Source organism: Giraffa tippelskirchi, chromosome 8, assembly GCF_054371585.1.
Source record: "Giraffa tippelskirchi isolate mGirTip1 chromosome 8, T2T-mGirTip1v1.2.pri, whole genome shotgun sequence".
Classification (NCBI taxonomy): Eukaryota; Metazoa; Chordata; class Mammalia; order Artiodactyla; family Giraffidae; genus Giraffa; species Giraffa tippelskirchi.
Window position 1 is genome coordinate 58,463,972 of NC_137282.1, and position 72,089 is coordinate 58,536,060.

The window sequence follows — 72,089 nt, forward strand, 5'->3', positions numbered from 1 at the left end:
TTTCCTCATATGGTGATTAAGTGAGATAGTACGTAAAGTGCCAGAGAACATTGGCTGACCCACAAGAAATGCTAGGTTTAGCTATAATTATTTCAAGCTAGATCAATAGAACTTTCGGGAAGAATTATGTTAATTTTTTGCACATTTTTATTTCATTTTTGTGGTGAAAAATAAGGAAAACACTGTGTATCAATAAATCAGGACTTTTCTTATGAAGATTGTTATGAAGTGTGGGTTTGGGAAACTCAACTTCCAGTAAGAATAGTGTGAAAAGGTTGAGAAATTCTCCCCGCAGAAAAAAAGAACAAAACTGATTAAAATGTTAAAAACAACTATTTCAGGATATGAGAAAGGACCAAAAGCAGACAACAGCATGAGGAATATTTTCTCATGAAACAGTGCTACTGCTTTAAATTAGAAAGCTGTTGTATACTAGTGTTGTCTGTGGACATCGCCTTTTACATCTGGCAGCAGAACACAGGAAGCACTGCTACTAGGGTTGACAAACTCAGTTTGAGGAGAGGCAGAGCAGCCACAAATTTAGGTGGAAATATTTGAAGCAAGAAATCGATAGATGATTGAACAAACTCACCACATACCCATAGGTGGCTGCTAAATTATGCAGGCAGGTAGGAAGCAAAAAGCAAAAGCCTGGACAGACTCATAGCTTTGTGCTGCAGGTTTGTGCTGCAGTCTTCATCCACAAAGAGCTGGAAAGTGAAAGTGAAAGTCGCTCAGTCATGGCCGACTCTTTGCAACTCCATGGACTGTACAGTCCATGAAATTCTCCAGGCTAGAATACTGGAGTGGGTAGCCTTTCCCTTCTCCAGGAGATCTTCCTAACCCAGGGATCAAACCCAGGTCTCTCACATTGCAGGCAGATTCTTTACCAGCTGAGCCACCAGGGGAGCCCAAGAATACTGGAGTGGGTGGCCCATCCCTTCTCCAGGGGATCTTCCCGATCCAGGAATTGAACCGGAGTCTCCTGCATTGCAGGCGGATCCTTTACCAACTGAGCTCCTAGGGAAGCCCAAGCCAATCACAAAAATTCTGCTCGTTGAGTGAAGAGTGTAGCAAATTATTATCTGACCACTAGACTACTCAAGTACGAGAGAGGCCCATATGGTCCCAGCTTAAATTATATACGAGCAGAAGCAACATAGGATCCATGATCTATGAGGATAGATAGAAATCTATAAGGAAAGATTGCACAAAAAGAAGAACAAATATCATTTATTAATGCATATATATAGAATCTAGAAAAATGGCACTGATGAACCTATTTTCAAAGCAGAACTAGACACAGATATGGAGAACGGACATACGGACATCAAGAGGGGGAAGGAGTGGAATGAGCTGGGAGACTGTACTGACATACATACATTACCATGTATAAGCAGATAGCTAATGAGACCCGCCTGTATAGCACAGGGAACTCTACTCAGCACTCTGTGATACCTAAATGGGAAGGAAATCCAAAAAAGACGAGATATGTGTATACATATGGCTGATTCACTCTACTGTACAGCAGAAAATAACACGACACTGTAAAGCAACTGTACTCCAATAATCTTTTTAAAGGAAGAAATCTCTAAATAAAGATTTTACAGTTTACGTTTAGGTAAACCAATTGCCTGTTAAAACAAAACGTCAAAAACCTTCAAAAAGACAAAACAGAATCTAGAACTCTACAAAAGCGTCCCTACGAGGTCGAGTTTTCAAGCTAAAATCACTGGACATTCAGAGAAATAGGAAGGTTCACCGTGTCTTAAGGAAAATTGTCAGTAAAAACAGACATTGGATTTAGCAGGCAGAAATTTATAGTAGTTATTGAACATAATTTCTAGTATTTAAAAAAGTGTACAGAGACTGTCCTAGTGGTCCAGTGGTTAAGAATTCATCTCCCAATGCAGGGAACATGGGTTCAATCCCTGGTCAGGGAACTAAGGTGCTACATGCCTTGGGCAACTAAGCCCAAGAGCCTCAGCTACAGAGATGCCTGAACACTGCAGTGAAGATCCCACAGGCCACAACCAAGAACCGAAACGACCAAAAACAAACGGGTGTGTTTACTTTATTAAAAATGTGCAAACAATGAAGGAACATGTGCGAGTAATACAGGAATAAATGCGGACTTTCCACACACAAGTGGAAACAATAAAAAATAATCAAATGGAGATTTCAGAACTGAAAAGTAAAATAACTCAATGGAAAGTTAGGTCAAATAACAGATTCAAGATGGCAGAAGAAAGAAATCGTGAACTAGAAGGCAGAACAATGGAAATCACCCAACACGAAAACAAGGAATACATCTAAGAGGTGATATGTTTTCAGAGATCTCTGAGACAATAGCAGAAGTTCAACATGTTTGTAATTGGAGTCCCAGGAGAAGAGAGGGGAGAGAAAGAGGCTGAAAAGTTATTTTTAAAACTAGCAGGTGAGAATCCTCAAATTTGGTGAATATCTAACTTACAGATTTAAGAATGTTAGTGAACCTAAGATAAAATAAATGCAAAGAAAATAAAGCCTAGAAACGCATCAGGCAAAATGCTGAATCATAAAAAGAAAATTGTAAAATTATCAAGAGAAAGAACATTGACTCATTGCACACAGTGGGGCAATACAATTAACATGTGACTTCTCATTAGAGACAGTGGAGTCAAGACGACATTGGGATGGAATAACTCAAAATGCTGAAAGAAGGAAAAAATAACTCACTGAGTAACAATGCAATGCCCAGCAAAATGATTCTTGGAAAAAAAAAGACTGTCAGGAAATTAGTAACAGAGAATATTTATTTTAGCTGGTTTGTCCTAGAAGAAATGCTCAGTCTTTTAAACTGAGGGAAAATGTCACAGAGGATATCTTAGATATGATAGATGTACCAAAATACACCAGAAACAGTAAATATTTCTTTTTTTAAAAAAACTGAAAGTTTCTCAGTCATGTCTGAGTCTTTGTGACCTCATGGACTGTAACCTGCCAGGCTCCTCTCTCCACAGAATTCTCCAGGCAGGAATACTGGAGTGGGTTGCCATGCCCTTCTCTGGGGAATCTTCCCAACTCAGGGATCAAACTTGTGTTTCTTGCATTTCCTACATTGGCAGGCAGATTCTTTACCACTAGTGCCACCAAATATTAAAAAAGTTTTTACTTTTTTCTCTTAATTTCTTTAAAAGACTTACGTCTATTTGTAGCAAAATTGTGACACTGTAGAGCAGGCCCTCTGGGAGCTTCCTCTCTATGAGTTCTGACATAAATCAAAAAACACTACAGAAATTCCCAAAAAGTAAAACTTGAATTTTCCCTGTACCTGGTAGCTATTTATATAGTATTTGCATTGTATTTGTAACTATTTACATAGTGTTTACATAGTACTGGTTGTTAAATGTAGTCTAGAGATAATTTACGGCGAAGGCAATGGCACCCCGCTCCAGTACTCTTGTCTGGAAAATCTCATGGACGGAGGAGCCTAGTAGGCTGCAGTCTGTGGGGTCGCTAGGGGTCGGACACGACTGAGCGGCTTCACTTTCACTTTTCACTTTCATGCATTGGAGAAGGAAATGGCAACCCACTCCAGTATTCTTGCCTGGAGAATCCCAGGGACGGGGGAGCCCGGTGGGCTGCCGTCTATGGGGTCGCACAGAGTCGAACACGACTGAAGCGACTTAGCAGCAGCAGCAGCAGCAGAGATAATTTAAAGTATATGGGAAGATGTGTATAGGTTATATGCAAATACTATGCCGTTTTATATAAAGGACTTGAGTATTCTCAAATTCTGTTATCCATAGATGGGTACTAGAACCAGTCCTTCAAGGATACCAGGGGACGACTGTATTTTTGGAATTATAATGTAAAGGTATGAAATATGTACAACAAGAAAGAAAGGTTGTAATGCAGATACAATGTTGCTAAATTTCTATATTTTACCAGAAGTAAATTAATATTAACCTGAAGTAGACTTTGCATAGTTAAAGATTTATATAATAATACCTACAATGACCACTGGAAAACAGATACAGAAATATAGCTAAAAAGTAAAAAGAGAAAATATGCACTAAAATATTTGTTTAAAATGAAAGAAATTAGTAATAGGGACAGAGGATCAAAAATAGGATAAGAAACGAATTGAAAAGAAACATTAGCATCATGGCGGACATCAATTCATTCATGTCAAAATTACACTAGATGTGAATGGCATAAACAATTGACTGAAGTTTTCAACTTTTCAAACTTTATGAGTGGGCAAGATACAGTTAGATATTGCCTGAAAGAGAAGCACTTTAAACTCAAGGACATAGCTAGGATGAATGGGAAGGATGTAAAAATATACCTTGCAAACTCGAAGGGGAAATAGAATGGTTATTTAAATGTCAGACAAACATGCCTTAAGGCAAACTAGAGGAAAAAAAAACAACATGATGATGAAAGGGAAACTAGAGAAAAAACAAATAAAATTACAAATGCTCATGCACATAATGTATGAAGCAAGAATGGCAAAGCTGAAAGAAGACTGGAAATATCAGCCATTACATGTGGAGATTGTATATGCCTCTCTCAGTAACTAATGAAGCAAATCCCTGAGTATACAGGAGATAGAACAACACTTCCAGTTGACTTGGTTTCATGAACAGCTCCGAAACACTGTACCTCCAAACAGCTGTGTCAACATATTTTTCAAGTTCAAATGGAACGTTCCCTAGGATAGTCCTTTTGCTGGGCCACACACCAAGACTCAGGGAATTGATCTATATATCTTTGCCAATATTTTATGCCAAAACTTTATTCTTTGATTTATACTACAATTTCATAGCCAACCATGGAATCAGGCAAGTCCGTTGCCTTTGTTTTTCTATTTTCAAATTATTTTGTTATTCTAGGAATTTTGCATCTCCATGTGCATTTTAAATCAGTTTACCACTTTCTGTAAAATTCCTTCTTGGGTTTTGATAGGGATTATCTTGTAGTTACACATCAATTTGGAGACAATTCCCATACTGACAATATTGAGTCTTCTAATCAAACAATTTAATACATCTCTATTCATTTCTGTTACCAGTTTTGTAGATTTTAGTGAAGAGGTTTTACACACCTGTTATTGTATTTATCCTTAGTAATTTTTTGCTATGGTAAATAGAATTTTTTTTTAATTTCAATTTTGTTTTGGCTATTAATACAGAGACGTAGAATTTTTTTATATATTAACCTTGTGTCAGCAATCTTGTTAAACTCTCTTATTTGTTTCAGTAGCTTTCTTTTATTCTTCAGAACTTTTCAGAGAATTTTTTTATACTTTCTCAACTTTGTGTGTTTATTTTTACTTCCTCGCCTTATTATGCAAGCTAATACTTTCACATTGAGCTGGATGGAGTAAGTAGTAAAGGCACATTAGGACTAATTTTGGAATTTCTAAGCACCTCAAAAATATAAGTAAAATAATAGCATTTGAGAGTCCCCTGGACTGCAAGGAGATCAAACCAGTCAATCCTAAAGGAAATCAACCCTGAAAATTCACTGGAAGGACTGATGCTGAAGCTGAAATTCCAATAATTTGGTCACTCTGTGCAAAGAGCCAACTCATGGGAAAACACTCTAATGCTGGGAAAGAATAAAGGCAAAAGGAGAAGGGAGTGACATGAGATGGTTAGAAAACATCACTGAGTCAATGGACATGAGTTTGTGCAAACTCCGGGCGATGATGAAAGACAGGGCAGTCCACAGGCTCTCAAAGAGTCGGACACAACTAAGCAACTGAACAACAACAACAAGAGCAGCTCTTCAGAAAATTAGTAAACCGAGGAACACAGGGGGCACTTGGTTGTTTTGTAAATAAGCAGCTGAACATTAAGCTTATGTTGATTTTACTTGCAAAATGAATTTGAGTTTCAATGTAATATGCAAATTGAAAATACAGGTAGCCAAGAGGGATTATATCTGTATGTTTTCATCACATAATGAAACACTTTTAAATCCTTCCTAATGAATTTACTCCTTCTACTTGTGTTAAATTTAAGTATATTGGCTTTGAATTTCAATTATATAATTTAGTTTGTGCTGTCAATAGTGTATGGAACCAGAAAGGGAATGCGTCTTGCCGGGAAGAGAAGGGGCTGGGAAGATGAGGAGGAAGTTACCCTGATCCAAAAGGTACTGTCTCCATTTGCTTTCAGGTTCACCTTTGAAAAGCAGGACACACGACTTGGGTTGGTGATAGAAATCAGGGACACTTATGGATGCAGGGTCTGAGCAGTTTTTTGACTCACCTTAGTCATGCCCTCCTGTCTCCAGCTAATGTCTTTTACACCTTGTAGCTTTCATGCTGACAAAGCCCAGACTGAGGCAGGTGGGAGAAGGCAGGTGGGCAATCCCAGGTCTTTGGAGTGATAGGGACGGGGTGGTGGGCAGTTCGTACGGGGCTGTGTTCTTGTCCTCTCTGAACTGGCTAGGAGCAGGTGCCAGCAGCCAGGATGTTGGGTCCTCCGAGCCCTGGATAGAGCCAGAGCAGACAGGTCATCATCCTTCTTCCCATTTCCTGCTGGAGAGCTTCCTAGGCTGCTCTCAAGTTTTCCAGGACAATGTGTCTTAGAGCAGCTTGTCCAGAATCTGGGGGGTTGTCAAACCTGGGAGAGAAAGCCAATTCCAATGGGAGGCTTCTCAGCTCGTTTCATACTGTTTCTGTCTGTGTCAGCCTCCACACGTTCCTTTAGTCCCTTAGCCTGAGTTTCAGCTGCTGTGATAGTGTGAAGCAAAAAAAAATGGAGTGAGAATCAAGAGGAGTGATTATGGGAGTGTAAAAACCACATCTGTGATTATAAATGTAAAAAGAGCAATTGTCAACATTGATTTGTGCTTGATGAGACTCCAAAGGGGCTTTTGGTTGGTAGAAAACCCCTCTCTGTTATGTTATAAGCCAACTTTGGACTGTAGAGTGGCGCTGATTCTTACAAACCTCCAGCTTCCACAGTCTGCTCCTAGGAGCCAGAACCTCCCAGTAGGATGGGAGGAGAGGGGCGAGGTAGAGCGGTGACTGAGTTCAGTTCAGTTCAGTTCACTCACTCAGTCGTGTTCGACTTTTTGCGACCCCATGAATTGCAGCACGCCAGGCCTCTCTGTCCATCACCAACTTCCGGAGTCTACCCAAACCCATGTCCATCGAGTCAGTGATGCCATCCAACCATCTCATCCTCTGTCATCCCCTTCTCCTCCTGCCCCCAATCCTACCAAGCATAGGGTCTTTTCCAATGAGTCAACTCTTCTCATGAGGTGGCCAAAGTATTGGAGTTTCAGCTTCAACATCAGTCCTTCCAATGAACACCCAGGATTGATCTCTTTTAGGTTGGATTGATTGGATCTCCTTGCAGTCCAAGGGACTCTCAAGAGTCTTCTCCAACACCACAGTTCAAGAGCATCAATTCTGCGGCGCTCAGCTTTCTTCACCGTCCAACTCTCACATCCATACATGACCACTGGAAAAACCATAGCCTTGACTAGACGGACTTTTGTTGGCAAAGTAATGTCTCTGCTTTTAAATATGCTATCTATGTTGGCCATAACCTTCCTTCCAAGGAGTAAGCGTCTTTTAATTTCATGGCTGCAATCACCATCAGCAGTGATTTTGGAGCCCAAAAAAATAAAGTCTGACACTGTTTCCACTGTTTCCCCATCTATTTCCCATGAAGTGATGGAACCAGATGCCATGATCTTAGTTGTCTGAACATTGAGCTTTAAGCCAACTTTTTCACTCTCTTCTTTCACTTTCATCAAGAGGCTCTTTAGTTCTTCTTCACTTTCTGCCATAAGGGTGGTGTCATCTGCCTACCTGAGGTTATTGATATTTCTCCCGGCAATCTTGATTCCAGCCTGTGCTTCCTCCAGCCCAGCGTTTCTCATGATGTACTCTGCATATAAGTTAAATAAGCAGGATGACAATATACAGCCTTGACGTACTCCTTTGCCTATTTGGAACCAGTCTGTTGTCCCATGTCCAGTTCTAACTGTTGCTTCCTGACCTGCATACAGGTTTCTCAAGAGACAGGTCAGATGGTCTGGTATTCCCATCTCTTGAAGAATTTTCCACAGTTTATTGTGATCCATACAGTCAAAGGTGACTGAGTTAGGCTTATTAAATTTTGTTTCCTGGGGAGTGGACTTTGGAGGAATGGGGCACTTGAAAGGACCAAGAATGCTGAAGGTTTTCAATATTAGTATTTATGTGTTTTTTTTTTCAGTTTTCAGTAATGTGTTGTTTTTGTTCAGTCATTCAGTCGTGTCTGACTCTTTGTGACCCCGTGGACTGCAACACATCAGACTTCCCTGTCCTTCACCATCTCCTGGAGTTTGCTCAAACTCATGTCCATCAAACTGGTGATGCCATCCAACCACCTCATCCTCTGTCGTCCCCTTCTCCTCCCGCCTTTGATCTTTCCCAGCATTAGGGTCTTTTCTGATGAGTTGGCTCTTTGCATCAGGTAGCCGAAGGACTGGAGCTTCAGCTTCAGCATCAGTCCTTCCAATGATTCAGGATTGATTTCCTTTAGGATTGACTGGTTTGACTCCTTGCAGTCCAGGGGACACTCAAGAGTCTTCTCCAACACTACAGTTGAACAGCATCAGTTCTTTGGTGTTCAGCCTTCTTTATGGTCCAACTCTCACATCCATACATTACTGCTGGAAAAACCATAGCTTTGACTAGATGGATCTTTGTGGGCAAAGTAATTTAGTTAGCTTCATCAATAAGCTAGATTGTTTTCTTTTTTTCCTTTCTGGAAACCTATCTGGGAATTATTAGTTCCAAATTTAATTTGCACAGGTGGAATCGCAATGGAAGTAATCTGTCTTGTTTGCTCATTTTCTCAATCTTATTTTTAATTTAAATTACTTTTTTTTGGCCGCATCATATGGCAAGTAGGATCTTAGTTCCCTGACCAGAGATCAAACCTGTGCCCCCTGGTTTGGAAGCATGAAGTCTTAACCACTGGACCATAGGAAAGTCCCTTTCTCAATTTTAAATGTTTTTGTCAAGGAAGCCATCTATCTTTTTCAGCAAAACCTTTGTAAGCCTTCTCGGAGCGGAAGGGCACCTGCTGGACCAGTGGAGGTGGAACTGGTCCAGTGTGCCTCCGTTGTTTTTCGGGGGGTGGGGGAGGGGCTGTCACCCCTCCACACAGGAAGCTGGGGAGAGGAGATGGGGGAGGGGAGGAGCCGGCCAATGGAATGGGCCCGTCATCCTGTGGCCCTGGCAGTTGCCGTCTCGCTCTCCTTCCCACCCATTGGATCTTGGGGATTCTGGTGGGGAGAGGTGTTGGGCCCAGGATCTGAGATGCCACTCAGCATGTAAGTTCTGGGAGTCTCGGGGCATGAAGTGCGCTGCCCAGGGGACCCAGTGACAACCGGGATAGAGCCTTGGGTCCCTCATCTCCTCCCTCCCTTGAGGGGTCAGGGAGGGTGGGACGCTCCTGGGGTTGTCCAGGAATTTCTTAATCAGTAGACAAGGCTGGGAAAGTTCTTAGGATCCTTAGAAAAGAAGGTGTTGGCGAAGCACTGGATGGGGATGTATTTTATTCCCGAGAACTGGGGTTTCTAACCCCAGTTAGAAAGTCTGAGGGTGGAGGGTCAGGCTGGGTATGTTTTTGTAGTCTGTCCCATCATCACTCAAAAAGGACAGATCTGCCTTTGAAAACAATAAGAACTACATTAGCTACCGAAGCTGTTAAGCAAGAACAAGAGGAAGCTTTGAGACAGCCATGAGGAGATCAAAAACAAGCCCCAAACCAGGCAGCCAAGCCCCCAAATCAGAGTGTGCAAGAGAGGGCTGGTCCCCGGGCCACATCCATGTGGCATCCCTGGCCTTCCCTGCTGAACCAGCCCTGGGGGCTTCGGGGCGGGGGCGGCGTGGGTCATGCTTTCCTGTAGGAAAAGCTGCCCCTAAGGGAAGGGGTGGGAGGGAGGAGCAAGGACAGCAGAAGAGGGAACTTCTGATCATTTGTCCAAGTGCTGTGGTGAGGATTCAGGGGCAGGTGGACCCAGTGAGGCTGTTGGAGCCTCCATCCATCCACCCACTTGGCAAGTCCCCCTGGGAGGTTCTAAAACAGCTCAAACGGGATATGCCCAGACAGCCCTTCCTCCCCCATCAATCTGCTCATGTTGCAGCTCCACTAACTGCGACTTAGTCTGCTAGGGCTGCTGGAATGTCATGTCACAGGTGGGACATCATTGCTCACAGTTCTGGAGTCCAGGAGCAAGGTGCAGGCAGATTTGGGTTCTGGTGACCACCTGTATCCTGGCTTGTAAACCACCTTCTTGCTGTGTCTTCGGGTGGCCTTTCCTCAGTGTGTAGTGGAGGGAACAGACTCTAGTGTCTCCTCTTGCAAGGGCACTAACCCCATCCTGGGGGCCCACTCTCATGACCTCATCTTACCCTAACTACCTCCAAATGCCATCACTTTGGAGGTCGGCACTTCAGTAAATGCGTGTGGGGTGTGGGCACGCGACCATTTAGTCTATAGCATCCAGACAAATCGAAGCCTTGAGTCGCGCTGTCACTGATGCTGCACTCCCTGCTCGTCTGCACTGGCTCAGGCCTGCAGTCCCCAGCTCTCCAGCTCAGGGCAGCACCACACCCTCGGCTCCTGCCCCTGCAGTGGGAGCTGCTTCTTCCTCCCACCATCACTGCCAGGCGTCCTCAGCTGGTCTCTCTTCTTCTGCTGCCACTGGTCTTGAGCCGCTGCTCCCCTGGGGGTGGCAGAATAAAGCTGGAACTCCCGAGAATGGTTGACACGGCTCTTCCTGCCATCAACAAGCATCTCCCCTCCTCAACCCCATCACACCTTCGGGTGGCTCCCTCCCCAGTTAAGGCACCAACAATCCACCTGCAATGCAGGAGACTTGGGTTCAATCCCTGGGTCGGGAAGATCCCCTGGAGAAGGGAATGACAACCCACTCCAGTGTTCTTCCCTGGGAAATTCCATGATCAGAGGAGCCTGGCAGACTACAGTCCATGGGGTCCCAAAGTGTCGCACATGACTTAGCAGCTAAACAACAACAACAACCCATCAGGTAATTGCTCTCTTACCTGTCCTCCTTCTCCCCTGGACCCCCAGTCCCTGCAGGGTTGACTGCTGTCTTTGCAAACTCACTCCCACAGGGCACTAAGTGTTAGCCCCGGCTCAGGAAATGATGTTGAGTGCGATGATTGACAGGCTCCCAAACAATCTTCTGATGACTGACTCCAGACCCGCCGGCCAGCAATCTGTCCTCAGTGGCTTTCCACCCACAGCCAGAGCGGCATCGTCTCAGGTGATCCGAGTGCAGAGCTGCATTCAGGCAGCTTTTCTGACTGCTACTTCCACAGCAGTGCATTATGGCAGCATCTTTGCGTCTGTAAAAATTTATAGCACTTTTCTGCCACCTGAGAGCTGGAAATGGGAATCCTCAGAGGTTTCGACTGATTGTTAGGGGGTCTGGCCTTGGCTTTGGAACTCACACTGCAGATGACAGGCGGGCTGTTTCTCTTGATTGCCCTCTTTTGGGAGTGTCATGCTGGAAACAGGGTCAGCACAGAAATACTGAAGGCCTAAGGCAGCTGGCTGGTGGCAGGGACAGGAGATTTTATCTCAAAACTTAGTACAAAGGAAAGCATCCACTGAGGTGAGGAAATCCTCAATAGTCCAGAGTGATAGTATGACATGTGTGTCTTCTTTACAGATGACATTTGCATTCCTTTTGCAAATATTTATTTCTTTGTCCCCTGGGATTAAGAAAAGGAAAAAAAAAAAAAAAAACAGAAGCTTTTTCCAAACTACATGTGGAAACTCCAAAATAGGTTTTATTTGCAACTTTAGCTCGTCTGGGATGACTGTTACGTTCCTGCATGTCAATTACACCTGAAAGTGAAGTGACAATGTACCTGTACCCCCAGTCATTCTCCTGTGTGGGCTACCTGGGTGCGCAGTGTTTATAGCCTCACTGCAGCCCATAGGTCAGCTTGGTGTCAAGGTCACAATAGTTGTGAGGCTGGGGCTGGGGGCTGAGAGAATCTCCAGGCAAAGCACATTCCTAAGAGAATGGTCATGTCAGCTAACAGGTCAGGGGACTGAGCTATTGCTTTTCAGATGAGTGAGGGCATAAGAGGACTCCAGTGTCACCTTGCCCACCCACAGTTGATTTTCTCTAGAAGGTCATCATAAGGATATGAGCTGTATATATTTTCATGAGCAGTTTTTACTTCTCTGCTCCCAAACTCAGCTCCAGATACTGTGTCAAACAAGTAGAAAACCGTTAAGTCAAAATCACTTATGCCTTTAGGCTACACATGGGTACATAAACGTGAGGTTTTTTAAAACCTTTCAGCTAACCTTTAATGTGCTACTGGATGAAATTTTTAAGTAAAGGAAAAAATGACAGAGTGTAGATTTATATAAAAGTTCTAATTCGGAACGTTTTCAAATGAAAGCACCCCTTCCAAGATTTGGTTTCAAGGGGCTGGGGCGATGGGTGCAGCGAAGCAAAGCCTCCAGCTCTGCCTTTTAGGTCAGTCCTGGAGCCCAGGGAGAGCAGCTAGGCCGCCTGGGGACAGCAGGCGGCTTCTGTTGGCATGCAGAGCACGGTGCATCCATCAGCATGGTGGTGTTTGCGTATCTAAATTCAGCACTTCGATTTTAAGCAACCAAAACTCACTTGACTCAAGGAGGCAGAACAGCAGAAGAGAGCCAGGGTGGTGGAGGAGAGGTGATTGGGGAAATGTCAGAAGCCAGGGCAGTCCCCCGCCTCCCCCCACCCCCACCCCCCCACGCTCCCCTCACCCACAGAGACCTGCTAGCTGCTGTGAATCAACAAAGGAAGGGAGCCTGGGGTGTCATCCAATGTCCTCTTTGTATCCTTTCTACTTAATTGCCTCCCGCCCGCCGGCAAATCCCTGTGCACCAGTCTCCAGGATTTTCTGCAAAACGGTGTCTCTTTTGACAGAGCCCACTGTTTCCTATCAGCTTCCGTGTGTGTCTTGTTCAGTCTCTATTCAGGGAGGAGACAATGGCAGACGGCTTCTCAGCAAGAGCCACAGCTTGCAATGTTGCGGAGCAGGGACATGAGATCAGAGCCTGATGAGTCTAGACAGCATGTTGAAACAACCAGAGAGGAAGCGCAGATACCTCTGGCCCCCTGCGTCAGGGCTACACGGTTCTGTCCTCTCTACCGCATTTTCCTTCTTGATTTCCCCTACAGAGAGCCAGGGTGCCTGGTGCCTGGATTTGGAGGCTCTAGCTTTCTCTGCTGACTCTCATCCATTCCCTGCCACGTAAGAATCAGCACTTCTCCTGTGATCTAAAGGCTTCCCGTCAACCAGTTTGTACCAAAAATGTGCAAAACAAATCTCTGCTTTCTGGACTTCTCTGGCCAACGATGGATTCTCTCGCTTGCCTCTTGATAGCCTGTCCCTGAAGTGCTGTAACATGGGAAGGGAGCGGCAAAGAGGGATGGACACTGCAGAGTGAGCAAGTGATTCTAAGCACATGTTACAGAGGATGGGAAATAACCATCCCATGAGCAAAATAGAATGAGCTCACGGGGCGAGTGTGGCAAGGATGCTGAGGCTTGAAGGACTGGGAGGCTCAGACCGGTTGTGTTGATGTCCCCAAAGGCCCCGACTAAGGGATGGAGCAGCAAGAAGATGAGGTCTGGGTCTGTGCACAGAGAGCTATGCTGACCTCCTTCCTGAATATTTTTAGAGAAAAAGTTTGTGTTAAGAAAAGTGCTATGCGTGCATGCTAAAGTCACTTCAGTCATGTCCGACTCTTTGTGACCCTATGGTCTGTAGCCCACCAGGTTCCTCTGACCATGGGATTTTCCAAACAGGCAAGGATACTGGAATAGGTTGCCATGCCCTCCTCCAGGGAATCTTCCTTGACCCAGGGATCAAACCTGCGTCCCTTGCGTCTGCTGGATTCTCAGGCAATTTCTTTATCACTAGCACCATGTGGAAAGCCCTGACTTCAGTTAGTGCTAAGAAAACACTTAACTGAGGACAAAACATAAATGCACAAACGGACTCCAGTCTTACAACCATTGCCCGCCTTCAGCCCCACACTGCCTCCCATCTGTCCCTTTGCTGGGCCCCTAACAAACCAGCAGTGGGGCAGCTTCACATCTCAGCAGATGACCAAAAACCTGGATTCTTAACTCTGAGAAGGAACCCATCCAATTTGGTTAAAGCTTTTCAGTAGCTGGGGGCAGAGAACAACACCAGAAATAGAAGAGAAATTCAGGGGAACCATAAAAGGACAGAATTCAGGTGGCAAGATATCATTCAATCCAGTGATTAATCCTGCAAACAAAGCTGAATCAAATCGTATTTCTTCACAGAAAAGACGCAAGAGCTCAAGACAAAATGTTCAATGGTTTCTTGATCACAGAACAACACAGAGCAAAACAAATGTTAATACAGCCAGCTCTAACTCTTTGGCTGAATTCCAAGTTTATTTCAAGATATTTATGAAGAATTTTGATCGCTTATTCTAAAATGAAACAGTTCTACACATGATAGCTGAGAGAGGTGAAATAATAGTCCGTATCTCTTTCTGTAACTGTGTTTGAAATGCTATGTGGCCCCGCCTAAGAACACATTCATCATTTCTTTGTGAGAAAACCCTTAAGTTCCAGCTACAACGGTCATGAATTCATTTTCAAATTGGAGAAAAAGCATCTTAAAGTGGTGTTGGGGATGGATATTGTGCTACCCCATCATCACAGTTCTCTTAAAGGTGTTCTGAATTGGAATGCAGGGCAGGGCCACAGGGTTTATACAGGGTTTCCCTGAAACCTATTGAACATACATTGGTCTTTCATTGAATTAAATGCTGGTAAATCAGTGACAGCTGACAGGGCAGAGTGAGGGACACTCCCTACTCCTGACTAAATTTTTCTCCGTTGTCTTCACATTCAAAACCTTGGCCTAGTCCATCTATCTGCCCATTGTGTACGATGTTTTGCATCCCATTAGAAACTTTGATTTCTTAGCATTTTAGGTACCCTAAAAAGAAATTGCTGGGGGAGGCATGTCTAGCATGTTATGGTGAAAAAAAAAATCTGGTTATTGCCAGAGTCATGAAAACTAGAGATAAGAATACCTGTTTTCAAAAGAGCAAGGACTTTAGGACGAGACAGGCTGGGATCTGAATCCTCTCTGCATGCCGAGACTGACAATTACTTGCATGTTCAGTTTCCTTACTTCTTAGACGGAGACAATCATACCTACCTCTCAGGACTTTATGGCAATTGGCATTATAAGATAATTTATATACATAATCAGCCAATGTAAAATGAAGCTTTTCTCTTAAAAAGCTGATTAAAACAGTTAAAAGAGTGCCTATTATTTTAATGCTAAGGAGACATGTATTCCTTGAAAGCTGACCTTCCAAATAACCTTAGCAGGCGGAATCTTTACCACTGGGCCACCAAGGAAACCCTGAAGTTTATATTATTGATAACTAAAAGTTCATTAACTGGCCTAAAAAGAGGCACACAGTCAGAATACCCCTGTGGTAACCAAAAAGGAAACACAAAAACCTCATTTCAGGGACTCCACTCTCACGCTGTCTGCCAGGGATGAGCAGACCTAACATCCTCTCAACACAAATCCACAATCAACTATGCTGAGGAGAGACCCTGCTGTGACAATAGTCGGCAGACAAGATCAAGTCAGGAGAGATGCCCAGCACTGCAAATGGCACACTTGCTGGGGAGAACCTAGGAGATGAAAACATTAGGAGTGATCAAAGGCATGAAGAGGAGGTTCAACATGTGAGGGCTATGAAGGATACAACCAAACACCACACAGATATGAAATATACCCAATAATTGAAATGAAAAAGAAATGAATGAACGAGGGAATGAGAAGTCTTCACAGAGCAGAACAGACATGTAGTAAACTCTAAGATTGCTCTAGGGATTTATGCAATATTATCTCAAGGGCTGCCTTAAGGACTAAATGAAATTGTGTTTATGAAATGCTCAGGAAAATATAAGCACTGAATAACTTGCTACATTTATTTTTTTAAAAGCACATAAAACTATCTGTATATATACATATACGTATTTTTGTGTATATCTATATATGTAGAAATGAAGGGAAAAATTATTGTCCAACATAGAATTAATGGTGATTCTAAAAGGCAAAAATAGGAAGGATGAAGGAGAAGAAATATCTAGAGTATAAAGGCCAGAAAATTTTCAGAGTTAAAAAAAAAAATCTAAATTTTTTTAAGCAGAAATATCAATGAATCCAACTGAATAAATAAGAGATATATAAACACATCATAAAGAAGCTCCAAAGTTCAAAAAGAAAATAAATCTCCTAAATTTCTCCACTGGAAAAACTCAGATTTACTTACATACTCATAGTAAAAGTTTGCCTGACAAAAGACTTCTTTATGTTAACAACAGAAGTTATGTGATAATGGAACAATAGTCAAAATGTTAAAAGATAATTCCCTTCTGCTTGGAATTATACATCTGACTGAACTATTATTTAATGATGAATTTTAAATAATGATGTTTTCAAAGCAAGGATTGAAGAATTTGATCAATAACTAAAGCTTTATAAAAGATTAGGAGGAATTACTCTACAAGGAAGAAAACTGAAGCTAGAATAAAACTGCAAGAAAGAATAGCTGGACCCAAAGAAGCAAAAAGAAGTGAAAGAGAAAAGTAACTACAGGTATCACAGAGGTACAAAAAAATCGTGCGAGTACTACAAACAGTTATATATCAACAAATTGGGACACCCTGAAAGAAATGGACACATTTCTAGGAACACATGACCTTCCAAAAATGAATCAGGAAGGAACAGACAATCTGAACACACAAATCACTAATAGTGAAATTGAATTTGTAATTTAAAAAGTCCCAGCAAACAAAAGTCCAGGACATCACACAGCAATTCTGGCAAACATATAAGGAAGAGCTAATGCCTGTCCTTCTCAAACTCTTCAAAAAACTTGAAGAGGAAAGAACGCTCCTAAATTCATTCTATGAGACCACCAATACCCAGATGCCAAAGCCAAAGACACTACCAAAAAAACCCTACATGCAAATATCTCTGATAAACATAGATGCAAAAATCCTCAACAAAATATTAGTAAACAAAATTCAATAATATATAAAAAGGATCATACACTGTGATCAAGTGAGATTTATTCCAGAGGTGTAATGATGCTTCAATATGCACAAATCAAGAAATATGGCACACCGCATTAGCAAAAGAAAGGATAAAAATCACATGATCATCTCAATAGACTCAGAAAAAAATTTTGACAAAATTCTACATCCATTTATCATGAAAACTCTCATCCAAGTCAGTGTAAAGGGAATATTCATTATTGTTCAGTCGCTAAGTCCTGTCTGACTCTTTGTGACCCCATGGACAGCAGCATTTTATGATTCCCTGTCCTTCACCATCTCCCCAAGTTTGCTCAAACTCATGTCCATTGAGTCGGTGATGCCATCCAAACATCTCATCATCTGTCGCCCCCTTCTCTTTCTGCCCTCAATCTTTCCCAGCATCAGAGTCTTTTCCAATGAGTCAGTTCTTCACATCAGGTGGCCAAAGGATTGGAGCTTCAGCTTCAGCATCAATCCTTGCTTCCACTGCAGGGGACATGGGTTCTTTTGCTGGTGGGGGAACTAAGATTCCACATGTCATGCAGTGCCATTAAAAATATGAGACAAATCTCCAAAGTCATTTCCAGAGGCTGATATCCAGTGTTACCTGCAGCTGAGAGAGGAGTGGCCTGCGGCGAACTGGAGAAGGACTTTCAGGACAGTGTCACTCACCACCCATCTCTTACCAGTTTTCTTCCTCCAGGACTCCTTCTAACATTCATGATGAAAGTGTCAGTTTCTGGAACCCAGTTTACCCTGTGACACTCCTTCTCTCCTGGGCTCCCTGCATCACACATCTCTCCTTCATCAGCTCCCCATCCTGACAGCGAGCTTATCTTGTCTGAACCCAAATACCATCATGGAACAATGTCATGCTAACCTTGCTTTTCAGACTTGAATGAAAAAAAAAAAAATACACACACACACACACACACACACACACACATATATTCAGCGCAATTTTCCCAGTTCCAAAGGCAACTAAAGACTTTTATTTCTATAAGGAATAATTGTAGAGGCTAATGACTGACAGTTACTAGAAAGGATAATTTTGACATGAACTGGAAAGTTAGAAAATGCTATATGGTAGAAGTAAGGGGGGGAGCGTGGGAGCTGGCCGAAGAGATGTGTAGGTGGCTGCTGCTTTCTCTTCATCTTCTTTTCTGTTTATGTTTGATGTCTATGATGCCATGGGAAGATTTCGGCTTGGATGCACACACACACACACACACACACACACACTATACTGACAGTGAGAAAAAGGAAATGCACTCGTATAATCTAAGTTTAACTTGCTCACAAATGCAGCAATGTCTGGTCATTACGCTAATTTATGTTTTGATTATTCAGCAGGATTAATCTAGGCACTGCCAGGAAAGAAAGATATTGCTAACAAAATAACTGTGCATATAAATTTGCAGGCCTGAGACAACAATTTTTTTTAACATTCCCTTAAGTGTATTCAAATTAGCCAATTGCTTGTCAACAATTGATATATGCTAGTTAAAAGAATAAGCCAAAGCCCTTTGTTAAAGTATCAACCGATGTAATATATGTTTCTTTAAAAACATGCAATAATTCAAACTCCATTAATGAGATCCCACTGGCAATGATGACCGACACACACACAGGCTCACACTAGACACAGGTGTACAATCTACCTGAAGGATGACTCCTCAAACCTCTAACTTGTCCTTAACTGGTCTCAACTCGAACCATCTGTTTATCACAATTATACTTATTTCTTTTTACTCTTGTTCTGAAATCCCTCTGCTTTCTGACCTTAAGCAGAATGTCCTACATCTATTGTTTGGTTATAGGATACACATGCTCTTTAACTTTGATTTTTTGACGCAACAAGAGGCAAATCTCTGCTTTACTCTATCTTAGTATGTGTTAGTTTCTCAGTCATGTCCGACTCTTTGCGATCCCATGGACTCTAGCTTGCCAGGCTCCACTGTCCTCGGAATTCTGCAGGCAAGAATACTGGAGTGGGTAGCCATTCCCTTCTTCAGGGGATCTTCCCGACCCAGGGAACAAATCTGTGTCTCCTGCATTGCAGACAGATTTTTTTACCATCTGAGCCACCAGGGAAGCTTTACTCTATATGTCAACATATTTCGAGACTTGGATTTGACACAGTGATAGAATTCAGGAATATTATTCAAAAAATGCAAATAAGAGAATCACAGGAACAGGTGTATCATTGGGTAGTCCATATGTGGTTTCCAACTAATGTAGGTAAGCTCCCTGTGTAACAAGGGAATCAATCAAATAACACATACGCAGAAGGCTTAATGGACGTGGCTTTGAGCAAATTCCAGGAGATTGTGAAGGACAGAGGAGCCTGGTGTGCTGCAGTCGATGGGGTCACAAAGAGTTAGACATCACTTAGCGACTGAGCAACAACAACAATCAGGAGGCAAGCAGCCAGCTTCACAAAGGTAGGTTGACCTCCCACTTAATCCTGAAGTTCAGTTCACGGGGAACCAGCTCCCTAACCTCCAGGTGGATTGTTGAGCAATCTTCCCGCGGCTGGAAATGACTATTCTGCCTTTGCCATCGGCCCTTTAAAAGTACCTACCTGGTTTTGAGGATTTTCAATGTTAAGGAAGCCCACTGAGTCATGACCTTCATAGAAAGGAGAAAGCCAGGAAGCTCCCCCTTACGTGAATAGAGAAGTGAGTTTCGGGGAGACATTGACTAATGTTTTGAAGACTAACTGACTGTGACTCAGATGATTAAGGCCAAGAGAAGTTTAAAAACCAGGTATGCACACCACTGACATAGACAGCAGAAGACAGCTGGCAATAGGACTGTAGAGAAACACATGCTATAAAAAAGGAAAAATTTTCCACAACTGAATGGGCTTCCAGGGAGCAGCTGGCGTTTCTTTCCTGGCTACTTAAAAAGAGAAGGATAAATCCCTGAGAGCCAGAGCAGTGCAAACAGAGGAAATATCTATGGAAAAATGTGTGCACTATAAGGTTGACACTTTTCGCAACAGACACTCAGACACAGACACACACACACGCATATACACACATACATATGTACACATGGACTATCAGTGAGATTTTCTGCAAAACCACTTTCTGTTTTTGTTTGGAAGCATGACACCCACCCGCTTCTCCACGTCTTGGTGGTCAAGATCAGGACTGACTTCAACAGTTAATTTGGTGTCAGAGGAGGAATCAAGATGCCAGTGAAGGAAGGGAGCTAACTAAGATGCTGTGATGGACAAGAACTCCACTCAGGAGTCAGAGAGTCAAGATTTATCTGCCTTTTATGCCGTTTACTAGCTAAGGCGCTAAATTAACCAACACAGTTCAGTCTTTACTAATGGAGGACACCAAGTATCGATCACCACAGTGAAGTGCTTAGCGGGCTGACAGTTTAGCTGGGAGCCTGGGAAAATCAAACAGCCTCTTGGAACCTCGGTCTCTTCATCTAAATAATAAAAATTAAGTTATGAATTTCTCCAGGTAGCTAGAATAAGGATAAACACTGCAGCTGGGCTGAAATAATAATTATGGTAGATAGTGAAAAATTCTTCTATGCCAGTCACTGTGTGAAATGCCTTAGTGATCCTTCATATTTAATTCTAAAATCACCATATGGAAGCAAGAAGGATCTGGGAGCGTCCTCTGAAAGTTCTCTCTCTTCTTCCCGGCAGGACACGGTGTGCCCACACTGCTTCCTGCAGGACTTGCCCCTTGAGAAGGGGAGCAGGGGGTGCACAGTGCCCCGGCCCCTGCACACGGCCCTGGCCAGCTCACCTCCGTGGGATGCGACAGAACGGAGGAGCCCTCACCCAGCGTCCTGTGGCGGGTGAGCTGCGTTCGTCCCAGGCCTTTTCAGCAGGAGGCACAGAGGGGTGACGACCGTGACGGCCTTGTCTGGGTGAGGGCCCCGAGGCTCGGAGGACTAGAGCACCTCGCCCCAGGGTGTACAGCGCTGCTGCAGAGGGGGGCCCCCTCTGCCCCCTCCTTGACTTCTGTCCTCTAATGCTCTGGCTGTTCCTCCCTGCCCTTCAGACCTCCATGCTGTGCCTAGGGTATAAGCTTGTCCACAGCCTTCATGTAGTTCAGAGTCCCCCTCCACATTCCTCCTTACAGGCAACTTGGCTATGCACACATGTACACAGAGACACATAGATGCACACAGACACACATAGACACAGAAACACAAACACACATACACATACACACAAACAGACACACAGACACAGACACACAGACACACACAGACACACAGACACATACAGACACACACAGACACAGAGACACAGAGACACATGCATGCACACAGACACACATAGACACAAACACATACTCATACACAGACATACACAGGCAAACAGATACACATAGACACAGAAACACAAACACATACACATACACATACACAGACACACACACAGATACACACAGACACACACAGACACATACACAGACACATAAATATACAGACACATACACAAAAACACAAACACATACACAGACACAGACACACACACACATAGACACAAAAACACATACACAGACACACACAGACACACAGACACATACACAGAGACACACACAGACACATACACAGAGACACACACAGACATATACACAGAAACACAAACAGACACACAGACACAAAAACACATATATATAGACACACACAGACACACAAACACATACACACAGAGACACACAAGACACACAAACACAGAAACACAAACACATACACTCAGATACAGACACACACAGACATGCAGACACACTCATACACACAGACACATACACAGACACACAAAGGCATAGAGACAGACACACACAGACACACAAAGACACATACATAGGCACGCTCAGAAACACACATATGCATATACATATACAGACACATAAAGGCATACACACAGACACACACACATACACGCAGACATGCACATACACAGACACGCAAACACATATATACACTTACACAGATACACACAAACACATACACACAGACACACCGATACGCACAGACACACACAGACACAGAGATACACACAAACACACACACGCCGCAGAATGACACGAGACATCACTACCCAGCAGAGCCCTGTGGTTGGGCCCCTCAGCTCACCTCACCGCCCTGTTGCCGTGTCCTGCCCAGCGGCCCCTTCAGTCTCCACAGCCCTCCTGGGTCGGGAGCAGAAACGAGGGAGCAGGTGAGCCTGACAGGCTGTCATCCCTGCGGTGTGGTTTTATCATGTCTCGCAATATAATTTCTCTCCATTCTCCTTTTCATAATAACTTTGTGAGGAGTACGGTCTTCATCCTTTCCAGAAACTTATTTTAATCTGAAATTAGCTTTCCTGAATTGTTAGAGGGAGAGGAAATTCAGGAGTAATTAATTCATCTGGTGTCATAGAGAGGAAAGGGATGAACACTCCCTGGAGAGATTAGAAAAGCTTCATAGAAAAGGGTCAGAAACTGAGCTTGGAATTGCACATGAATGTCAGCATCCAAGGAGTCAAGTCTGGCAGAAAGGGAGGCCAGGAATGGGGGGTCCTGAGTGTCCAATCCGGGCCCTCATGACATAATAGGCAGGTGCCTCTGCCATGTATCTGGGGGGTTTAGAATCCTTAGAGTGGTTAGAAGCTTCCAGGTCAGCTTTACCACTTTGTAATACGTTTCCTTTCTAGATCTTGCACCTGAGCTACAGCTTGTGTCTGACAGGCAAGCAAAAGAAACACATTGCTGGAGACAGACCTGCCTCTGTTTCTGCTCGCTGCCGACCTCGAGGCAGCTGGGGCGGACTTGATGTTTTGCTGATGGGCTGTCACGTCCTCAAACCCTGCTGCTGCTGCTGCTGCTGCTAAGTCACTTCAGTCGTGTCCGACTCTGTGCGACCCCATAGACGGCAGCCCACCAGGCTCCCCCATCCCTGGGATTTTCCAGGCAAGAACACTGGAGTGGGTTGCCATTTCCTTCTCCAGTGCATGAAAGGGAAAAGTGAAAGTGAAGTCGCTCAGTCGTGTCTGACTCTTAGCGACCCCACGGACTGCAGCCTACCAGGCTCCTCCGTCCATGGGATTTTCCAGGCAAGAGCACTGGAGTGGGGTGCCATTGCCCTCTCCCAAACCCCGCTAAACTCTCACTTTTAAGACTTTGCAGGGAGACCGAAGCCTGCCAAGCATCCACAGAGTGGCACAAGATTTTCTGCCTGATGTTGAGCCCGGGAGCCCAGCCACCTGCCTCAGAGCAGGGATGAGATGGGGGAACTTGGTGACGGCAGATGTGGGCTGGGCAGCTGTGGACCGCGGTCACCCACGGAGACTTCCTCCATGCCAGCCTCCAGATTAGACTTGTTTCCACTTAAAAGTGCCACCCAGGAGGCTCTTCAAAGCCCTGCTCGGCCCTTTCATTGTGGAGACTGGCTGTAGGTGGGATGTTATACCTGTGGGCTGCTTGGAAACAGAACTGGAATCAAAGACAAGGCCCTGTGGCCTCCAGGAATTTCTGGGTGAACCAGGCAGCTGTTCTCTTTGTTTTAACGTTGCAGTTTACCTCCCCACAGCAGTCTCTGCTATTGAATTATAAATAATGGCATTACTAGTGCATTTCAGATCTAGAGCAGAGGGTTTCTTGAGGGGCCATATGCCCCTGGGAATTGCATATTTTATGTTTTCCACCCTACCCCTATCCCCCGGAGGGCTTCCGTAACTTTCTCAGATACTCAGAGGGGTCTGTGAACCCAAAAAGATGAAGAACCATTGATTTAGAAAAAAATGACATTGCTTAATCTGACCATGACCTCAATTTTCTCCTAATTGGATTTCAGGAAGAAATGTGATAACGTTTATTCTGCTGTCAATCTGCCTGAGTGTGAGTGTGTGTATAAATTTATTAGTTTTTATTATATGTACTAATTACTAATTATTATTGCATAACAGAAAGGCTAATTTTCTGGAAACTGAGAAGACAAAAGCCCCTGTGGACTTGTGTCTGCCAATTCACTGACGTCAAAAGAAATTTACTGACTTCCCTGGAGCCCCACTGTTTTATCTTGTCCCTGGTAGGAATTTAGCTGAGGATTGCAGAGACAACCCTGGCCAACTGTTCCTAAAATTAGTGGAAAGGGTTAGAGAACACAATTTCCTAGTGTAACTGAGCAATCAACAAGAGTAAATCAGTAAGAAATAATCTTAGTGGGAAGAAGAAGAAACCAAAAAACTAGAATCGCAAGGAGTGACTCGGGACTTCTGTGTGAGAGCAAGCTGGGAGGCCCAGGATTTGCTGGCCAAATGACACAGGGGAGAAAAATGCAGGTGACTTTTTACAAACATTTATTGGAATTTAGTTGCTTTACAATGTTGTTAGTTTCTGCTCTACGGCAAAGTGAATCAGCTACATGCATACACATATCCCCATTTTGCGATTTCCTACACAGAACATTAAGTAGAGTTCCCTTGTGCTGTACAGTAGATTCCCATTCGTTATGAATGTTATACATGGTGTCCATAGTGTATATATGTCAATCCCAATCTCCAAATTCATCTCATCTCCCTCTTCCCCCCTTAGTGTCCATACATTCGACATCTAGTAACTGCTTAGTGAATGATTATTAAAAAAAAATATTTTTCTGGTCTAAATATAAAAACAAAGATTTAGACTTATTCCTGCAGTGAGTCAACTTACTAGAATTTCTAAAATCAACAAACTCAGGAAAAAAAGAAAGCCCTTGATTCAAGTGTACCTTTTCCATTTATTAGTAGAAATGTGTGAGCCCGTGGCACAGGATCCTTTGTGGTCAGGTAGCCGAGCCCACACAAGCGTATGTTCTTCCCCCATCCCTCCCCTCCCCCGAGGTCATGTGCGGCATCATATAGTCACTGCAGCAGGCTGTGAACGATGTATGAAATAAACAGGCCAGAGCACTCAGCCAGACTCTGTGTTCACGGCTATTTTTGCTTCTGCAGCTCAGAAGTGACCAGGGAAGCAAAGCCTACACACACACACACACACACAGAGGCACCAGGGACAGTAAATGATGCTTTTAAAAAAAAATCAGTCTTGCTCTTTTTCCTTCCTCTTCCTTTTCCATGTCGTAGGAAGAGCGTCGAACAAAATATTTAAACAGAAACAAACATGCTGAAATAAATCAGCCCATTCATCCTTCAATCCAAGTTCCCAGCCATTTTCTGAGGAGGCCAGGCTCTACCTCCCTGATGTGAGAGGGGGACCCTTCATCCCACGGTTGGCCTTGACCTAGACCAGTGGTCTGCATCACTATCAATCAAACGTTCTTGAATGTGTGTCCCGTGTGTGTCCTTACCTACTTAGAGTTTATAATCCATTGTGTCATCATAAGTCAATATCTCAAGGCAATACATACTTTGATCAAGGTCATTAATTAATGATAGTGGATGTACACCCATTTAAAAAATAGACTTCTTGATACATTCAGATGTTTGGCCAACTTTGCAGCCGCACATATGATGATTTATTCCATTCAACAGATATGTATTTTATTATTGTCTATCTTCCCTCAATAAAATTTAAGTTCTATAAGGGAAGGGGACCACATTTGTTTTGCAAACTGTTCTTAACTAACAGATGTGTAAAGTATAAAAGGATGGGGTGACTTTTCAGTTAGTTGTTTCCAGAAAGGGTTCAGTAAAAAGGTAGTATTTGTTTGGAATCTTGAAGGATGTGGCAGAAAGAACTATGTAGACTGGGGGTGAAAAGTGTTTCGGGCAAAGAAAAAACAGCATGTGCGCGACATTTCTCAAACTTTATTTTTTAATTGGAGGATAATTGCTTTACAATATTGTGCTGGTTTCTGCATACATCAAGACGAATCAGCCACAGGTATACATATGTCCCCTCCCTCTTGAATGTCCTTCCCACCTCCCAATCCACCCAACCCCTTTGAGCTGTCACAGGGCACTGGGTTTGAACTACCAGCATCATATAGCAAATTCCCTCTGGCTCTCTATTTTACATATGGTAATCCATATATTTCAGGTCTACTCTCTCAATTCTTACAGAAGAATTTGCTTGACAAAATCTTACTCTTAAAAAAAAAAATAGTTCTGCTAATTCTGTGGTTCACTTATGCTTTCATTTCTTTGGGGGAACTATCTAAGAATGGAATGGCTAGATCTATAAGAGTGCTCAACGCGAGTGATTTCCGAGTGTTTTTGCATTTCTCCTAACGAACAATGATGTTGAACATCTTTGCTGGTGCTTACTTGCCATCAATAGATCTTCCTTAGAGAAGTAGCTAATCAAAGGGATGTGCACATCTTTCCCCACTTTTTGTGAGTTTATATGTATGTTTATTGCTGAGGTCTGGATGTTTGTATCTCCCCTAAAAAATCTCACGTGTAGAAATCCAGATGCCAAAGGTGATGGTATTAGTAGGTGGAGATTTTACGTGGTACTTACCGTCTTGAGGGTGGATACGGTTTTGTTGAAGGTTATGAACATTTTCCTCTCTCTTTTTCTCTAAAAGATTTCGTGCTTTCGTGTGTGCATGCTCAGTAGCTAAGTCGTATCTGACTCTGTGACTCCATGGACTTTAGCCTGCTTGGCTCCTCTGTGCATGGGATTTCCCAAGCACGAATACTGGAGTGCATAGACATTTCCTCCTCCAAGGGATCTTCCCAACCCAGGGATCAAACCTGCTTCTCCTGCATCTATCTCCTGAATTGGCAGGGGGATTCTTTACACTGAGCCATGTGGGCAGCCCATGTTTTATGTTTTACACTTAAGTCTATGGTGCAAGGTGTACTTTGAATTTCTTTTTGTTTTTTTACCAAATAAATATCCAATATGCCACCACTATTTTGTAAAAAAGACTATTCTTAATCCATTGAATTGCCTTTGTCACATTTTCAAATCAATTGTATGTATGTTTGTGTGCGTGTGTGTGTGTGTATTATATATATATACATACATATACATATAGAATCTTAAGTTAAATAAAAGACCAAATATTAAAAAGAAAAAAAAAAAACTAAGATCATGGCATCTGGCCCCATTACTGCATGGCAAATAGAAGGGGAAAATTGGGAAGTAGTGACAGATTTCCTCTTCTTGGGCTCCAAAATCACTGCAGACGGTGACAGCAGCCATGAAATCAGAAGACGATTTCTTCTTGGCAGGAAAGCAATGATAAATGTAGACAATGTATTGAAAAGTTGACACAGTACTCTGCCAACAAAAGTCTATTATCAGTTCAGTTCAGTCGCTCAGTCGTGTCTGAGTCTTTGCAACCCCGTGGACTGCAGCACACCAGGATTCCCTGTCCATCACCAACTCCCAGAGCTTGCTCAAACTCATGTCCATTGAGTCGGTGATGCCATCCAACCATCTCGTCCTCTGTCACCCCCTTCTCCTCCTGCCTTCGATCTTCCCCAGCATCAGGGTCTTTTCCAATGAGTCAGTTCTTTGCATCAGGTGGCCAGAGTTTTGGAGCTTCAGCTTCAGCATCAGTCCTTCCAGTGAATATTCAGGACTGATCTTTAGGATTGACTGGTTGGATCTCCTTGCGGTCCAAGGGACTCTCAAAAGTCTTCTCCAACACCACAGTTCAGAAGCATCAATTCTTTGGCACTCAGCTTTCTTTCTAGTACAACTCTCACATCCAACCATGACTACTGGGAAAACCATAGCTTTGACTAGATGGACCTTTGTTGGCAAAGTAATGTGTGTGTTTTTTAGTATACTGTCTAGGTTGGTCATAGCTTTTCTTCCAAGGAGCAAGCATCTTTTAAGGTCCATATATTCAGGGTTATGGTCTTCCCAGTGGTCTGTAAAGAAGGCAGAAGGCCAAAGAATTGAACTGTGGTGCTGGAGAAGACTCCTGAGTCTCCTGGACAGCAAGGAGATCAAACCAGTCAATCTTAAGGGAGATCAACCCTGAATATTCACTGGAAGGACTGATGCTGTAGCTGAAGCCCCAGTATTTTGGTCATCTCTTATGAAGAAGTGACTCATTGGAAAAGACCCTGATCCTGGGAAAGACCAAGCGCAGAAGAAGAATAGGGCGTCAGAGGATGAAATGGCTAGACGACATCACTGATGCAATGAATACGACCTTGGGCAAACTCTGGGAGGTGGTGAGGGACAGAGAGGCCTGGCATGCTGCAGTCCATCGGGTCGGACTGGGTGACTGAATGACAACAACAATACACACAGACACACACACACATGTATCGATATGGGGGTCTATTTTTTCTATTTTATTCCGTCTATTTGTCTCTATAATACTACACTCTGTTAGTTTCCATAGCTTTATAAAAACTCATGAAAAAATATAGTATTAATTCTCAAGATTTGTTTTTCTCTTTTACTGTTTTCTCTACTTTTAGCCATTTGTATTTCCATAGGAGTTTTCAAATCAGTTCATCAATTTCTTCCAAAAAAATGTCAGCTTGGACTTTGATTGGGATTACTTTGGTTCATTTTCAGGCAAATTGACATCTTAACAATATTGAGCTTTCTGACCCTTGTACAGAGTATGGCGTTACGTTTATTTAGTTCTCCTCTGACTTCTCTCAGCAGTGTTTTGTTATTTTCAGCATTCAAGTCTTTCATATCTTTGGACAGATTAATCCATAATTATTTAAATTTGTGGTGCTATTGCCAATGGTATTATTGCTTTGATTTTAATTTTTAATTATGTGCTGCAAATATGTAAAACCATGGCTGATTTTAGTATATTGATTTATATACTTTAGACTCATCAAACTACTATTGGTTCCAGTAGGAATTTTCTCCCTGCAGATTCATTACAGTGGATGCTTTGTTCCCTTGCCTGCTTGTACTAGCTAGAACCTCCAGTATAAAGTTAAATAGTGATGAGATACCCTTGTCTTGTTCATGATCTTTGCTGGGAATCATTCAGTCTTTTAAGTATGATGTTAGCTATAGCTTTTCATGTGTGGCTTTTATCAGTTTGAGGAGGTTTGCTTTATTCCTACTGTGTTGGGAACTTTTATTAGAGTGCTGGATTTTGTTAAATGTTTTCCTGTATCTATTTAGATAATCATATGATTGGATCCTCATTTTTAGTTTGTTAATGCAGTGAATTACATTGATTAATTTTCAAATGTCAAGCCAACTTTGCATTCTTCATATAAACTTAGCCTAGTCATGATGAATTTTTAATATGTAGTTTGGATTCCATTTGCTAAAATTCTGTTAAGAATTTTGCATCTGTGTCCAGGAGTGATTATTGTTCTGTAGTTTTCTTGTAATGTCTTTGTCTGGTTTTGGTATCAGGGTAATGCTGGCCTCGTAAAATGAATTGGAAACTATCCTTTCATTTTCAATTTCCAGAACAGTTTATATAGAATTAGTATTATTTCTTTCTTACATTTTTGGTGGAATTCACCAATAAAACCATTCATTGAGACCTAGAATTTTCTTTGTCGAAAAGTTTACAATAAATAAAAAATTATAATGGATATATAGAGCTATTCAGACTATGTATTTTTTCCTTTGAGTGAGCTTTGATAGGTTGTGTTTTTCAAGGAATTTGTCTGTTCCACCTGTTTTAAAATGTATTGGCATAAAGTCATTCATTGGACTCTTGTGCTATCCTTGTAACATCCATGGAACCAGTACTGATACTGCATCTTTCATTTTTGATATTAGTAAAATGTATCTTCACTTACTCTTTCATCAGTCTGGCTGTCAGTTTATCAGTTTTCCTGCTGTTCTCAAAGAACTAGCTATTGATTTGATTTTATGTTTTATAAGTTTTCTATTTCCTTGATTTTTGTTCTGATCTTTATTATTTCTTTTCTTCTACTTTGAACTTCATTTACTCTTCTTTTTCTAGTTTCTCTAGTTGGAGACTTAAGGCATTTATTTGAGATTTTTCTCCATAATATTAACACATAGAGCTAATAAGCCATCTTCCAAGTACTTCCCTCACAACATTCCACAAGTTTTACTATATAATGTTTTATTTTAATCTGGTTCAAAGTGTTATACAATTTTTGTTCTGGTGTTTTATTTGATGCATTCACTTTCCAAATATCCATAAATCCTCCAGAGATCTGCCTGGTTTTGATTTGTAATTTAATTCACTGTACTCCAAGAATCCATTTTGTAGAAATTTAATTTTTTAAAATTGACTGAAACTTGCTTTATGCTATTGGATATAATCTAGATTGTTAAAAATTCTGTGGGTACTTGAAAAGATCATGTATTCTGCTGTTTATTGGATGGATTTTTCTATAAATGTCATTGAGTTCAAGTTGGTTGATAATGTTGTTTAAGTCTTTTATACCTTAACTGATTATCCATCAATTTTATCAATTATTGAGAGAGAGAGAGAGATTGCAATGTCTGAGTATAATACTGGATTTATCTTTTTCTCCTACTTTTCAATAAAGTGCTTGCTATTTTTCTGGTTCATTGGCATGCCTGGTAATCCTTCAGATTTTGATTTTGAATCCTACCTTGCTGGTTCCTGGATATTTTTGCATTCCTAAAAGTGTTCTTGAGCTTAGTTCTGAGGCACAGTTAAGCCACCTGCAAAGAGCTTGATCCTTGTGGGTCTTGCTCTGAAGATGTGTCAGGTAGGGCTGGGGCAGTGCTCAGTTCACAGAGGCAAGAGCGCAGCGAATGCCCCGCCTAGTGTGCTTTCAGTCGTGGGGTTCTCCAGCCTGGCTGGTGGGAACAGGCCCTATCGGGGTCCTCGGCACTCCTACTGGGGGGTTCTTTCCTCAGACACATAAGTTTGTCCAGGCATAGCCCAATATTTTGATCCCTGGGTCAGGAATAACCCCTGGGGAAGAGAATGGTATTTTTGCCTGGGAAATCCCATGTATAGAGGAGCCTGGAGGGCTACCATCCATGGGGTCACAAAAAGTCAGACCTGACTGAGCACTAACACTCTCTTTCTTCTGCAGGTCTCTCCGCACAGCCCTGACCCCTTCCGTCATGCACCTTGAGGACCTTGGTCTCCAGGCTCCAGGTTCCGCTTGTCACTTCAGGCAGTTCGCTCTGCTCCACCCGTTTCTCCCTCCAGGTAATGAACGGTGGCTGTTGTAAGTCTCCTTCCACTCCTTTCCTCCCCACCAAAGATCACGGACTTCTAGTGTCTTGAAAATCATCATTTTCCTACATTCTGTTCACTTTTTCATTGTTTCCAGGGAAAGGGTGTATTCGGTCCCTGTGATTGATTCCGCGTTGGACAGAAACAGAGGTGAGCATCTGTGGCCTCATGGGGATGTGGATGTAAGTGTCCACAGACCCACTGGGCCCCCTGTCTGTCCACTGAGCGCTGCTAGGGGTCGCTGGACAGTCCTGCCCTTTGGACAAACAGCTACCGAGATACACCTGCTCTCTGTGTGTCTCTATTAGAAGCCAATTTTTTTTTGCAAAAGTTAGTTAAGAGAAATTAGGCAGAGTATACACGTGGTTTATACCAACATGATTTTTAAGTCTACTTGTTTTGGCCCATTTAAACTGCAAAGCCTGGCAATAAAGCCAGGGACTGAGTGAGGTGTCTCTGCCAACGTTTCCTCTTTGGAGACCCAGCCGTCAGCAGTGACATGCAGACAGATCTGGGGCTAGATTAGAAGCCTGTTACTGAACATCAGAGGTGGCTACTTCCTTTCAAATTATAATTTAATTCTTAAATTTCCTTTCCATAGCCCAGTGGCTCATCTTGTTTACCCACCCTGGGCCCCAATCTGACTTTGAAAGCATGTCTGTGGGTAAACTAGACTGAGGGCTTTTTCACTTTTTGGTGCCCTTATTCAGCTCTCCTGACTGATAAATCCATTGGGAATGAAGTAAGAGGATTCATAGGAACCACGGGCACCCCTTCAATATTCCAGTTGGTATTTTGCCCACATTTATACTCTGAGACATGGAGAGCTGACGGTTCTGTTTTTAAATCTGATTGGGCACAGGGAGGTGGAGGTGGTGTTTGTTCAGCTTCTCCTGGGAGCATTACACAAACATGTCTCCACTTGACTGGGCAGAGAGATGACTTGCCTTGATGCAAAACCTTTTCTTTATTATTCATAATTTTCAAAGATCAAGATGACAGACTCCAGGATTCATTTTCACTCACGGTTCTCCCCTGGACTGAATATAAACTCCCCACAACTACAAAACTAAGATGTTATTTTTTTTCTTCATTAATTGGAACTGGACTTTGGATGCAAATATCAGGTGTGTTAATATAACCCTTCTTCTACCAAAATTATTTCTCACGACTTGTCAGAAGCAGTGATGGCTCAGTAATAAGTTCATTGCCTCTGCTAATTTCCTCTTAATAATTTCATGTGAGAACATTAGTAGCAGGAGTGTTCAATTTAATCTTCATCTAGAATTTTTAATGCTTGCGTTCCTGTCCTCAGACCCCATTTTTCACCAAGTAGTAGCTTTATTTGTTGTCATCTTCTGGCCTCAAGTTGGATGGATGAAACCTCTATCATGGAAAATGACCTTCAATAAATATGGTTTCTCATTTCCCATCCTCTAATAGTTTAATAGAAAGTGTCTTCTCTGATGATAGTAAATGTACACAGTTGGACTGAGAGAGCAAAAGTATTTCAGAAGATGGTTGCAGGTTTTAAACATTGAGATATAATTACTATAAAATAATAAAATACTCAGATTTTAAGTGTCCAGCTTGGTGAATAATAACAATTATACACACCTCTGTCACCATACCCAAAACAAGACATAAAATATTTCAATCCTCCCAGAAAATTCCACAGTATTCCTTTTCAGGCAGCCCCTCAGCTCACTGTGGCCCCATAACCACAGTGTGTTCCTATCACCATATTTTAGTTTCAACTGTGTATGGCCATTGGCATACTGATGCCATCTTGGGGCCACACAGTCCCTCCTGTCTTTCCACTGACCCTACCTACACTGTGTAGTAAATCCCTTCTCTGTCATCAAAGGCTGTTAATGTTGTTGTTCAGTTGTTAAGTCATGTCCAACCCTTTGTAAACCTATGGACTGCAGCACACCAGACTTCCCTGTCCTTCGCCATCTTCCGGAGCTTGCTCAAACTCATGTTTATTGAGTCAGTGATGCCATCCAGCCATCTCATTCTCTGAGGGCCTCTTCTCCTCCTGCCCTCAATCTTTCCCAGCATCAGGGTCTTTTCCAGTGAGTTGGCTCTCCCCAACTGGTGGCCAAAGTATTGGACTTTCAGCTTCAGCATCAGTCCTTCCAATGAATATTCAGGGTTGATTTCCTTTAGGATTGACTGGTTTGACCTCCTTGCTGTCCAAGGGACTCTCAAGAGTCTTCTCTAGCACCATAATTCAAAAGCATCTCTGTCTTGAAGGGCTTTGTTAATAGATATTGCTTAATGATCCTTAGGTCCAGGTGGTCTCCATGCTCTGTTAGCCCCCAAACAATGATGAAGACTTTCTCTGACGTATGTCTGGCATCCGGGACACTTGTTACTCATTCATAAATCTCGACTTGGGAGTGCACATCCTGTGTCCAAGCACACACCCCCAGACCCTAGATTAACTATAAAGTTGTCCCACTGGTCCCTTGGCAGTGAAGTGCAGCTACAAATCCTTACAGGTTGTCTACCCAATCCCACACTGTGAGTAAGTTGTTGTTTAGTTGCTAAGTTGCATCCAACTATTTTGCAACCCCATGGACTGCAGCCCACCAGGCTCCTCTGTCCATGGATTTCCCAGGCAAGAATACTGGGGATGGGTTGCCATTCCCTTCTGCAGGGGATCTTCCTGAATTGGGCATGTAACCCATGTCTCCTGAATTGGCTGGTGGATTCTTTACCACTGAGCCACCAAGGAAGCCCATGTAAGTTACCTAATAACAAACTGACCCACTATTGCATTTAGCTGCCTGCCTCATTTTTGGTCTCAAGTATCTTCTCAGTTCAGTGGAGCTTTTTGATTCACTCTGGCCTCCAACAAACAGTATTAGCATTTCATGCAAAGAAATCATTCAGTATATACTCTTTTATGAGATTTATCAATGTTGTTGTGTGTTTAAGTAGTTTGTTCTTTTTTATCATTGCATCTCCATTTTATGAGTATAGCACAACTGTTTTCTGTCAATGGACATATGAATTTTTTCAAGTTTTTGGTAGTTAGCCACTGTCTTAGACAATCTTTCATTGGCGTTGGTTTTCATTTTCCTTGAGTCGATACACTGGAGTGGAATTACCAGTCCCTTATCTTGCTCACGAATCTCCAATTCGGACCGCATTTCGTGGGTAGCTCATCTCTGCTCCCGGAGAAGGCAATGGCACCCCATTCCAGTACTCTTGCCTGGAAAATCCCATGGATGGAGGAGCCTGATAGGCTGCAGTCCATGGGGTCGCTAAGAGTCGGACACGACTGAGCGACTTCACTTTCACTTTTCACTTTCATGCATTGAAGAAGGAAATGGCAACCCACTCCAGTGTTCTTGCCCAGAGAATCCCAGGGACGGGGGAGCCTGATGGGCTGTCGTCTATGGGGTCGCACAGAGTCGGACACGACTGAAGCGACTTAGCAGCATCTCTGCTCCATGCAAGGTCAGCTGGAGCATCTTGAAACGTGGAGTGCCCTGAGTCTGAGTTTATCATGAGGCTCACTGACTTTCTACCTGGTGGTTGATGTTTCAACACCTACATGTGGTCTCTTTTTGAGGGCAGTTGGCTTCTTTGAAGCATGGTAGCTGGTTCCAAGAGGAGGTGTTCCAGGAGGACAAAGCAGAAGGCGTGACATTTTTATTACCTACTCAAAAGTTACAGAATTTGCCTGCAATGCAGGAGACCAGGTTCAATCGCTGGGTTGAGAAGATTCCCTGGAGGAGGGCATGGCAACCCACTCCAGTATCCTTGCCTGGGAAATCCCATGGACAGAGGAGCCTGGTGGGCTGCAATCTATAGGGTTGCAAAGAGTCTGACACAATTGAAGCAACTAAACATACACTCATGCAGTAGATAACAGATTGTAATACATTTTATGACATTCCACTCAACAGAATGCCGTGGGGCTATTGAAAACAGTATTTTATAAGATTAATCTATGATATGGAGATAGAATCAATAGTCAGCAACATAAGCTGACCAATTCAATATATGTGGTATAATCTCAATTTATTTTCAGATTTAAAAATCTATACAAAGAACATGAGTGTTTAGTACTTGGTAATCAGATTATTATAGTTGTAAAAAGGTGTGCTGTTTGTAACTTGGTCTGAAGTCGAGTTCCACATACTACATACTGTGTATGTCAGTTGCTCAGTCGTGTCTGACTCTTTGCGACCCATGGACTGGGGCCCACCAGGATACTCCATCCATGGGATTCTCCAGGCAAGAATACCGGAGTGGGTTGCCATTTTCTCCTCCAGGGGATCTTCCCAACCCAGGGATTGCATTGCAGGCAGAGTCTTAACCATCTGACCCACCAGGAAGCCATCATATTATGGTTATGTCAATAATTATTGTTTCTAATCCTCATTTACTTATCTCTATAATATCGCTAATATAATTTTACCTTTTTCATGAGGCTTGGGGAAAAACAAATAAAGTATACAAAGTATTTGGTTCCCAGATTGTAGTGAGTACTTAACCAAATGTCAAATAGTTTTAACTATTATACAAGGCTTTTTTCTGTAATTCACAAATTTCCTAAAACATATGCATCATCTTTATGAGTATTGAAAGTGCTCTGTAGAAAGGATTTCTCTAATGCTAGTTCCTGTACCTTGTGTTTGAGATTCTCTAGCTCTTTGCTTGCAGAGTAGGAGGATCTGAAGCAGGGGCAGAGCTCAGACAATTACAGTCGGATGGATCTTAGCTGTGTTTTAACCCGTCCTGGATGTCCATGTGAGACGATAGGGAACCAGTCACACAGTTAGCCTGTGAGCAGTGGCAGCTTGGGGAGAAGTCAGCGTGTACACACCATCTGTATTCCTTGGGTAACAAGACCCAACAAGCTATTTCTGGAAAGTGAAGACAGCCCAGTCAATTAAACCTCTTAGCGTGAATCTCCTAGGTTGGTGGGGACATTTTTACATGAGCAAGGCATCTCCATGTGCCCTCCAGGTCTAGTGGCCTCTGTATGGATATTCTTGTAACCTTGCATGAATTTTTATCTGACTTTTAAAATTCTTCCATGTGTAAGGGTACCTATGTCCTCCAGATTGTAAAAAAAGGACATAGTGTTAACCCTTTCTGTTTATCTTTTAATTAGAGCTAAGAGATCATGAATTTGTGGGTCACATTTACTCCTTAACTTCTACAAATACAACTTTTAATGATTGTTTTTAAAAATAAAAATTGCAAACAGAAAAAAAGTCTCCTATTACAGATGTGAAGATGCTCTATTTACGTTTCCCCTGGAAATACAATTATAGAGAAGGAATTTTAAAAGCAAGAATAAATGAGCAACGAATATGCACATTGTTTATTGATTATCATTTTTCTACTCAAAAGCAACTATGACAAACACATTTAAAACATCTTCCCCTGTGTACTCTCAGGCTCCACATGAGTACTTGAGAATGATGCTTAATCCACTTTTCAGCAATAATCAGAACATGCTAGAGTTGCTTCTTGTCACCAGAGAATAACACAGCATTACAAACAAATTCTTCTGGTGCATACACATTTAACTTTATCCTTGCTTCACCATTTTCTTTTATTTTTTTTTAATTCACTGAGTTCAAAATGCTGCCCTGAAATAAGGATATTCTATATGGACTTGTGTACACAGCGGGGGAACAAGAGGACGGAATGAATTGAGAGAGTAGCATTGAAAAATGTACATTATCATGTGTAAAATAGACAGCTAGTGGGAAGTTGTTGTATAACACAGGGAGCTCAGCCCCGTACTCTGTAACAACCTAGAGGGGTTGGATAGGGTAGGGGGTGGGAGGGAAGCTCAAGAGGGAGGGGACATATGTGTACTTCTGGCTGATTCATGTTATTGTATGGCAGAAACCAACACAGCATTGCAAAGCAATTATCCTCCAATTAAAAATGCATTTGAAAATAAAAATAAGTGAATAAAATAGGAATAAAAAAGATCAATATTCTGTATGGACAGCAAAAAACCAAAACCCAAAAAACCAGCTTGTGAGTTTGCTCCTCTGAATTTTAATGGCTACTTGTTATTAAAACTAGTGATTACTAGTACTAGTTATTAAAGCTAGTGATTGCTAGTACTAGCTTGAAGTACAATTACTCCTTATTGCTATTATCTTGGTTTGTCTTCATTTATATATTAGCTCTTCTAGAAGTTTTCAAGGAATCAGTTACACTTTAAAAAACTTGTTAAGCTAGCAATTAAACTTTTCTACATAAAATGTACTTATCTTCAGCAAAGTTTCAAAGATTACTTATTTTGATTTGCATCCTATTATAAATCTCTTTCCGTGGACCAGATTGCAGCTAATCTTTCTCAGACATCTGCCTGTTATCTTAGCATATGCTCCTCTCTTTGCAACGTCCCTGTAGTGATATTTGTTCTACTTTTTCCATTTGAAGTAAAATATATGAATGTGGATTTCACTAAATGTGGCTTTCTTCACCCAAAAGTCAAATCCCCTCTAGTTATGCCAACTTTCTAATTTCTTTCTTGTGCCTTCAAAAACGTTTATCATATTTCATACAAAGTTTATAAGTATTATTGGTTGGAGAGTTCATACAGTACAAGAAATTTCTCTGAGAACGAATTCTAAGAGGGTGTTTAAAGGTGTAGCTTCTTAATATATTTTCTATTATGCAATATTTCTGTGTTTAAAGTGTAGCAATTGTATTGATAGAGGAAATACAGTCAGTTCTCATTATACTCAGTAGTCCTGTTCTATAAAGTGGCCATAAATACTGAGCTAGTGAACGCTGAGCCTCGTTCCAAGGGGGAATAATAGAGCTACGTTCCTCTGAGCCTACTTTTTCATCAATCAATCAATACATACTTTGTTTGTGTTTCTGTTAAAGATATCTTATTTGACATGTAATGTTGATTCATTAACAGTAAAACACATCACAGCTTTTTTGTGCTTAGGAACACAGAGAGAAGTTCTGCATAATGCCTGAGTGTCATTTTAAACATCTTAAACAGTTAATCACCATGAAAAGCACAAAAAAAGCAGAAACATGACACTAAATGGATCACAGAAAGGAAGCTTGTTGTTGACAGTAGAAGAGCTAAAAGAAGAAGGTGAATGTTGTCTTGTTCGACCATGAAAGTGATACAAGTATTGATTTGGGGGTTATAAATAAATTGTGTATGTGTGTGTGTGTGTGGTCTGCCTGCTCGGTCCTGTCTGACTCTTTCTGACCTCCTGGACTGTAGCTCATCAGGCTCCTTTGTTCATGAAATTTTCAGGCAAGAATACTGGAGTAGATTGCCATTTCCTTCTCCAGAGGATCTTCTGGGCCCAGGGATGAAACCCTGGTCTCCTGCATCTGCTGCATTGGCAGGCAGATTCTTTACCACCGTGCCACCTGGGAAGCCATAAATAAATTTTAGTGAGTTCAGTTTTTTCCAGTCGATTTTTCTTTCCTGCTTTATATTGTGGAGCTGTTATAGCCATGTTCAAATTCACTATTATTTTTTACAATATCTAATTTTTTGTTAATACTATCCAGTGAAATTTTTCCAAGAAAGGAGAAGATTTTTTGAGTACTGGGAACTTACCATACATATAACATGATTTTGTCTCTATAAGTTACATGAGGTTCCAATTTATATCTTTATTTCTCATATTCATGTTTTCTGACCTTATTATAAACACTATTTTAAAGTATTTGTGTGATAATTTATAACTTCTCTCATTTCTAGGTCTGTTTCTATCGATTTTTTTTTTCGTGGTAAATGTGTCGAACCCCGATTTCCACCTCTACGTGTTTAGTAATTTTTGGTTGGATACCAGACATTGTCTACTTCTGAGTTTGAGTTGCAAAGGCTTTGTATTGTTTGAAAGCATTTTGGACTTGGGCAGGTACTTACACAACTTGTGTATCAGCTTGGACATTTTTCAGTTTGGCTTTAGGTACTTTTGGGGGCATATGTAGAGTAGCCTTTACTCCAGGGGTATTTTATCCCACTTCTGTTTGGCTGACCTACTTAAAACCCTCATTGATTTTCTGGGATCTCTACCTAATGCCCCATGTATTCAACAAGATACCTCCATATTGGCTGATGGGAGCAGAAATGACTCTCACCTCCATGTGGGGATTTTTCAGCTTACCTGATAGTTGCTCTGAATTTGGTAGCAGTTCTCTTCCCAGACTCATGGAGCTCCATCTCTTGCAATTCAGCCAGAGACTCAGGGGCACTTTTTCCCGTCACTCTGATACTCTGTCCTGTAAATTCCAGCCACTTCTGCCTCCTTCAGGTACAATCCTTGTCTCTTTAAACTCTGTTTGAGTTTTCCCTCCCTGAATCAAAGTGGCAGAAAGCGATGGTAGGGGTCACTTGTTTGCTTCCTTCTGTTACAGATCAGAATTCTGCTTGTTGCAATTTTTTAAAATGATTTCAAAAAAAATATAAATAAATAAATAAATAAATAAATAAAATGATTTCAATATTCTGTCTAGTTCTTACATCTAGTTGTTTATGGTGAGTGGGTACATCACACACCAGTTATTTTCATGTGAGCATAAACATAATCTCTTTAGTAAATTTTTTAAGTCTTATTTCTCATCTTTAGATTTTATCCCACGTAGCATTGGTTTTTATTGTACAGTATAACGTAGTATTTACATTTAAAAATAAATAAATATGTGTATACATACAAATATGTATGGTGGTGGTGGTTTTGTCATTAAGTCGTGTCCGACTCTTGCGACCCCATGGACTGTAGCCTGCCAGGCTCCTCTGTCCATGGGGTTCTCCAGGCAAGAATACTGGAGTGGGTTGCCATTTTCTTCTTCAGAGTATCTTCCTGACCCAGGGATCGAACTCGGGTCTCCTGCATTGCAGGCAGATTCTTTACTGACTGAGCTATGAGAGAAGCCCTTCAAATATGTATGCATACGTTTATATGTACACAAATATGTGCACATATGTTTATATGTGCACAAATATGTATATGTATGTTTATATGTGCACAAATATGTATACACATGTTTATATGTATACAACTATGTATACATGATGTTTGCATATGTTCGTGTATAGGGCTTCCCATGTGGCGTTAGTGGTAAAGAACCTGCCTGCCAATGCAAGAGACATAAGAGACGCGTTTTTGATCCCTGGGTTGGGAAGATCCTGTGGAGGAGGGCATGGCAACCCACTCTAGTATTGTTGCCTGGAGAATCCCATGGACAGAGGAGCCTATCAGGCTATGGTGCATAATGTCACAAAGGGTCAGACATGATTGAAGTGACTTAGCACAGATGCACACATGTATATATATACTTTTATATATGTAAGTATGTATGAAAAGTCAAAGTGTAGTCACTCAGTCATGTCCGACTCTGTGTGACCCCATCGGAGGATAATTAGCTTTAGCTTTTCCCATACTCCTCACTAAGCATGCCAGCATTTCTGCAGTGACTTGCAAAACCTCCTTTGTCATATACCAGTTCTCTGAATCTGTGTATGTGGGGCTGTTTCTATGTTCACAACCATGCCCTATTCATGTTTTACTATCCCAGTGCTAGCATTACACTCTCGGGTCCTTTTATTTTATTTATTTATTAACTTTAATTCCTTGTTTCTCATGTTATTTCACTTTTTATCCCTTGAGTACAACAGACTTTTGTATTGTTCATCCCAAATGACTAGTATTATATCTTTTTTAAAAAATTAATTAATTTATTTTAATTGAAGGCTAATTACTTTACAGGTCCTTTTATTTTATAAGACATCCTGATATCTGAGTCTTCCTAGCCATGATGTGTTATCTCTCTTCATTTACTTAGCTCTTATTTTATACCTTTTAATAATGCTTCATATTTTTACCCATAAAGTTATTGCACATCTTCTGTTCGATTTAATCTTCAATAATATATTTGTTGTTTTGTAAACGATCTTTTTGTAATTAGATTTTCCACCTGTTTGTTGATGGTTATTGGAATACAGTCCAGTTTTTCCTACATTGATTTTACATCTAGCAATCTTTTGAGTTTTCTTATTAATTCCAATAATTTAGCTATAGCTTCTCTAGGGTTTTCTATGCACACAAACATATCGACCATTCTACTGTTAATATTTACTTCTTTATTCTTGCTTAATAGGTCTGTCTTGGACACCCAGAAAAAACTGAGCAGAAGTAGTAAGAGTAGGCATGCTACTCTTGTTCATGACATTAAAGAAAAGTCTTTTGTCATTTCACAATCAAATACTGGATTCATTGTAGGTTTTAGCAAACATCTCATTACAATAAGGGGAGAAGGCAATGGCACCCCACTCCAGGACTCTTGCCTGGAAAATCCCATGGACAGAGGAGCCTGATAGGCTGCAGTCCATGGGGTTGCTAAGAGTCGGACACGACTGAGCAACTTCACTTTCACTTTTCACTTTCATGCGCTGGAGAAGGAAATGGCAACCCACTCCAGTGTTCTTGCCTGGAGAATCCCAGGGATGGGGGAGCCTGGTGGGCTGCCGTCTATGGGGTCGCACAGAGTCGGACACGACTGAAGCAACTTAGCAGCAGTAGCAGCAGCAGCAGCAGCATTGTAATAAGGAACGTTTCTTTCTAGTTTTTAGGAAAGCTTCCTCTTGAATATGTTTCAATTTAGATAATACAATTACTGTGTGTCTTAAACTGATTGTTTTCAGCCTACATTTTGAATCACAACAGTAGTTTTATAATGTTTATTGTTTCTGTGTTCAGGGTATAAAGCCACTGCATTCCTGATGTATTTTTATTTTAGTGTATCACTGGATTTAGCTTGCTAATGTAGTTAATACTTTCACTCCTATGGTCAGCAGTGAGATTAGTATATATCATTCCTCTCTTGTAATGTCCTTGTCTCTGCTCTGCAAACTCATGATTAGGTTTGAGACCAACATTTGTATTCCTAGTTCTTGAAACCATTTCTAAACAGGTAGAATTTCTGTTCTCTGAATTCTGGTAGAATTTTCCACTAAAACTATTTGGGCCTGAGGAGCTCCTTGTTCTGTTCTGTTTCCTTTAGTTTTTTAGTAAAATTTTAAATACAAATAGTTTCTAGTTTCTGCACAAGTTGTTCTACTTCCTCTTGAGTCACTTTTAATATAAATATTTCCCCACACAGGACATTGTCTACTTAATTTTTCTCTCAAATTTTTATTCCACACTGCACCTTGTAATTTATCATTTGTGGTATATATACACAATGGAATATTACTCAGCCATTAAAAAGAATACATTCGAACCAGTTGTAATGAGGTGGATGAAACTGGAGCCTATTATACAGAGTGAAGTGAGCCAGAAAGAAAAACACTAATACAGTACACTAACACATATATATAGAATTTAGTAAATCGGTAAAGATAACCCTGTATGTGAGACAGCAAAAGAGACACAGATATATAGAACAGTATTATGGACTCTGTGGGAGAGGGCGAGGGTGGGATGATATGGGAGGATGGCACTGAAGCATGTAAATTATCATATGTGAAACGAATTGCCAGTCCAGGTTCGATGCATGATACAGGGTGCTCGGGGCTGGTGCATCGGGATGACCCAGAGGGATGGGATGGGGAGGGAGGTGGGAGGGGGGGTTCTGGAAGGGGAACAAATGTACACCCATGGTGAAGTCATGTCAACGTATGGCAAAACCAATACAATATTGTAAAGTTAAAAAATAGATAAATAAACTAATTAAAAAAATAAAATATTACTTAAAAAATTATGATTTTATGTTTTTTGAAACATTTTATTTTACCAGTTTCAGTAAAAGTTTTTGTAAGCTAGCAAAATCTTTTTTTTTAAAAAAAGAATATCATCTTGAGTTTTTGTCTCTTTTAAAAAAATACATTTACCATTGTTTTGTCAACTTCTGCCTGTATCTTGCAACATTGTTTTCTTAGTTAATGCTTATTCTTTTGCTTTTTTTCTAACATTTTGAATTAATACTAATACCATGTATGTTCTTTTAATCTTCTTTGCTAATGTTAGTATAATTCTAAATATTCTCACGGTTCTTTTTATGAGAAGTAGAATTATTATTACCATTCATTTTTATGAATAGTCTAGTTTTTTATTATACTTTCCTCTCTGAATTATGGGTTGTACAGAAGTTTGTTTTGAAATTTCCCTACATGAATACTTTTTTAAAAAAAATATAATTTGCTTGTACTTTGATCAGATGAAACAGTCCGCAGAATTTATTGTAATTTGTTTTATGGTTTAGATAATATAATCAATAAAAAGCTTTCAATATAAGTCAGTGTTTGTTGATGAAAAATTGTGCTTATAATTTTTGAATCAAGATGCTCTATATCACAGCATTAAGCTATTCTATGTCCTACTCCTAGTCCATGTGTTTGTGTCTCAGTCACTGAAAGAGATTGTCTCAATGATCCCCCGCAGAGTGATGCAGGTTTCATTTTCCGCTTGTAATTCTGTGAGTTAATTTCTTTATATGTCCTGTAGCTTTGAGACAGACACATGCATGTTGAATTTATATGTGCAGTTTTAGAAATTTCCTGGAGAAAGTGACCTATTATCATTGTGCTGACTTTTTTTCTTTGTTGGTGTCTTAAAGTCTTAAAGTCTACTTTGTGTTAAATTAACACAGTTTTTCTTTGCTTAATAATTCCTTTGGGCTTCCTTGGTGGCTCAGACTATAAAGAATCTGCCTGCAAGGCAGGAGACTGGAGTTCAATCCCTGGGCTGGGAAGATCCCCTAGAGGTGGAAATAACAACCCACTCCAGTCTTCTTGCCTGGAGAATTCCATGGACAGAGGAGCCTGGAGGACTACAGTCCATGAGGTCACAAAAAAAATCAGACATGACTGAATGACTAATACTTTCAATTTCATTTTTCTTTGGTTTGGTTAAACTTGGTTTAATATTTTCTATCCCTGTACTTCCAACTTCTCTGTTTTGCCTGATTCAAATCAGATAAGAATTTGTATAGATATTTCTCCAAACAAAATAAACAAATATCTAACAAGCACATGAAAAAATACTTGGAATCACTAATCATTAGGAAAACGCAAACCCAAGCCATGATGACACCTTTAGGATGGCAACTATCTAAGAAACACAAAACAACAAGTGTTGGTGAGGATGTGGAATAGTAGATACACTAGAGCACTGTTGATGGGAATATAAAATGATACAGTGGCTGCAGAAAACAGTAAGCTATTTCCTAAAAACATAAGTTAACCAGGCGGTCCAGCAGTTCCACTTCTGTTTATATACCCAAAATAATGAAACTAGGGTCTCAAAGATTTATACTGCTGTTTAGTCATGAAGTCCTGTCTGACTCTCTGCGACCCCATGGACTGTAATCTCCTGCATTGGCAGGTGGGCTTCCCTGGTGACTCAGAAGGCAAAGATTCTGCCCAAATGTGGCGGACCTGGGTTTGAAGATCCCCTGGAGAAGGGAATGGCTCCCTACTCCAGTATTCTTGCCTGGAGGATTCCATGGACAGAGGAGCCTGGCAGGCTACAGTCCATAGGGTCGCAAAGAATGGACATGACTGAGTGACTAAACTCCTGCGTTGGCAGGTGGGTTCTTTACCACTGATATACCTGGGAACACATCTATTTTATAGCAATACTATTTATAATAGTCAAAACATAAGCAATTCAAGTGGTCATCGATGAATAAATAATAAGCAAAATGTAATATATACAGTTGACCCCTGAGCAAACACAGGTTTGAATTAACTTCTATGTGAATTTTTTTTCACCAAATATACATACTACATTACCACATGATCTGCATGTAGTTGGTTGAATTCACAGGCACAGAACCTCAGATACTGAGGGCTGACTGTAAGGTTATACAGAGATTTTCAATCGCATCGGGGTTGGACTCACAGGGGCTGTGGAGGGGAGGAATGGGAAGTTATTGTTTCTTGGGTATACAGTTTCAGTTTTGCAAGATAAAAAGAGTTCTAGAGATCGATGGTGGTGATAGTTGTATATTATGAATGTGTTTAATACCACTGAGCTGAACGCTTAAAATATTTAATACAGTAATTTTGCATTTTGTGTATTTTATCACAAAAAATGGGGAAAATGTAATATTTCTCAAATTGATTCAATCACAGAAATCCCTCGGGTCACCAGCTCTGCAAGCAGATCTATAACTACCATGGAGAAGTCTCTCAGGGTTTGGAAGCAGAGTTTGGATGCAGACTCTCCTGATTCTGATAGTAACCTCTCCTCAGGGCTCGTAACTCGTGTCTTTAGTTCTAGAGAGTGACGCTGATACATCCCATCCTCTGTGGGATTAGGGAGATTTCCTCCCAGCTCACCCCAGTAAACACACAGAGTCATGACTTCTTTTCCAAAGGAAGGAGGGGTCCCTTCTCTTGGCTTAGCTACTTGCCCTTCAGTCCTTTCTGTCTCCCGTGTCTCCTGCATTGGCAGGCAGATTCTTTACCACTGAGCCAGCTGGGAAGCAAGCCCCCCATCATTTCTGCATTTCTGTAGGGAAGACAGTGTTCCTTCCCAGAGTCCAGAGAGATAGTTTGGAGAAGCAAGTCCTTCCTCAGGACCTTCATCTCCTCCGTATTCGGAGGCTCCACAAATAGACATTTGCACTGTGCTCTTGCATGACTAGGACCTGTCCCCCTGAAGAGCTCATAAGGGCTTAGATAATCTTGCTTTGCTGACCTGGAATGCTGATTCTTTATGTTATGCTGAAGTAAACATCCGGGTACTTGCTTGAGTATAATTTTCTTGGATTTGTAGTAACCGTTGGTTTGCCGTACAAAGAACATCTTCCTGCATTTGGGGCAGATGGATATTCTTGACAAATGAAGCCTGGAAGGCTCCAGGCAGATCTGTTTGTCATTTCTTCCTGCTCACCTTCCTCCTCTTCACCTGCACACACTGAGGAGCGAAGCTCTGAGGGAAGTCCCACAGCAAGTGAGGCCAAGCTTCTTCTTCAAAGGGACCTGAATATCAGGAAAACTAAGCAGTAACAACCCAAGTGACAGGCAGAGTCTGGGGGAGAAACGCACCTGCTGCTCACGTTTCCCCAAGGACAACGTGGAAGGAGGAATAGACAGTGTGTGAGTTTGGGAGCGATAGGGATGGAAGTCAGAATAATTGTAAGGACTCTACAGGGTGGACTTGAGTCTTTAGAAGGAATGATTTTTTTAAAGAGGAGGAGCTAGTTCAGTGCTGACCCTCTTCAGGAATCCCTGAAAAGATGCATATACACTGCAGATGAGACAGAGACAACCCTAAGCAGATGATCACACAGCGGCTTTCTACTTCGGAGGGCTTTCCAGGTGGCTCTGTGGTAAAGAACGTGCCTGCAAATGCAGGAGATGTTGGTTTGACCCCTGGGATGGGAAGATCCCCTGGACTAGGAAATGGCAACCCACTCCAGTATTCTTGTCTGCAAAATCCCATGGACAGAGGAGTCTGGTGGGGCTACAGTCCCTGGACTCGCAGAATCAGACATGACTGAGCATGTATGCATGCGCGCACACACACACACACACACACACACACACACACACACACACACACATTGTGTGTTGGAATCAAATTACTTTAATTGCATGTAACAGAAGAGTCTGGCTTGGGTAACCGAGGGTCAGTTAGTAAAATAACTTAGAGCCAAGACTTGGATTTTATTAGATTTAAAAGCAGTACTGAGACACTCTGAAATCCCGTCCAAATAAATCAAGATCAAAATGAGGCCTGTTGAAGGTAATTCTTCCTGTCTTCTGCCATGTTGACTGAACTGCATGAATATTAGAAACAGGAAATGTTTCTAAAGCCACTATAGTAGCTGATAGGAGCTGAGAGTTGGGAAGAAAAAACAGCTGACCATAAAAATGGACGCAGATGGAAGATGCTTAAAAATAGACAACCAAACAGTCAAATAGAGCCAAGTGCAGTGAGGTAAGGACAGAAAAAGAGCATGAAAAGCTCCAAGGGTTCAGGAAGAAAACAGTGAGTTTCTATGGGGACAACAAAGACTGTAGGTCTCTGGCTCCACGGCTGGAGTCTGTGGGTGGACCCTGTAGCCCTGTCTTCGTTCACTCATTCACCTTTTATTGAGCGCCAAGCATTGCACTGAGCCCTAAGATACGGATGTTTATTACGAAAATCAGCCTACGTCCCGTCAGTGTTCACAGTGCAGAGGGATACCGGACAGGTGAGTGGACAGGTGCACCGGATGTCCTCAGGGTCTCAGATGTCTTCAGGGCATACAACACTGAATGCAGGGCCCAGGGAGCTTTTAGGACCAGTGCCTAACCAGGTCAGGAATAATGGTGGAATTCATGGCTTGTCTGGCTGTTAAGAACAAGTTACACCCCAGGCCTCCCTTCTTTGGAGCAGTTGATCAATGCCTGAGGTTTTTCCTTGCACTTGGGGCTCCAAGGCTGGTACCCAAGAAGGTCACACTTTACCTTATTAATAGTAACACTCAGGTCAGTACAAACGGCGTGAACTGACATTTTCTTCAGGATGCGTTTTGACAAATGAATGCCATCAGAGAGGATGAGAATGAGGCCCTCGGGCACCTAGGGGTGAGCACGGTGTGTTAAGAGAAAGAGCATGAACTCGAACACAGGGCAGCGCCAAGCCCTAAAGCCGGGCTTCTGTGACTGCGAGGCTGAGATGTGGGGGGACTGTTGTTCCAGTTAAAAGGTTAATACTTGATCTTTAAGGAGTCTTGTGCAAGCACCCGACAAACACGATGTCATGTCAACCTGGGGACTCTGGAAGGGCCCGGTCTTCTCATTTCCTTTTGTGCTGAGATTTCTATTCACTAAGTGGACACGCCCAGCTCCATAGGGTCTGTGATCCCTCCCTGGGATCTGAAGGCTGCTCACACACCCTGGAGCCGCTACTTCTGCTGGAGTTGTGGCCTCTGCACCAGAATAAAACACGAATGGAAACCTTCTAAGAACTCCAACATGCTCACCCCACCAGCACACAACAGGGCTTCCCTTCCGGATCCTCCTCCCAGCGTTTTCTTCAGTCCAAAGATCTCGTATTGTCTCCTGGGATTTATTAGTGTAGTTTCCCAACTAATACATCTCCTTTCAGAAAACCAGCCCATCATTACTTTTTTCCTCCTCAACTCATGATGATTTCCTTGAAAAATGGCCCGAATTTCTCTTCTTGTTCTTACGGCTGTGATTCCATTGGGTCTTTCTGATTCAATTCTTTACTACCTCTGCAAGCATTTAATCAGTGACTGTTGCAGAGATTACATAAAAGGAAGGAGCTGTCGGCTGAGAGGCGTATACAGACCAACTTGAAAACCAGTGCTGTAAGGAGTTGGGGCTACCCTGATGGCTCAGTGGTAAAGAATCTGCCTACAAGGCAGGAGTTGCAAGGAGATGTGGGTTCGATCCCTGGATTGGGAAAAGCCCCTGAAGAAGGTCATGGCAACCCACTTCAGTAGTCTTGCTTGGAGAATTCCATGGACAGAGGAGCTTGGCCGGCTACAGTTCATGGGGTTGCCAAGAGTCAGACATGACTGATGTGACAGTAGGCATGCATGCACTTTAAGGAGCTATATGGTAAGATTGAATTTGCACTCATCACTGAAATGGATGTTGCCCATCACAGCTACGCTGGATTAAATAGTCTAGAAGATGCTTGTGGTTGATCTACTTTTAGATCTCTGGAGGCAGAGATTGGGTCAGGGACTCAAGGAGAAGAGTGTATTTGGAAGGAACAGCAGTGTGCCAGGGGTTACAGGCAAAACACCCAGACGTCCAGGGCCACAGCTTTCTCTTGGGGGAAGCCACTGTGTCTTTCCACCTCTGAAATTTAGTGAAAATTCATTTAACTTAAAACCAACAAACAGTTCTCCTCTAAAGGCACTCCGTAAATTGCATCCTTAGAATGCATTTCTTCCCGGCACTCTGAGTTTATCCTGGCACTCTGGATCTCCTTCTTCATGTCTTCCACACTCTCAGACTGCAGCATTTGTATGCCACTCTTAGAGAATGAAAACATCTTACAAATACAGAAAAAAAATACAAGAAAGTCACTTCTGTGGTAGAGCGTTACCTCACTTCTCTAGAGACATCTGCACATCCACAGTGATCCCCTGGCTGTTCCCCGACCCCTGCACAAGGGTGTTCTTCTAGAAGATCAGTTCCCTCCTACACCTGCTTCCCTATAGGCTCACCAAGATAAAAGTGTGGTGCTTGTAGACTCACAACATCTTTGCTGCTAGCTTGGTATAGAACTCTGCCTCCATCTTTAGACACCCAGCCTATTTTTTATTCCTTTTTTCTATTTTATTTCTTTTTTTATTTGGGCTGCACCATGCAGCATGTGACCAGGGATCAAACTCGCACCACCCTGCAGTGGATGCACAGAGTCTTAACCAGTGGACCACCAGCGAAGTCCCCACCCATCCTAGGACCTGCTCTGCTGAGTGAAAACAGAGCCGTAAATGGATATTGACTGTTGGAGCAGACATTGATTTTGCACTGATTAATGAATCTAAAGTTTGGAAATGGGATGCCAAAGGTTGCCCAGTTTTCCCCAAGCCCATCTTCTTTCCTCCAGGGCACCAATTAGACCATGCCCATCCTCCTTTGCATTTAGATATGATCAGGGGACAAAGTCATGGCCAACAGAATGCCAGAAGCTAATAGATGCCACTTCCAGAGCTGACCCAAAGAATCTCCATCCCTAGATGACAGACTTTATTTTCTTGGGCTCCAAAATCACTGCAGATGGTGACTACAACCATGAAATTAAAAGACACTTGCTCCTTGGAATAAAAGCTATGACCAACCTAGACAGTGTATTAAAATTCAGAGATATCACTTTGTCCACAAATGTCCGTATAGTCAAAGTTATAGTTTTTCTGGTAGTCATGTACGGAGATGAGAGTGGGACCATAAAGAAGGCTGAGCATTGAAGAAGTGATGCTTCTGAACTGTGGTTCTGGAGAAGATTCTTGAGAGTCCCTTGAATTGCAAGGAGATCCAACCAGTCCATCCTAAAGGAAATCAACCCGGGATATTCATTGGAGGGATTGATGCTGAAGCTGAAGCTCCAATACTTTGACCACCTGATGTGAAGAGCTGCTGAATCATTGGAAAAGAACCTAATGCTGGGAAAGATTGAAGGCAGGAGGAGAGGGGGACAACAACAGGATGAGATGGTTAGATGGCATCACTGACTCAATGGACATGAGTGTGAGCAAACTCCAGGAGATAGTGGAGGACAGGGAAGCCTGGCATGCTGCAGTTCATGGGGTCACAAAGAATTGGAAATAGCTCCATGACTGAACAACAGATGCCCCAAGGAGGGCAGAGTCTCCAGGTGGAGGAGCAAGGGTACAAGTTCACAGAAACAGCTAGTTGGATTTCACATGAAAATAGCTCCATGACTGAACAACAGATGCCCCAAGGAGGGCAGAGTCTCCAGCTGGAGGAGCAAGGGTACAAGTTCACAGAAACAGCTAGTTGGATTTCACATGAATGAGAGCCAATTTCTGTTGGATTCACCCATCAGGATTTGGGAATCATCATAGCCACCGCATGAGTGAGGGTCTGCAGGAAACAGATGGCACTCTTAAAACCCTGAACAAAGAGAGTTTGATAAAAGGTATTTACAAGGTAAGACAGGGGTAAGGAAAACTGAGGGTTTCAGGGTTGCTTCTTGGGGCTCATAAGCCCTGGAAGCTATCATCTCCCTTTGCTGTGAAGGACAGGGGACGAGGCTGTTACTGGAACCTGGAGAGATCCTGGCTGCAAGATGAAGCCTCCAGGAGCAGCAGGAGGTGAGCTGGGGCTAGGAGCCCCTCACCCTCACCCCCACCTGTGGATGCCACTGACAGACCCACTTGAAGCTGGGGGACAGGGAACCCTTCTAATGCAAGTTGTAGGGCTTAGCCTGGGTGACAGAGTGGGTTGCAGGTGGGGAGAGACAATCTTGAAGGAGAAAAAACACATTCTCAGCACAGTTATTTTAAACAAGTCAGAGGAGTAGAGGTTTGCCAGGGGGTCATCACAAGCTTGATGTAATCCACAGTCTTGTGTTTTAATCCCTCGTTTCTTCTCTAAAATCATTTCCCAGGTAGAGGCTGTGGTTCGTTTACCACTAAGAGGTCCCAGTTGTTCTGCAAGCCTACGGCAGCTGTTCAGCCCTTTATCTCACTGCTGGTTTCCTTAATGCCAGGAGAGTCTGAAATCGTCAGCAGGTTTTCACTTTTCTTAAATCATTTTTAGCTCTTTCTCTTCAGTCTCATTTCAGTTAAATTCAACCATCATTTATTGTTCTATCCTCTATAGGTACTGGGCCATCCAGTGAGGTGGTGAACCAAGACGGCTGACTTTGCCTGTTTATTCCCCAGACACTTAGTGAACATCTGTGCATAGGTGTGAGACAACATAATTAACAGCCTGCCTATGCCAGGCTCTGTGCTAAGCATTGGGCTGGGTACTTGCAATTACAATTCAAATGAAACGTAATCTCTCACCTTCAGGAAGCTGCAGGAGACAGTGCGCATTGAGAGGCTGTCCAGATCTTTAGAGTCACTCGCCCTGGGTTTAAACCTAACCCTGCTTCCTTTAATGTGTGATAAAAAGGGAGTTGCACATACTCCTAGGAGACTTCCCTGGTGGCTCAGACAGTAAAACATCTGCCTACAATGCGGGAGATAATTCCTGAGTCGGGAAGATCTTCTGGAGAAGGAAATGGCAACCCACGCAAGTATTCTTGCCTGGAAAATCCCATGGACGGAGGAATCTGGTAGGCTACAGTCCATGGGGTCTCAAAGAGTCGGACACGACTGAACGACTTCACTTCACTACGGTTCTCAGCACTGAAGGAGTGAATAGTTGGCAGGATAGAATACCTCAGTCAATGAATTGGTTGTAGAACCAGCTGAGATGAAGGGGGCATGTGTCCTCCCATGAGGAGAGCATGGCAACCCACTCCAGTGTTCTTGCCTGGAGAATCCCATGGGGAGCCTGGCGGGCTATAGTCCATGGGGCGGCAGAGTGCTGGACACGACTGAAGAGACGCAGCATGCAGGTACGCATGTCATCTCATAGAGCAGACGCCCACTGCAGGCAAGTGTTGTCTTCAGCAGTTGGGAGGTATTGGGACCAAAGAAGCAGATTCAACTTTCAGTCCAAAGGCCAGGAAAGGCACAGGAAGAGGGGCTAGGGGGTTACCTGGAATTCCAGCAGCCCTGCCAGTGGAGCCAGCCTGGGAGAAGGGGGACCCTAATCAAAAATGGACCCCCTAGTACAGAAGGACAGAGCAAGGCTAGAGACTGGAGGAGAAAGAGTCAAGACACACTTGGAGGAAGGGGCAGAAGCCACCTGGAGAAGGAAAGGAAGGTCAGGATAGAAATCATCCTGACATCGCTGCACGTGTGGACCAGTGGTGTGTTACAGAACCACCGACTGAAACCACCCGCCTCGGGCAGGCGCAGCAATAACCACGGGCGTGAGTTGTCTCACAACAGGACATCCTGGTGAGGAATGTGGCGATGCCACTGAAGACTAACTGGGAGAACTCAGGAGGGGCCGGGAGAAGGGAGGAGACTGAATAGGGAAGGACTTCGAACTGGGCCAAATATGAGTGAAGTAAGATGGTGAAATGAGACAACCTGGAAACTAGCTCTATCGCCACAGACTCTGAGGTTGCGAGTCACGTGGCAGCGCGGTCCTCCGGGGCTCCCTGACACCTCTGCTGTCTACCTCTTCCTAGAAAAGTCTCTCGCTTTGTCAGCGCATGTGTCTCCTCAGACAATTCATTTCCGAGTGTCAGGTGAGAGACCACTCTTGGACCCCGGAAGGGTAACAGCTGTGGCGAGGTGAGCTTGCTTTGAAAATCTCGCTGCTGTTTAGTCACTGAGTTGTGTCCGACTCTTTTGAGACCCCGTGGACTGTAGCCTGCCAGGCTCCTCTGTCCAAGGAATTTTTCAAGCAAAAATCCTGGAGTGGGTTTCCATGCCTTCCTCCAAGGGATCTTCCCGACCCAGGAAACGAACCCTTGGCTCCAGTCACATCTCCTGCATTGCAGGCAGATTCTTTACCACTGAGCCACCAGGGAATCTAGCAACAGAACATAAAGGGAAATTCTATGAGAGACTTAACCTTCTCATCATTTTGAACTTGGGGACGTTATGCCTGATGGAAAATCCATCTGTTTATCTCCTGCCTGTGCTTCCTTGCTTATTAGCTTAGGAGCTAATAATAATTATAATAATAAAAGCCAGGAGCAAGAGATTGCCCTTGCTCCTGGCTTTTGCTTTGGCGTGTTTGCCACAGAGATAGGAAAACCGCTGGCTGGTTGCCTCTAGCTCTTGCCAAGCACCTGCTGCTGAAGGACATAGCAGAACTGCAGTCTTTTCAGACGCTCGCCATTTCTTTCCTACAACCTGCAGGCCAGGAATGAGCCTTCTTCCCTGTGAGGAGATGCAACACACGTGCTTCAGAACCTGTCTCCACAGTTGTTGGAAAGCAGTTTCCAGCAAAACCAGTCTTTTTTTTTTTTTTTTTTTTTTTAAGCAATTACTTTTTCCCTAGAGTCTCTCTGTTATTTGGAAAATACATGTTTGAAATGTGACACTGTTTTCACATCTCTCAGTCAGTTTTCCTGCTGCTTCCCGGGGATCCTAGCAGAGAGCTCACAACAGGTAATTATGTGCTTGCTGTGAATGGAGAGGGCAAACATCGAGGGCTCAGACTCGAAGGGTCTGAGTGCCTTTCGCGATGCTTTCTTCTGATTCAGTTCTTCACAGAAGCAGATCCTGGAGGCTCTCCTCCAGACAGACTGCAGCTACAACCTTACTGTTTATTTAGCTCGTCTCCCCACCAATTTGTTTTAGCAACTCATCCTTCACCTCTGTGGCACAGCCGCCTCTCCATCTATTTTGAAGTGCGGCTGGATATGGTACGAGGCCGGCTGGCAGGAAACATGACGACTTCTCTCATTTGGAGCACTTGCAGTTCTGCAGTCCTGCATGCCGGGTGAGGCTCCCAGGGTCTAAGCTGGAAGCATTTTGTATGAGAAGGGGCTTGAGAGGGGGAGTTATAGTGAGAACCGTTCACTTTCTCCTCTGAAAGTAGGAAAAGGGAGGGAAGGATGTATATCAGGACAAAGCAGTGGTGATCTCAGAAGCAGGATCTGAAGGAAAGTTTGAGGATGATAAATCAGAACGTGACCTGCGCTGGAAACTAGCAGCAAAGCCCCAAGGAGCTCCTCTGTCCATGGGATTCTCGAGGCGAGAATACTGGAGTGGGTTGCCATTTCCCCCTCCAGGGGATCTTCCCGACCCAGGGATTGAACCCGGGCTCTCCTGCATTACAGGCAGATTCTTTACTGTCTGAGCCACCAGGGAAGGTAAGGAGCTTAGATGTCAATTTTGATATAAATGTTCAAGTGAATAATCTGATTGCATAATGGAGCTCTAACCTTGTTAATAGCACTCTAACAATAGTAAAATCAATAATTAAAAAATAAAATAAAATTGATAGTGAAAATCATTATCAGAATATTTAAGACGTTCCGAGACCCAACATGATGTAGCAGGCTTCCCCCCACCCTGTGAACTTGTCATGTGGTCACCATGGCATCTCCCAGCATCAGGACCTGCAGGACTACGGCAGGGATTCCGAGCTCCAGGGACACAATGCCACTTGCTAGCTGTGTGATTCAGCCTTGGCTTCCCTGCTGCACGGTGAGGACGAGGGTAGTGCATCTCTCATAGGTTTGCAAGCCTCTGGGGACCATATGCATCAAGCAGGTAGCCGTGATACCTGCAGGCATCTGGCGGGTGGTCTTTATTCTCCCCTTTGTCTTCACTCTACCTCCCAGAGCACCTCCGAGGATCCTGCTCAGACCCACAGGCTGACTTCCTGCCCTCCCGGCTCTGCCTGCTGCCTGCCCAAAACGCTGTGCGTGCTGACTGACACTGACACGGGAGCCACACTCTCTAACGCACCCCGGAGAGTGCTGTCACTTGGACTGGACCAGGCTCCTGGCTGCTGAGATGTTCCAGAGTGGGGGCTGCTTGGAATGCCCTGTGGCCCCATGTCACCTAGGAGACCACTTGGGATTTCAGTATGTGTAGATTTCTGGCATAGCTCATTCCTGTGAAAGTGACTTTAGGTGCTGAATTAATATAGCACCAGTGCTTGGACCACAAGGAGATCAAAGAAGTGAATCCTAAAGGAAATCAACCCTGCATTTTCATTGGAAGGACTCATGCTGAAGCTGAAGCTCCAATACTTTGGCCACATGATGGGAAGAGCTGACTCACTGGAAAAGACCCTGATGCTGGGAAAGATCAAAGGCAGGAGGAGAAGGGGGCAGCAGAGGATGAGATGGTTGGATGGCCTAACGGACTGGATGGACATGAATTTGGGAGATAGTGAAGGACAGGGAAGCCTGGTGAGCTGCTGTCCATGGGGTCAAAAAGAGTCAGACACGACTTAGAACTAAATGAAAACAGCAATTAATGAATTCTTATACCTGCCATAACAAATTGCCCACATTCTGTGGCTTAAAATAACAGACATATGTCATCTCATCTTGCCTTTCTAGAGGTCAGACGTCTGACATGGATCTCACTGGATCAACATCAAGGTGGTGGCAGCTGCCTGTCTTTCTGGAGTCTCTTAGAGAGAATCCTTTCTCATCTTCTCTGACTTCCAGAGGTCACACACAGCCTTCAGCTTGTGGTTCCTTCCTGTGTCTTCAAAGCCAGAAATGTCACATCTCCCTCTGACTAACCACAGTGGGAAAGCACCTCCATTTTTAAGGACTTGTGCAATTAGACTGAGTCCATCTGGAGAATCCAGGCTAATCTCCTAGCTCAAAATCTTAACAACATCTGCTATATCCCCTTTTCCATGTAAAGTCACATATTCCAGATTCTGGCCTGCACATCTTTGGGGGCCTTGACTCTGTTTCCACAGGTGTAGGCACTGATATAGGTGTGTGTCAATGCCAAAGAGAACACCTGATTTCATGGTGGGTGTTTTGGGAAACTGTTGGAACCACTTGAGGTTCCCAGGATGCCTACCCAGGAGTCAGGACTCCCACCCTTTCCTTTCTAAGTCCCAACTGGGGTCAGAGCCTTTCCGACCTGGGTGTCCCCACTAGCCCATTTGTTGGCGTGACTCCCCCTTCAGAGACTGACTGGTGCATTTCAAAGCATATTCATTTCCGTTGAGTCTGTGATGCCATCCAACAATCTCATCCTCTGCCACCCCCTTCTCCTCCTGCCCTCAATCTTTCCCAGCATCATGGTCTTTTCCAATGAGTTAGCTCTTCGAATCAGATGACCCAAGTATTAGAGTTTCAGCTTCGGCATCAGTCCTTCCAATGAATATTCAGGGTTGATTTCCTTTAGGAGTGACTGGTTTGATCTCCTTGTAGTCCAAAGGACTCTAACGAATCTTCTCCAGCACCACAGTTCAAAGGCATCAGTTCTCTGGCTCTCAGCCTTCTTTATGGTCCAACTGTATCCTACTGCCTCTCAGAAGAACTTGGATCCAGAAAACACCCAGGGGACAGTTTCTGCTATGAGATCAGATACACACTCTTGTCTTAACAATTTGAGACCCATGAAGATTTGTGTCAACCTAACACCTGCAGGGTAGTCTGCCTTCAACTGTAGAGGACTCCGAAGATGAGTTTCTCCACATTCTTGCTCCCACTCATCATTTATTTCCATTTCTTTAAAGCATATGGTAGCTCTGTTCTTTAATTGAGATATTCAGGTGAATGAGAGAAAGAATAGGGCTCAGAGTTGGCACCCTGGGGCTGGCAAGGCAGCAGTGCCACTTCCCAACTGTGTGATTTCAGGGGAACTCTGTGATTTCCCATCAATCACTTGCCAGTCTATAAATATATAATACATATGATAATATTTGCCTTAAAGTGTTTGTATTGAAAATTAATTACTGTGGTATTTGCTAAAACAATGTCTAATTCCACAGTAATTCAGTGCTAGTGATAATCAATATTCTTATTTTACTTTTTCATATGTTTTCAACTTTCATACCCAATCATTCCCCAAATGCAAAAAAAAATACCATCTATTTTTATGATTGTAGAATTCTTTGCTAAGAAAAATATAACCTCACAGAGACTTTTAGGCGAAGACATACTTTAATTTCTCCCCCGGATTTTGATTAAATGCTAATGGCTGTTGAATCTTCCCTAAATCCACCTTTATTTTTGTAATATATCTAGAGAGTGGAGAGCTTTTCTCTGTTGATGGCTTTCTCTGTTCATTTTTCACTATAATAGGCAGAAAAACTTGGCTATTAGAAGAATTTTAACACAAAGAGTTTTTTATGTTAAAAATTATTGTAAATGAGATTATGCACCTATGATGGTTAATAGTATGTGTTGAATTGGCTGGGACGGGAGAACCCATATATTTGATCAAATATTATTCTGAGAGTGTCTGAGAGGGTGTTTTGGATGAGAATAACATTGAAATCAGTGAACTTTGAGTAAAGCAAGTTGTGCTCCGTAATGTAGGCGGACCTTGTCCAATCAGCTGACAGGCTGAATAGAACAGAAGACGTCTTCCCTAAGCAGGAGGGATTGCTCCCCAGACGACCTTTGGACTTCCTGTGGCACACTGGCTCTTTCTGGCTCTACAGAAGGAAGACTGCGCTTGGACTTGAATGGGAGCTCTGGCTCTCTGGACTCCAGGCTAGAGGCCTTCCAAGAGGAAGTGCAGTACCTCTTTCTCTGGGTCTCCAGCCTGCTGGCTGGACTTGCCAGTCTCCCTAATCCCACGGGCTTCCCGGGTGGCTTAGTTGGTAAAGAATCCACATGCAATGCAGGAGACCCAGGCTTGATCCCTGGGTCGGGAAGATCCCCTGGAGGAGGAAATGACAACCCACACAGTCCATGGGGTAGCAGAGTTGGACACGATTTGGAAACTAAGCCACCCGCCACCACGGTGATCCCATGAGCCATCTGCTTGTAATTAATTACTGTATATGCACACACACACGCACGCATACACACACACACACACACACACCATAGTTCTGCTTCTCTGGCAAACACTGACTAATACAGCAACTGAACTCAGGGGAAAGGAAATCATAAAATACTGTTTGTTTGTTTCTTGTCCTTCAGTAGTTTTGAAGCACCTCCTACTCTGTGTAACCGAAGGACCTTACAAAATGCAGCCACAGGCCCAGTGCGGTCACAACCGCGAAGTGACGCAGAGCAGGGCAGGGACATGAGCCCTGGGGCAGGGGCAGGGTGGCAGGGCCGCGTATTTCTAAGATCAGGGAGGGCACTGGAAGTACACTACTGACCATGCGGATTTTACAGATCTCGGTGGGATTCTACATGCGTTTTCTTTAAAAAAAATCATGGATTTATAAAAGAAAGTTGGTGTATTTTGACTTCTTAAACATCTTAAGCAATGAGACTTCTGATGCTAAATATTTAAAACAAACAACTATAAGAACAGAAACAAAACCCCACAAACGTAGGCTCAGTTTGAATGTTTCAAGAGGCTCCTGGCAGATCAGCTTAAATGAGGACTCTATGTTCAATGACAAAATCCTGATACAGAGCTATGCAAATAGAATAGTTCAGGATGGGGGACACATGTACACCAATGGCTGATTCATGTCAGTGTATGGCGAAAACACTAAAAAAAAAACAGAATAAGCTAAATAATGTGACCATACATTATGCATTATACTATGCTTTGGCATAGTCAATAAAGCAGAAATAGATGTTTTTCTGGAACTCTCTTGCTTTTTTGATGATCCAGTGGATGTTGGCAATTTGATCTCTGATTTACTAACGTAAATGTTAGTATTCACTTATATATGTATATACACACATATATATATATTATATATATATATATACACACACATGCTTCTGTATGTGACTTTTACATAGATGTATAATATGTATACGAAACAAATGCCCCAGGTTACTCCCCAGGCAGAATGTGCCTCATTCAGCATCAGATCTGCACCAGCAGCCCGGTGCTTGCACAAGGAGGCGCTCAGTAACTTTTCACCAAGAGCAGTATCTATGTTTTCCAAGTTTTCTACCATTAAGCGAATTAGAAATATTTAACATGTGTATTGTGAGAATACATTAAAAGATTATACCTGTCCTTCACTAACTCCCTGAATTTGCTCAAACTCATGTCCATTGAGTTGGTGATGCCATCCAACCATCTCATCCTCTGTGGCCTCCTTCTCCTCCTGCCCTCAATCTTTCCCAGCATCAGGGTCTTTTCCAATGAGTCAGCTCTTTGCATGAGGTGGCCACAGTATTGGAGCTTCAGCTTCAGCATGTGCACACTGCTCTATTTAAAATGGATACCAACAAGGACCTACTGTGTAGCACGAGGAACTCTGCTCAGTGTTATGTGGCAGCCTGGATGGGAGGGGAGTTCGGGGGAGAATGGATGCAGGTACTTGTACTGCTGAGCCCTTTCGCTCTTCACCTGAAAGTATCACGACATTGTTAATTGCCTATACCTCAGTACAAAATAATTTTTTTTTTAAAGGTACTAGATTCAATATGTGGAGTGTCCTTGATCCCAGGTGGTGCTCCTGGCTCTGGCTACACAAACAAGCAGAGAAATACAGCCAGAAATCTCAGAGGGAGGCCCGCACCAGGATAGGAGGCCCCCTCCCCATGCACTGCCCCTCTGATGGGCAGATGGCCACGCTGCCCCTGGGATTTGAAGCTCGGAAATTGCTGCAGTGCTGGGATAGAGGTGATACTGGACACTAGAGAGTGCAGCTTGAGCCTGGCAAACTCTCCTTGCCCAGGGCAACCAAACCCCATGTTCACAGGAGACATTTAGAAGGGGTCCCAGGGATTTGGGCACTGACAAGGGACAGGAAGGCATTGGAATCATTGCCAAGTGCATTTCTTTTCCATTAATGTAAACCGAGGGTCTGCTGCTATTGGAGACCACCCAGGGAGTCCTGCCAGGGACCCCCAGAGACCCACTGGGGCAGTAGCTGTTTCTAGGCTGGTCTTCAGTGCCCCTTCAGCTGCTGAGTTAAAAAGAATGTGTCGACTTACACACAAAAAACTCTTGTAAGATTGTGATTGGGAAAAATTGCATTTAAAGATCAATTGAGGGAAACTGCCATTTTTCTGACGCTGAATTTTTCAATGCATCAATCTGATGTATCTCTTCATTTATTGATATCTATCTAACTAGTTAACTAATATTTTATTTAGGTCTTCCTCTTTATGCTTAGGAGACAATTGTAATCAGTAGCTTTCCCTTCTTGCCATATCCTTTGCAGGTTTTGGTATCAAGTTTAGGCTAGCCTCCTAGACTGACTGAAAATTGCTTCCTCTTCTTTTCTCTGGGAGATTTTGGGCAAAGTTGGTGTTTCTACTCTGATTGCTTTTAGAACACACCAGTGAACTCAGTAGGACCTAGAGTTCTTTTAGAGAAGGTTTTAATTATGGATCAAGTGATATAAGACTATTATTTCTGTTTCTTATTGTGTTAATTTTTGTAAGTTGTGTGCTTTTTAAAAAAATTATACCAAGATGCTTGAAGATTTGGTGCTTCCCAGGTGGCACTAGTGGTAAAGAACCCACCTGCTAATGTAGGAGATGCAAGGGACATGGTTTCAATATCTGAGTCAGGAAGATCCCCTGGAGGAGGGCATGGCAACTGACTCCAGTATTCTTGCCTGGAGAATCCCATGGACAGAGGAGCCTGGCGGGCTGCAGTCTATTGGGTCAGAAAGAACTGGACATGACCGAGTGAATGAGCAGGCATGCAGAGCTGGGCATGGGTCTTTGAAAACATTGGTCTGCTTGGCTTTGCCCTCATCCTGACTAGAGATCAGCAGCATCTGCCAAGCACACTCCTTTTGACAAGCTCTCAGCTCTATCTTGGGTTTCTCTAGGCCAGTGGAGCTGCCTGAAGCTGCCTCTCTAGGCCTTGGAGCCTCACTGCTTTTTCTGCCATTTGGCTTCTTTGTTCCTTGAGCTCAGGAACACTGGTCCCCCTTACTAATTAGCCAATGTCTTGATGCACAACTAGATGTAAAGTATTGGGGTTCCTCCTGCATTTTCCTTCTTTCTCTGCTCTCATCTGCTAATGTCTTCCAAGTCCAGGAAACTCTCCAGTGACTCTAAGTTATCCTCAGTTTATTAATGAGAATAAGAAAGAAGCTTCGAATGATTCAATTTTCTCACCCTGTAAGCAATGTACCATCTGAGCTGTTTACCGTCTTTGGCATCAGTCTATACTACCATTGTTGTGCCATTTTTCTATTCCCTCAGAAGGAAAAAATACATATGTTGAAATAAATACATTGTTTTTCTGCTACTAAGAAATTTAAGGCAAAGTATATTTTTTCAGTTCAGTTCAGTCACTCAGTCGTGTCCGACTCTTTGCGACCTCATGAACTGTAGCACACCAGGCCTCCCTGTCCATCACCAACTCCCGGAGTCCACACAAACCCATGTCCATTGAGTCAGTGATGCCATCCAACCATCTCATCCTCTGTCGTCCCCTTCTTCTCCTGCCCTCAATCTTTCCCAGCATCAGGGTCTTTTCCAATGAGTCAGCTCTTTGCATCAAGTGGCCAAAGTATTGGAGTTTCAGCTTCAGCATCAGTCTTTCCAATGAATATTCAGGACTGATTTCCTTTAGGATGGACTGGTTGGATCTGCTTGCAGTCCAAGGGACTCTCAAGAGTCTTCTCCAACACCACAGTTCAAAAGCATCATTTCTTTGGCACTCAGCTTTCTTTATAGTCCAACTCTTACATTCATACATGACCACTGGAAAAACCATAGCCTCGACTAGATGGACCTTTGTTGGCAAAGTAATGTCTTCGCTTTTTAATATGCTGTCTAGGTTGTTCATAACTTTCCTTCCAAGGGGTGAGTGTCTTTTAATTTCATGGCTGCAATCACCATCTGCAGTGATTTTGGAGCCCAGAAAAATAAAGTCTGACACTGTTTCCACTGTTTCCCCATCTATTTGCCATGAAGTGATGGGACCAAATGCCATGATCTTAGTTTTCTGAATGTTGAACTTTAAGCCAACTTTTTCACTCTCAACTTTCACTTTCATCAAGAGGCTCTTTAGTTTTTCTTCACTTTCTGCCATAAGGGTGGTGTCATATGCATATCTGAGGTTATTGATATTTCTCTCAGCAATCTTGATTCCAGCTTGTGCTTCTTCCAGCCCAGCGTTTCTCATGATGTACTCTGCATATAAATTAAATAAGCAGGGTGACGACATATAGCCTTGCCGTACTCCTTTTCCTATTTGGAACCAGTCTGTTGTTCCATGTCCAGTTCTAACTGTTGCTTCCTGATCTGCATACAGATTTCTCAAGAGGCAGGTCAGGTGGTCTGGTATTCCCATCTCTTTCAGAATTTTCCACAGTTTATTGTGATCCACACAGTCAAAGGCTTTGGCATAGTCAATAAAGCAGAAATAGATATTTTTCTGGAACTCTCTTGCTTTTTTGATGATCCAGTGGATGTTGGCAATTTGATCTCTGATTCCTCTGCCTTTTCTAAAACCAGCTTGAACATCTGGTAGTTCACAGTTCACGTACTGCTGAAGGCTGACTTGGAGAATTTTGAACATTACTTTACTAGCGTGTGAGATGAGTGCAATTGTGTGGTAGTTTGAGCATTCTTTGGCATTGCCTTTCTTTGGGACTGGAATGAAAACTGACCTTTTCCAGTCCTGTGGCCACTGCTGAGTTTTCCAAATTTGCTGACATACTGAGTGCAGCACTTTCACAGCATCATCTTTCAGGATTTGAAATAGCTCACCTGGAATTCCATCACCTCCACTAGCTTTGTTGGTAGTGATGCTTCCTAAGGCCCACTTGACTTCACATTCCAAGATGTCTGGCTCTAGGTGAGTGATCACACTACTGTGGTTATCTGGGTCATGAAGATCTTTTTTGTACAGTTCTTCTGTGTATTCTTGCCACCTCCTCTTAATATCTTCTGCTTCTGTATATTTTTTATTGATTTCAACTTTATTCATTATTTTTTATTCATTTCAAATATGTGCATTTAGTGTAGTTTGAATAGGTAGAGTCTAGAAAAAAATTGGCATACAGTTGGGAGGCAAAAGTTAAAAGATCATTTTTAAGCAAAACGTTCTGTGGTTTGGAGCCTGGAGTTGGGATTAGGGAAAGTCTATATTCGTTGGGAGTGTTTTTCTTCTCATTTATATTTGGCAGGGTTAATGATCTGAAAAGTGTTTCAATAATTATGAAAGCAAGAAAGAAGGAAGCATAACAGATGCAAATTTCCTTATTCACACAGTACTTTCCAGACTCACTATTGACAATTATTCACATTTTTATACTTTTGCCTGTTTTTCATGTTTCAAAATGGCAATTTTTACTTTTCTGCCAAGATGAGTGTTTTGGTTAGTGTAAATGGTAATGTAGGATGGGAATAAATAAAAGCTGCCAGTTATGGGCTCTCTGAACTTAGCATATAAGGGCAACCTCTTATATAAAGCATATAAAGGCAAATTCTTAAGGAATTTCCAATACATAATTGTTGTTTTCATGGAATAAGATGGTGAATCATCAGTGACCCATGGAATGCACTCCTGTTATACTGAGGAGAATTAACAAGAGTTTTTTTAACTCCTGGTCACTCCTACCCATTTCAAGTAGGTCCCCTCTTCACAATTCAAGGTCAATAATGATTTCCATGTCACAAAGCCCACCTATATTATCTGACCCCGTAAAGCTGAGCAAGAGGGACCAGTGTCTCCTTCTCAGCCACATACTTCTAATTTGTCTCCGTTCTCAGTGGCAGCATCTTAACCTTCTCTTTTCCTCTCCTGCCAGGCTTCTAAATGCTTCTGGGGTTAGTCCTGAGCTCTTGTCTTTTCTCTTCTTTTTTTCTACAGTTTTTGCCTAAATGAGTTAATCCCTTCTGCTGACTTACAATATCACTTAACTGTCAATCACGCCCATGCTTCTGAGTCTAGTCTTGACCTTGCCTCAACTGCAGACTCATTCATCTGGCTGGAGGTACAATGAGAGCAGTTAGACATGTAATAATCACCTAGTACTTAGAGTTTTTCAGATATGATGTCCCTGAACCACCTGAAGAAGGACCTGAAGTTGAAGTTGTCTTTTCAGGACTCGCAATGATTTATACTGATCTTTCAATCTTCCCCTGACCCTAAATGCGACTTCACATGGACAACTGTGGTGGTGACTTGTGGTGGTGGCTTGCTGTTCACCAGAATTCACCTCCTTTATTTTTGGCGCATATCAAATCCACCGTGCCTAGCCTCCAGTGTTAGGTGTTAGGTATAGTCCATGACTGGGCTTTCCAGGTGGCTCAGTGGTAAAGAATCTGCCTGCCAGTGCAGGACAAGGAGGAGATGCGGGTTCAATCCCTGGGTTGGGAAGATCTCCTGGAGTAGGAAACAGCAACCCACTCCAGTATTTTTTTTTTTTTTTATGTTTAGTCACTTTTATTTTATTTTTTTAATTAGTTTATTTTCTATTTTTTAACTTTACATTATTGTATTTGTTTTGCCATACATTGACATGAACCCACCGTGGGTGTGCCTGGAGAATCCTATGGACAGAAGAGCCTGGTGGGCTACTGTTCATGGGGTTGCAAAGAGTTGGACATGACTGAGCACATGAGCATGCACTCACCCATAGCCCAGGACTGGGTTCTCTCCAACAGAATGACAGCCCAGATACTCTTAAACATTGAAAACGTGACAGCTGTCTCCTCCATTCAGTAAACAGTTATTGACAATGCAATAAATAATTCTGCTAGTTGTAATTTTTTAATGGACCATTGATAGCTAAAATGAACCAATCTATTTCTTGAGAGCAACTTATTTGCTAGGATGATCAATTTGATGACAAGTTATCCCTGAAGCTACTAAGTAGAATAAAGGATGCATGTAATAAAAATAAGATAGAATATTATGTTAGTGTTTTATCATTGTGTCTGTGGTAATTTTGTAGAGAAAATCATGGTGGTGTGGTCAAAAGAGCAGAAATGAACGTGGTCCCTTCTGACGGTAAGAATCTTGGTTCTGCTACTTTGGGCTCTGTAACCCAGTTAATTACTGATCCCCTCTGAGCTCCCCATCTCTCCACTGCTAATCAGGGTAATAATACCCACCTAGAAGACTTCCTGTGATATTTTTAAGGGAAACTACTAGTTTCCTCTCTCACACGCTCTGAATGTTCGAACCACCCACTCCAGTACCCCTGGCTATTCAGCTACTCAGAGAAACAATTAGGCTGAAATTTCAAATATTCAATCCTGGATTGGATACTCCTGAGTGTAACTTTTCACAAATACAGAATTTTCAATATTGTTTCATTCTACAATATAAGAGTTATGCATTAATTTCTTCCCTAGAACAAAATAGCATTATTTGAGAAGAGCTCCTGAAGTTGTCTTCTTTCCTGACACACTCATTATAATTGAAAGTTGGGTTGTTTTTATCCAAAATTACACAGACAGGCAAGGCCAAGAGCCCTTGACACACATAAAAATCATTGCATGCTCTTGTTTTGTTACATGATTCAAGGGTCTGAAAAACACTGGTGCAACAAATAAGCACCTCAAGCATTAGTGGAGGTTTTAGGCAGCACCCAGGCTGTGGTCATCTATGGTCACTCTATCTCTGACCAGGAGGTCACAGCCACTTCACTGTGGGGGTGTCAGTGGGGTGTAAGTGGTGAGGGGGCAGCACTATGGTGCTTTGAAAGGATATGAGCTGTCAGTCCCATCACTTCATGGCAAATAGATGGGGAAACAGTGGAGACAGTGGCTGACTTTATTTTTTGGGGCTCCGAAATCACTGCAGACGGTGGCTGCAGCCATCAATTTAAAAGACGCTCACTTCTTGGAAGGAAAGTTATGACCAACCTAGACAGCATATTAAAAAGCAGAGACATTACTTTGCCAACAAAGGTCCATCTAGTCAAGGCTATGGTTTTTCCAGTGGTCATGTATGAATGTGAGAGTTGGACTATAAAGAAAGCTGAGTGCCGAAGAATTGATGCTTTTGAACTGTGGTGCTGAAGAAGACTCCTGAGCTTCCCTTGGACTGCAAGCAGATCCAACCAGTCCATCCTAAAGGAAATCAGTCCTGAATATTCATTGGAAGGACTGATACTGAAGCTGAAGCTCCAATACTTTGGCCACCTGATGCGAAGAGCTGACTCATTGGAAAAGACCCTGATGCTGGGAAAGATTGAAGGCGGGAGGAGAAGGGAACGACAGAGGATAAGATGGTTGGATGGCATCACTGACTCAATGGACATGAGTTTGAGTAAGCTCCAGGAGTTGGTGATGGACAGGGAGGACTGGCGTGCTGCAGTCTGTGGGGCCGCAAAGAGTCGGACACGACTGAGCGACTGAACTGAACTGAACTGAACTGTGTCCCAGTGAGGGATACACATGGCAGATATTTGATTTGGCATCAATACCACGTCTACTTTCTGCATCTTCCTCATCACCTGGTGTTTATTCATTTCTCACATGCAGAAGGATCATGTTTATTGGTATCATTTTCACCCAAATGCGTGCCTCATTTTTGTTTTTAATAAGGGTCAGTGGGCTCACGGATACAGAGGAGCTGTAGGAGATAGAAGGAGTGCTCCCTTTGTGATGAAAATAAAATGTCAAACAATCATGGAGCACAAAGGTGAGGGAGCCCCACCCCACCCCACCCCAGCCTCTGGAACCTTTGCAGTTTGGTCGGATGTGGGGACAAAGGTGCAGGCATAGTGGGACCACCAGACTTCCTGATACCTTGAGCCTGGCAGAAACAAGGACTGACTCCACAAACCCACACAAGGCCAGGGAGACAACTGTGAGACAGAGAGAACTCCCATTCTGGGGAGGCATCCTGTTAAGTGCCCAGGCCTGGGCCCCTTCAGCCTGGCTCTGTTCTTGGTCATGTCTCTGCTGTGAAATTGTGGACAAATTACTGAACATCTCTGAGCTTACTCTGCCCATCCTCAAAATGGGGACGACAAGGCTGCCTCCAGAGGGTTGTATGTAACCTGGAAAACAGAATACTGAGACAAGTACTACCATGTGATGTGTCTGAGTTTTCTTCAACCACATCACAAATGACCACACCTTGAGAGGCTTAAACAGATACCCATGTGTTCTCTCACCATTCATCTGACCAGGAGTCCAGGCACAGCTTACCCGGATCCTCTGTTAGGGCTCACAGGCTGCCGTTAAGGTGTCTGTAGTTATATTCTCATCTGAAGTCTTGACCAGGGAAGACTGCTTCCCAGAGCCCTCAGGTGGGTGGAAGAACTTGGTTCCTTGCAGCTGCAGGACTGAGAGCTTTAGGCTTGGCTGGGCATTGGATGGAGCCCACCCCAGCTCCTAGAGACACCTTGCATTGTCCTCTGTCCCAGAGGCAGTTTACTGTGTGGCTTCTTCAAGGCCAGCACGGGCGTGAGGACAAGCATACGTGGTGTAATCACAGAAGAAGCCTCCATCTGTGGTTAGAAGCAAGCCCCAGCCCCCACACACACTCGCGGGGAGGGGACTTCACAAAGCATGAGCAGGCCATGGGTATCATGGGGGCCACCTTGGGGTCTGCCCACCATCACACATACTCAGTAAGGAGCAGTCATGGCTGTTCATGTGTGTATTGTGATTTCAAACGCCTGAGTTGATATGGACCAGATGTGGACCAGTTGATATGGACCAGTTCAAACACCAGAAAATCACACACATTGGCAATTACTATCAGATGCAGGCTATGCATGTGAGAGTGAACAGGAGTTTAATAAACCTATGCAATTTACACATTTAATATAGACTATTTGGCCATAAGATTTTCAAGAATTGTTTAAATAAAATGTATCCTGAAGGTCAAGGTATGTCTCCAGTGTAGGGATTCCTGAAAATTATTTTTTTATATAGCCTATATTTGCCTTTTATATATTTGCATATATAATTACTCTGTGAATTTCATAACTGTCACACATCAAGCAAATGAACATCCAGTGTACTCAGACACAATGAGGGAGAAACGGGGTAACTCCATCCCCCTTGTCAGCACTGAGAAGGGGGTCCGCTGACCTAGTGAAGGGGACTTACCTAGATGACCCTTCTCTAAACCATTAAATTGTTTTCACCACTCAGAGCTGTGGGGGAGGCACAGCTGCCTGAAGGAAAGAGTTGTTTATGTTTCCAGGACTGCAGCAAGACGGGGGGCGGGGGATGTATGCTGTGGCTTCTCTGCCTCTGATTTTTCCCTGTGAGAAGCAGGTCTTACCCTCACAGGGACATCCTCCTGAGGAAAGACTGATCAGTCACATGGCTCCTTCCAACACTGGAAAAGCAGGAACGCTCACGGCTGTTTCAGCATCTGGCTGCTGGAAACCAGTGCACCGCACCATCTGAGGATGCTTAAACACTCCCACGGGCTACACAGCCACATTCATATTGAAGTGTCATCTGGACGCAGGTGGTCCTAAAGCACGACGGTGTGGCAGGAGCAGCAGAGGGGTGGGCACACCAGAAGGATACGGTCCTGAGGCTGGCTTCGCCTCTCAGAGGCTGCAGGACCTGAGGCTGTCCGTTATCCGCTCAGCTTCAGTCTACTTGCCTGGAAAAAAGCTAATAATGGCCACGTACAAGGTGTTTACTAGTATGAAATGACTACATGAATCTAAGTTGATACCTTCATTTATATGAATAACATTTCATATATGTGTATATATACAGGGCCATAGATATGTAAATGTGTGGTGATATATGGATGTGTATGTGTGGGGATATGAGGAGATATATATATATATATAATGTGTATAATATATGGGAATAGAAGCCTGTGTGCAAGCATATATGCACATACATGGATGGGGTTATATATTTGTGTGCATAGGGAAATATATCTGAATGTACAAGGACATATGACTCCATATATATATATGTAACTATAACTATGGGTATATATGGGGCTTCCCTGGTGGCTCAGACAGTAAAGAATCTGCCTGCAGTGTAAGAGACCTGGGTTCGACCCCTGGGTCGGGAAGATCCCCTGGAGGAGGGCATGGCAACCCTCTCCAGTATTCTTGCCTGGAGAATCCCATGGACAGAGGAGCCTGTTGGGCTACAGTCCATGAGGTCACAAAGAGTCAGACATGACTGAGCGACTAAACACATGTGTATATGAGGGTATGTGTCTGTGTTCATGTAGTGATATTTGCCTATGTATAAATAGTCTATGTAGATATAGATATGTGTATGTATATATTGGGAATTGTGTCTCCCTGCATACAGATATTTAAGTATGTGCACAATGGGATGCATGTGTTTATATGAAGGTGTGTGTAAGCACATAAATGGGATACATGTCTGTGTATATGTGCAAACATATGCCTGAGGGTGTACAGAGGTGTAGGTGTGTGTTTAGCTGAGATGCATGTATGTGCATGTAGCTGGGATACATGCGCACACAGGGAGGCGTGCATGTCTTCATGTGGCTCTTGTCTATGAAGTTCATTCAAATGTTCCATAAAGGCTATTATTAGTGTTGTTGTACTTGGGCCTGCCTTCTAGAAAGTGATTCTGTGTTAGATGAGTGAGTGACTATGTGAAATTCACACTCAGGCAGCTCAGGGTGGGCTGTGGGGCTGTTTGGAAGTGAAAGTAAGACCATGAGAGTGAAAGTGAAAGTCGCTCAGTCGTGTCTGACTCTTCGCGACCCCATGGACTGTATAGTCCACAGAATTCTCCAGGGCAGAATACTGGAGTGGGTAGCCTTACCGTTCTCCAAGGGATCTTCCCAACCCAGGGATCAAACCCAAGTCTCCCACATTGCAGATGGATTCTTTACCAGCTGGGTCACAAGGGAAGCCCAAGAATACTGGAGTGGGTAGCCTATCTCTTCTCCAACAGATCTTTCCGACCCAGGAATCAAACCAGGGTCTCCTGCATTGCAGGTGGATTCTTTACCAACTGAACTATCAGGGAAGCAAGACCACAAAGGGTGGAACAAATCAGTGGGCTGATGAAGTTGTTGGTGATGAGACAGACATGGGATTGGACTAAAGCCGCGGGTGTGTAAATGCAGGGGAGGGCACATCCTGGGGACCCCCATCCAAACACCTCCAATGGTGAGATCCCTGAGCCTTGGCCAGTGTTTGATGCAGGTGTGGAGGTGGGCACATTTGGAGCAGGTCCAGGCACCGAGCTGGCATCAGAGAGCAGCATGTGTGAGTCTGGAGGTCGTGGTCTGTGATGGAGAGCCCCGCTGGGTTCCCTGTGGAGACTCAGGACCGCCTGCTGGTCACAACAAAGGCTCCAAGGTCTGTGACAGCAGCTCTGGAACCCCGCTCCTGCATGTGCTCCGTATGGGGGCTTAGGGTGCTTTGTTCCTCTCTCTTCTCCAGGTGTCTGATGTGTGAAGTGATGAAAACAGTGGAATCATTATGGAGGCTGATTCATGAGCTGACCCAGGTGTGCGCAAAAAGGACAGCCAGGAGGAAGGGCTCAGTTACGATCAGTGACAGCCAGCATCATGGAGTGCTCCTTCACACAATTCTAGTTGAAACCAGCTCTCAAGTGAACGTGTGGGAGTTTAAGGCACAGACAAGAAGAATATGCACTGGGAAACAGAAGTGTGTGAGTGTAAGGAAGGAAAAGGAGAGGGGAGGAGATAGAACAAGAAACTTTCAGGGTGAAATGAGGCTTAACAGGGAAGGGACAAGAAGAGGCCAGGCATGAGCAGCAGCTGGAGGGGGACATGGTCAGAGGGGCTGGCCTCTGTCTCCAGGGACCCTCATCTCAGCCTCAGAAGTTCTTTGACCTTTGATGAAGCATTCCTCAAACTTTAATACACATGGAAATCACTGGAGCATCTTATGGAAATGCAGACTGCAATTCAGTTAGTCTAGGCTGTGGCCTGAGAGTTTCTGCATCTCTAACAAGCTCCCAGGAGATGCTCCTGGTCTGCACACCTCCCTTGGAGCAGCAAAGATCTGATACTGGTGGTTGCTTTGTGTTCGGCTTTGTTTTACCTTAATAAAGAAGAGTGCACCAATCACTCAAATAATACATCTTATTTCTGTGTAGGTTGCTAGTCTTTCTACCCCAGTAGGTAGGATCCCCAGGGGACTGCCCTTACTCCTCCTGGTCTCTGCTCAGGACCTAAAACCATGGAACTCCCCCTTGGGCATGTTGCCTTCTCTGGGGCAGTCAGCTTGGTCTTAAGACACACAGAATATGCTAAACATGCTCTGAAAAACTATTTTAGACTGAGTCATTACCAGGCTTCAGTGGTTAATCACTGAGTCTGAGATTCTTGGTCTCAGGAAATGTAAACTGAATTTTAACATCCCAAGGGCTTCAGAGGAAGGTCAAGCATGTGCAGTGTGCTTTTTAATTCCGTTCCCAAGGTCTCTACACTGTGCACCAGCTCCATGGCCAGGTACTAGTTTCTTTGCAGGAAATAAATTATTTATGTAAAGTTCATAAAGGGAAATTTATAGATGGTTTCTCTTGCACTTAAACTTAGCATTTGGAAATTGCATCGGCTTTCTAATTCCGCCTTGAGGTCGATCAATTGCATCCTGGATTAATTTGCTCTCCTATGGGCTGTAGTCTGTTGATTTCAGGGCAAGCTTGCATAGAATTGTCCACTGCCTCTTTCAAGGAGAGAGACCCAGGTTTTGGATGCCTGATATATCCTCACAACAGATGGGAGGCTAGAAATGGACTTGGTGATGAGAATGGAAGTCAACAGGTAATTACTTGTCACTGGGGTTCTGTGGTCCTGGAGAAGACTCCTGAGAGTCCCTGGACTGCAAGGAGATCCAACCAGTGCATCCTAAAGGAAATCAGTTCTGAATACTCACT

The 72,089-nt window shown here is 43.0% G+C and overlaps 1 protein-coding gene across 11 annotated transcripts; it reads left to right on the forward strand.

Moving 5' to 3' along the window:
- Positions 1-19,591: 19,591 nt before the first annotated feature.
- Positions 19,592-38,642, forward strand: LOC145516616 (uncharacterized). Of its 11 annotated transcripts, XR_014061543.1 has the most exons (7): positions 19,628-19,920; positions 20,828-20,982; positions 22,835-23,090; positions 31,064-31,182; positions 31,307-31,359; positions 38,162-38,317; positions 38,486-38,642. XR_014061543.1 is itself a non-coding variant. In XM_081517993.1 (6 exons), the coding sequence occupies exons 1-5, from the start codon at positions 19,889-19,891 to the stop codon at positions 31,330-31,332; spliced, it is 366 nt and encodes a 121-aa protein (XP_081374119.1). In that variant the 5' UTR covers positions 19,683-19,888; the 3' UTR covers positions 31,333-31,359; positions 38,162-38,397. The 11 variants fall into 11 exon arrangements, 1 of the variants encoding a protein (XP_081374119.1); XR_014061546.1 differs by lacking the exons at positions 38,162-38,317; positions 38,486-38,642 and adding an exon at positions 32,199-32,278 and having other exon boundaries at positions 19,614-19,832; positions 22,835-22,868; XR_014061551.1 differs by lacking the exon at positions 38,486-38,642 and having other exon boundaries at positions 19,615-19,832; positions 38,162-38,397.
- Positions 38,643-72,089: the final 33,447 nt, after the last annotated feature.

What these genes read in the sequence shown, in the direction of transcription:
- LOC145516616 (XM_081517993.1), top strand. Translation starts at nt 19,889, where the DNA reads ATGATTAAGGCCAAGAGAAGTTTAAAAACCAG. An exon ending in CTACAGCTTGTGTCTGACAG is followed by an intron (nt 22,869 to 31,063) that starts GCAAGCAAAAGA and finishes TTTCTTCTGCAG; the next exon opens with GTCTCTCCGCACAGCCCTGA. An exon ending in CCACCCGTTTCTCCCTCCAG is followed by an intron (nt 31,183 to 31,306) that starts GTAATGAACGGT and finishes CATTGTTTCCAG; the next exon opens with GGAAAGGGTGTATTCGGTCC.